The sequence below is a fragment of the Abramis brama genome (genome assembly GCF_963993115.1).
Source record: "Abramis brama genome assembly, chromosome: 1".
Lineage (NCBI taxonomy): Eukaryota > Metazoa > Chordata > Actinopteri > Cypriniformes > Leuciscidae > Abramis > Abramis brama.
The window spans coordinates 17,165,886-17,222,240 of NC_139963.1; the positions used below are offsets into that span (position 1 = coordinate 17,165,886).

Below are 56,355 nucleotides of genomic sequence, written 5' to 3' on the forward strand. Positions count from 1 at the left end.
CATATGGAGGAACTAGCCTACCTGCAAGTGCATAAATAACTTTACTTAATTTATACTTGTATGCTTTATGGCTGCAATATAAGTTGCAGGATTCCACATCTACAGAAAGGCCTACAGAAGAGTCTGCACAGACAGAGGAGACATAGGCCTACAGGTGGGCAGTGTATAGCCAACTTTTCCTTTTTATTTGTTGAATGAGGCATGTGTCTAATATCTCTTGTTGCAGGCACTTGACCACTGGCTTTTCTTTACAAAGAACAATTGAAATAAAACTCAAGGAACTAAGCATATTTGTCTTTTATTAAACATTTAATGAAAAGTGTTTTTTTTTTTTTTTTGGCAATGTTGTGTAATATGGCACATGCAACAATGTCACAGGCCCTGTCAGGTGTGCAACCCTCAGACTTTTCAGACACTGAAATCTTCCCTTTAGTTAGCCAAAGTTCATTTCATTGTGTGCCCTTGTCCTGGCTATGCTGCATTGTAACTGGTTTGGGTCAGGGAATGGGGTCATAAAACACCTGTCTGCAGGAACATGTCATAATCACCTATGAAAAAATGCAGTTCTGTTAGGATCAGCATAAGTGTGTGTAATACAGTGAGCTTGATATTTAATTGTGGAACTTTTCTTACCACTTTCAAATAATGTGCATAAATGTGAATCTCTGAAAATTCTTAAGTCATGCACAGATCCTGGCCATTTTGCTTTCACATTTGTGATATGGAAGATTTTAGTCAAATGCCTTTTTTTATTTGATATAATCTGGAATATTAAGAATCACAATAGTAACTGGGCTGCACATTTACATTGTGAACCCCCTTTGTTCACATAATCCCCTTCATTGAGGCCTTGATGGCAGCCTATAGTCTATGGTACCAATCACGTTAGTTAAAGGGATACTCCACTTTAAAATGAAAATTCTGTCATCATATACTCACCCTCATGTTGTTTCAATCCTTTATGAATTTCTTTCTTCTGCTGAACAGAAAGGAAGATATTTAGAAGAATATCAGTAACCAGACAGTTTCTGGTCTCATTGACTTCTATAGTATATTTTTTTCCTACTATGGAAGTCAATGAGACCAGAAACTGTCTGGTTACTGATATTCTTCTAAATATCTTCCTTTCTGTTCAGCAGAAGAAAGAAATTCATACAGGTTTGAAACAACATGAGGGTGAGTATATGATGACAGAATTTTCATTTTAAAGTGGAGTATCCCTTCAAGCCTGAGTGACAAATAGGTTACTGTAATCGGCATGGTCATGATTGCATGATCCTCATAAAAAATCATGATAGCCTAAAAAAAACTGCTTTAAAAAAACTGTTTTACAACATTGGGTCTTAAGTGGCTTGGAAATGCCACAAAAAAAAATTAAAACTGTTTTTAAACCTAAAAGCACCAGGTAAACTCCGAATGACACGACAGACAGCACTTTCCATCAAGTTCTCCGCATCTCCAATAGTGTAAAGGAAAGAGCCACTCGCAAATAATCTTAGGGTAGCCTACAGTTTGTGCTGTAGTTAAAGCCCGACTCCGACAAGTCGAAAATAAATGTGCGTTTCCAACAAATTAATAATGTAAACGACAATCTCACGAGTCACGAGAAAAAATATATATCTCAGAAAGTGCACTATCGCGCTGCGCTGGACTTCCTGTATCAGCTCCGCTTGTGAAGCCGCGATCTAATCCTGTTTACATGAAATAAGCCTGCTCCCGAGCAGGTTTAAGCTTGCGCACCTGTTGCTATGACAGCAAGCCCAGGATAAGCTTCAAAGAACCAAACAATCCAAGATCATGCCAAATCGTCAACAATCAAATCCAGCTAACTGAGTTAGCGACGTACGAAGAACGGCCCCTGGAATACAGCACATTTAACACTATCCTGTTATATGTTATTTTTTATTAAATTTTTTTTTGTATTTGGAGCTTTTGATAAAAATATTGGTAACACTTTCTGTGAAGTCTGTGCTTATAATGAATTATAAATCCATTTATACTTTTTTATAAGTAAGTATTACTATTCTATAAATGTATTTATAAAGACTCATTAAGACTTATACTGCATTATAAGAACAGTTATAGTTACATTTATATATTTTTTTTATAATTACTTCTGTCATGCATTTGCTTTTTCACTGCACTTCCTCATAGGAGTGCTGACTCAAACACTGATTTATAATTATTATGACCGCCGCTAGCGTAGCTAGCGAAAGCGGTCATATAGGGATTGTCAAAGTTTTTTTTTTTTTTTTTTTCGTCACCTTACTGAATTTTCCGTCAACGATACCAGGGACACCGAAACACCGGGGAACATGAAATTTGGTGGGCATGTAGCCCCACTAGACTTGTACGGAAAAATTTCGTTTGGTCCCCGGGGGCCACTCCCCCAAAAAGCTGGGCCCCCCCAAACCCAAAAAAATGCAGTTTTTCCTAAATAACTACCTGAACCGTGGCACCGAGGATGAAGAATTTTTTATGGTATGTTGGTCTACTAGACTTTTACGGAAAAATTTTGTTTGGTCCCCGGGGGCCACTCCCCCCCCCGCGCTGGGGCCCCCGTGAATTTTTCGTCAACGATACCAGGGACACCGAAACACCGGGGAACATGAAATTTGGTGGGCATGTAGCCCCACTAGACTTTTACGGAAAAATTTCGTTTGGTCCCCGGGGGCCACTCCCCCCCCCGCGCTGGGCTCCCCGTGAATTTTTCGTCAACGATACCAGGGACACCGAAACACCGGGGAACATGACATTTGGTGAGCATGTAGCCCCACTAGACTTTTACCGAAAAATTTCGTTTGGTCCCTGGGGGCCACTTGCCCCTCCGCGCTGGGGCCCCCGTGAATTTTTCGTCAACGATACCAGGGACACCGAAACACAGAGGAACATGAAATTTGGTGGGCATGTAGCCCCACTAGACTTTTACGGAAAAATTTCGTTTGGTCCCCGGGGGCCACTCCCCCCCCGCGCTGGGCCCCCCCAAACCCAAAAAATGCAGTTTTTCCTAAATAACTACCTGAACCGTGGCACAGAGGATGAAGAATTTTTTATGGTATGTTGGTCTACTAGACTTTTACGGAAAAATTTAATTTGGTCCCCGGGGGCCACTTACCCTAACCCCCCCCCCCCCCCCCCCCCGCGCTGGGGCCCCCGTGAATTTTTCGTCAACGATACCAGGGACACCGAAACACCGGGGAACATGAAATTTGGTGGGCATGTAGCCCCACTAGACTTTTACGGAAACATTTTGTTTGGTCTCCGGGGGCCACTCCCCCCCCGCGCTGGGCCCCACCAAACCCAAAAAATGCAGTTTTTCCTAAATAACTACCTGAACCGTGGAACCGAGGATGAAGAAATTTTTATGGTATGTTGGTCTTAAGGGCCCACATCAACCTAGACCATAATCACTTATTTGTTATTTGCGCTCCTCCCATAAAAAATGAAAATGCAATATTATTCTGCTTTAATCGCCCCTATCTTCAGTGGAGATGTTCAGAACTGCACCATATTTCATGTGTATGATTAACTTGACATCCTCTGGGGGTATGCTAAGTTTCGTAGAATTTCATCCATGGGGGGGTATAAAATAAATTCATTTATGTGCACATTTAGTGACTGTACACTCATCGGCCTGTAGATGGTGCTGTTGAGCGAAGGGTTGCTGGTTTAGGATGATACTGTCACACACACACATGCAGGAATACAAACAAACGCAAGCATGCACACACACTGACATCCACAGGCACAGACACACACCCATACACACACATACAAATCCACATGCACAGACACATACACACAAACACACACGCGCACACACATGTACGCACACACACATACACGCACAGACACACACAGACACACACATACACAAACACACACACACACACACATACACACACACACACACACAGACAGACATGCACATACTACTACTTTTTTTAGGTATCAGCCATATACCCGATTTACCAATACCCAATGTGTTATGCTTGGGCAGTATACTAATGACGTGGGTGGGACATGTTTCATGCCATGTTAGATCACATCCTGAGAGTCTACGCTTTCAGAAAATATATAGTTTATATAGTTGAATCAGTTTTCTCTTCATGGTACAGACCAAAATGTATTATGTGTACACTTTCTTCACCTAAATCCATAAAATCCCATTAATTTCAATGGGACATTTACTTAAGTGTTCTAGGTACAGTGGGAATGAGTTTAATTTTGTTAACATTGTTTTTTTAAAACTCTGGGACCAGGGCTACAAGATAAAACCACTTTTTTGGGGAAAAAATGTTTTTTATTTCAGTAAAACACAACAAACCCATGCCAAAGTCAGATAACTGACTTTTACCATCAACAGGCACCTCAACCGTTTGGTAGAGGTTTGTATAAATTGAATGGGAGGGTCCTTTGAAAAAAAAAAAACACTGATTTTTCATACTTAGTATGTATAAGTATAAGTATATAGGCCTATACTATTTTGATCCCGTGAGGGAAATTTGGTCTCTGCATTTATCCCAATCCGTGAATTAGTGAAACACACTCAGCACACAGTGAACACACAGTGAGGTGAAGCACACACTAATCTCGGCGCAGTGAGCTGCCTGCAACAACAGTGGCGCTCGGGGAGCAGTGAGGGGTTAGGTGCCTTGCTCAAGGGCACTTCAGTCGCTTTTTACTGTTAACCACTGTTATGGATGTGACGTTTTCACATTATGGATGTTAAGTGTCTAAACTAATGACTTTTGATATAAAACTTAAATAGTAATGGCAAATAATTACAAAACTCTAAATTATCCATGATCCACAGGAATACTCCAGACAGTCTTTTAAAATATACAACTTATATACATAAACACGCAATACAGCCAAATTGCTCCACGTCATTTATTTTTGTGGAAAGCCAGTGCAGGCCTGAGCGGCGGTCATATTTTGTACCGCCATGCGGTACATCTAGTTATCAATTAGTCTTAATAGTTAATCAGTGAATCATTTGGTACACCTATAGATACAGATTCTATAGATATAGTTTCTACTTTGTTTGCAATTTCTGATACAGATAACCAAATGTAATGCATTCTTTTTACATTATAAGTGATTTTACTTTTACTTAGATTATAACCAGTGTGTGTGTGTGTGTGTGTGTGTGTGTGTGTGTGTGTGTGTGTGTTAGTGGGGGATAGAAAAGGCCTATGCAGTTTGTACAGGATGAAAATCATTAAAAGTCCCAATTTGCAATTTGTGAACATAAAGCAGGATGAAGATCAATGGAGAGGAAACAGGCAATGACTGTATAACATCAGATTGATCAGAGATGCATCAAGGGAGACAGATGGCATCAAATATTGTACATTGCAGTCTGTATGCCATGTGATATTGTAAACTGATTACCAAGACTGACACATTACTGTAACTCACCCTTCATCTGTAAAGGTCAACTACAGTATACATAGTATATATGGCAGTGAAAACATTTACTGTATTGCCAGCAATCTCTGTTCTAGCACAAAATCTCAGTTTCATAAATTCATTCACACCTTTTGATAACACACTAGATACTATTACAAACATTATGGATTCAATTTCATAAGTTATGTAATGTAAGTGTATTTTCTAATGTGGCAACTTTAGCCTGTATTACTGTAATTATTTCAGCAACAAGGGTGGATTGAAACATGTCTCTTGCATTGTTTGCTGTTGAATTAATTGATTGTTAAAAGTACTAAACCGAAAGAAGATCGCACTGTTGTGTTTCGGTGATTAAACCAAATGTTCTCATTACATATTACAATAATCTTGTGTTTGAAACAATGATTATGTGGACTGAAATGTGTGTAACTGTAATGAAAGCATGGGATCAGGTTTTGAAAGAATAGCTGTGTTACAAGTGTGATCAGTTTGAATTTTTGTACTAAGAGGTTTGAAAATGTACACCTTACTTGTGTGAAAATAGTAACAAAGTAAATAAAAAAAACAACAACCTGTAAATACTTATTGTGAGTAATAATACAGTTACTAACCTCTATAAATGCATAGTTTATGGCTTTAAGTAAAGTGAAAACATAAAATGCAATTTTCCTAAAAGAAATGTTAAGAAATCATAAAGATGTGCTCATTATACATTTTAAGTTGTTTTCTTGTAAATGCAACCATAATGAATAATAATTATTGTAATAAAATAATGAAAAAGAAAAACCAGAAATCATTAATACAGTTGGGAAAAAAAAATGTGTTTTTCTAATTTTACATACTAGCAAAACACTGCAACAATATTTTTTAAGTATAATTTCAAAACTGCTATAAGCCACACCATGCATATGGCTGAGGAGAAATAGAGTTTAACAAATCAAAATTACCATTCATGACCTCTAATGCAAACATTAGCCATTAAAGACATAATTGATAATTAAAGCTGCAGTAGGGAGCTTTTAGAAAACGTTGACTTAGCCTGAAAATTTGAACAAGCACAACTTACAGGTCACTCCCCCTTGCTCTCTGCTGCCCTACAGCCCTCCCTCCACAGCTCCTCCCCCACAGCGGAGCCTGCCGTGAACGCGCAGACTAGTGGCGCTTTTCCACTGCATGGTACGGTACGGCTCGGTTCAGTACGGCTCACTTATGGCGCATTTCCACTGCATGGTACGGTACGGTACGGCTCGCTTCGGCTCGCTTTAAATGGTACCACCTCTGTTGAGGTTCCAAGCGTACCGTAACGATACTAAAATGTGACGTGAAAACACTGCAGATCACTGATTGGTCAGACAGAATCATCTCTACCAGCGTCATTGTATTTACGACACGAGACACTAAACCCGCTAGATTTAAATAGCCAGTAGACAACAGCCAACGCTGTAGCACCTTTTTTAAAAGTAAATTTAAAGTAAAATTAAAAGTATTTGCTTCAAAAAAAGAGTATAAACTTCCAAAAAAGAAATGGCTGAATCGTGGTCAGTGGACGAGGTGCACATTCCTCTCGTTGGTTGCCGAGGAGCGGATGGGGAAACACGGAATGAAAAATTCGCATTTAATATGATGATGTCATGGTAGTAGAGACGGCAACTATAACGATCAGTCCCACCCACTTTGAAGCGGTACTAACTGCAGTGGAAAAGCAACCGAACTAAAGCGAGCTGAACCGTGCCGTACTGAGTCGAGTCGTACCACGCAGTGGAAAAGCGAAGCGAGCCGAACCGTTCCGCGCCGAGTTGAACCGTACCGAGCCGAACCGAGCCGTACCATGCAGTGGAAAAGCGCCATAGTAAACATGCAGGGCCACCGATGACGGCAGATAAACAGTTATCGCACATTCACTGGTAGGAACGAAACATCAACAATATGCTTTACATTGACTATGGCCTGCCCATACTTTGACTACAAACTTGGTCCTCAAATCATTACGTATTTTGCAATACATGTAATGTAACTTTATAACGTTGCACTCTTTCTATAAGTTAGCAAGATAATATAACGGTAACGTTACAGTATGTAAGTAATTATTCTAGCGATGTGTAATGCTAAATAAGGTTTGCTAGTACATTATTTCAGCAACATGACAAGCCAGTGAATTAGCAGGTTTCAACTGCTGCTTTGCACAGTGCGTGACATTTTTTATCTGTAGGCTATGTTATGTGGCTAGAGGTTTGACGCTAAGTCAATTGGCTCCGGCGCGCTTGTTTATCATCATCGGTCTTTTTCCGTTTACCTGTCTTTGTTGTATGAGCAGGTGCCACTCGAGAAACTGGCAGTTTTGGCTGTTTGTCCGACATTAGCACAGCTGCAACACACTGGCAATCTTGAACGATGGTACGCGCTGTGCGAGAGAGGGGTGTGATCAGCGCGTACACGAGCTAGATTGACACTGCTTAGACACTCCTCCTGGCTCTGATTGGTTGTTTCTGACCGGGAGCGGTGTATTTCTGCAAATGGCAATAGGACCACTGGGAGGAGCCAGAGGAGCTTGATTTTTTCACAGATTATCTGTCTCATATTCTACTGTCAGGACATAATGACAGTTTTAACAAATATGTAAAAAATACATTTTTACAAAAGTTACCTACTGCAGCTTTAATTGGTACAGCAAACAAGTGTCTCTGGAAATATTTTATATTTGATCATTTATAAATGTGCAGTGAAAAAGCAAATGCATGACTTAAGTATTTATAAAAATATATATATATATAAATGTGACTATAACATGTTCTTATAATGCAGTTTAGGTCTTAATGGGTCTTTGTAAATATAATTATAGAATAGTAATATTTACTTATAAATAAGTATGGGACTATAATTCATTATAAGCATATAGAGACTTCATAAGCGTTACCTAAATATTTCTCTGAAGAATTACTTACAGGACATAATAGTAAAGAAATTATAATAAATAATAATACGTTTTATTTATATTGCGCTTTTCTCAAACCCAAAGCGCTACACAGGGAAATGATAACAAAGACATCAAAACAATGATAAAAGGAAGACAAAACAATAAAAACAGGAACAATTTTTTTTACAAACAAATGTACAGAACTAATTGCCACTCAAGCAAAATAAGCAGTTTTAAAAAGATGAGTCTTTGGGGACTTCTTGAAACCGTCCAGTGTTGTCGAGTTTCTAATTGTCGATGGAAGAGCATTTCATAATCTTGGAGCAGAAACAGAAAAGCTCGACCAACCATAGACTTCAGTTTGAATGTAGGCAGCTGAAGAGTACAAGAGTCGGAAGGACGTGGAGAACGAGTTTGAATGTTACGAAGATATGCCGGAGCTGACCCATGAACAGCTTTATGCAGTGCCGCTGTTAGCCATTTTGGTGCCCTAAGCATAATTCCTTTATGAATCCCCCCACCCCGACCCCGAGAAAAGTGGTAATGTCCGTCCATAGCGGCTAGCACTTTAGCGGGAGGGGAGGAATTGTTTTCTAAACCCGCAAAATAGCATGAGGGAACGTTTGCACCGGAACACGCCTCCTCTTTGCGCTGAACCACCCCCGGGAGCGCAAGTGTATTTCTTAGTTAACCGACGTGCGTCTGTGGAGGGAAAAGTCCACTGTGCGCGGGTGCAAAATAGGAATGATACATGCGTCGGTGTACAAAGTCAATTGCGCTGGGTGCAAGATAGGGCCCTAGTAGGCCAATCTGATGGTTAATAATACACACATCACTGGAAATGCAGTTTTATAATTGTTTACTCAGCTATCAAAACTGCATTAAAGATAAAAACTATATTCAAAACTAGCAAACATTGTTATGCAAATAAAACAATAAGAATAAGCTTGAGAAGGGGAAAAGAAATACGTGTGGAAGATGGTGGAGAGAGTTGAGGAATGGGAGAGGAAGAGTGAAACGTAGAAAGAGATGAAGAGAAGAGGAGGAGAGAGTTTAAGAAAAGGAGAGGGAGAAGAGATGGGTGAAGTGGAGGACACTGGTGAAGTGGAAAGAATAAGAGGAGAAATTGTACAAAGAAAAAAGGAAGGGATGAAAGAGGAGTGAAGAGACGTAGAAGGTACAGACTTTCAAATGTAAAGGGAATCACCCTAAATGACCATGTATTAAATTATAGATTATTCTTGAGAGAAGCTGAAACAGATTCAAAGTGTTACTCAGACGTTCCACGTCTATATTTATTGTACTATAGTATTGATAGTGTACATTTGTAGTTTTAGGAGAGGAGAATCCAGATCCATATTCAGGAGAGCTTCAGCCATGGTAAGACTCCAGCTCCAAACAGGACAAAAAACAGCATAAAAGCAACATAAGAGACGAGTTAACTTAACAGACACAATAGTTAAGAAATTGGAGAATATTCTCTGCATCTGTGATTAGTTTGTAATTCATCATGAATCTGAGAAGTGAAGTAGTGCTCTTATCATCTGTTGTCTAAAAGCAGAAGTGAATGTGAGCAGTGAGGAGGTTTTTGTCATGGTGTGAATCACTGTGATACGACCTCAGAGCTGTCCCATGTCTTACAGTAATACACTGCAGAATCACCAACATCCACATTATTGATGATCAGACTATAATCTGATTTAGATGAATGTGTTGATGTGAATTTAGGAGCAGAGAAACCAGATCCATATGTAACTGAGCTCCAGCCATGATAAAACACTAACACATATTGAGGAACTCCTCCTGGAGTCTGTTTGTACCATCTAGCAGCAGAACCAGTTACTGTCCCCAGATTACAGTCCAGTTTAGCTGTTTCTCCTTTATTGACTGTGATTAATGGACTCTGAGTCACTACAGTCACTCCACTGACACCTGCAGAATAAACACATCCTTTATATGAGATTGTGTGTCAAAACACTTTAAATCTGACATCAGAAACTATAAAAACTTACAGGTCAGAAGAGTAAAGAAAGCACAGAATATTGTGATCATCTTGTGATTTGGTCCGTGTGACGTGTAAAGATGAGCAGTGCTGTAGAATAATGCTGAGATGATCAGAGAGAGAAACTTTAAGACAGTCAAGAGCTCTGAGAGGGAGGAGCCACTGAAAGACCCGCCCACCTTGTACACTAGACACGCCCACATCATACAATAGACACGCCCACATCTGACAAACTACTTCTCATGTCATCACTGAGGAAAATGTGTCAAAGTTTTTCTCAATCGATTTGACACAAACTCAGATCACTGTTCTCAGAACAATTAACACAGTGATCTGAATGCGTTATAATTGTCCTAAACAGATTGTAAGTTTGTCATATTCTCAATTGCACATAGCATGATTTCAATTGGCCCCAAACTAGTAGGCCAATCTGATGGTTAATAATACACACATCACTGGAAATGCAGTTCTTCTAATTGTTTACACAGCTATCAAAACTGCATTAATGATATAAACTATTTTCAGAAGTAACAAACATTGTTATGCAAATAAAAAAAGAAGAATAAGCATGAGAAGGGGAAGGGGAAAGAAAGAGGTGTAAGAGTGGAAGAGAGTTGAGGAACGGGAGAGGAAGAGTGAAACATGTAGAAAAAGATGAAGAGAAGAGGAGGAGAGAGTTTAAGAAAAGGAGAGGGAGAAGAGATGGGTGAAGTGGAGGACATTGGTGAAGTGGAAAGAATAAGAGGAGAAATTGTACAAAGACAAAAGGAAGGGATGAAAGATGAGTGAAGAGATGTAGAAGGTACAGACTTTCAAATGTAATGGAAAATCATCCTAAATGACCATGTAATAAATAAAGCTTCTTGAGAGAAGCTGAAACAGATCCAAAGTGTTACTCAGACATTCCACTTTTATGAGTGTTTTACTACACTAGATAGTGTACAGTTGTAGTTTTGAGAAAGACTGTTCTGTAAATGTCCAAACATATTTCAGAATTTAAGTTCAAGAACACTAAGGATGACCAAGTGTGTTTTGAATGGAATAAGAGCAAGTCATTTTTAAACAACACCATCAACCACAACAGAAGAGTCCTGTGCAGATGTTGAGGCAGAAGAAACATGGATGATAATAATGCATGATTAGAATATATTCTGTATGAAATTCTCTGTCCAGATGTAAATCAGAGCCGTGATCAATAAAGTTGAGTGATCGCAGTTCTGTACAACAGCAAACATTTGTGTATTGTGTATAATTTTTAGGGGGTAGGGGAAAAAACATAAATCAAAACTCCTTATTTAAGAACTTCATCATAAAATGCATTTTTATTAGTATATTTATAGCTGAATATGTTATGAAATCAATAGAGAACACACCTGTAGTTTTGATGATAGTATTTACTAATAATAAAATACAGAGCTTCATGAACTGTTTGGCTATAAGATAAGAGTGTGTTTAGATGAACTGAGTTTAGAGAAATGTGTCCAATCGACTGAGAGAAACTGTAATATAACAATTTAAAAATTAATCTTTTTTTTCTTTCTTTGGAATAAAGTGTTAATCAATGGTGTATCTGATAGTTAATATATTTCTAATACACGTTAATATATTTTTAAATGAGTCACTGTGATATTTGAATGCGGTTTATTAGGCGTTTTAAAGGTCTAATAATAATAAGCTTCTCATGAATGAAATTAAATGATATGAAAAAGTGTGTTAGGGAAGCACAGTCACAGTTCACTAGATACTTCATCTGTCACTAGTGCACATCTTTTCTTTTTTCAGATATATTACTGTATAATGTCTTAATATATAATATAGAAAATAGATATCCAAAGTAAATGTAGCCTATACATCCATCAAAATACTAATTTTAATGTTCAAAATTTACATTCATTTTTCCTCACTGTTAAATAAACAAATATGAAATAAAAATAAAAATAAATACATAAATGTTCAACATGTCTCTAGGTGACTCTAGGAGTTACACTTGATTTAATTATTTTTTAATAAATATAGAATTAAATAGTATATTTAATAAATATACTAATGTAACTGTAAACTGTAAAAACTGGCCAAATTGTACATTGAATTCAAGATCAAGTGAGACGTGTGTAAAAGCAGAAGTGAATGTGAGCAGTGAGGAGGTTTTTGTCATGCTGTGAATCACTGTGATACGTACTCTCTAGCAGTGTCATCATATGTCTTACAGTAATACACTGCAGAATCACCAACATCCACATTACTGATGATCAGACTATAGTCAATCTTTGACTGAGCTCTAGATGTGAAGCGGCTGGATGTAAAACCATCACCATATACAGGAGAGCTGTGTGAATGATAGAATCTCAACACAAACTGAGGAGCTTCATTTGGACTCTGTTTATACCAGCGGACAGAATTACTCTCATCCTTTTCAACGTTACAATCCATAGTCACAGATTTGCCTTTTTGTTCTGTCAGCACAGAGGGTTTCTGTGTGAACACTTTCACAGATCTGACACCTGAAAAATTATAATCAATAAAATGAATTTCATCAACTTTGTCACCCCTGAGAGAACAACATGTTTGTAGTGAAATAACTTACATGACAGAAGAGTGAGGAGAGTGAAGTAGAAAATGATCAGCATCTTCCCTGTGAAGCAGTTTGAGTTTAGTGGAGAGATGAAGAGAATAAGAGAGACTGAGAGACTCATATATGAGGAAGAGAAACTCTGAAAGAGTGACGATCACTAGAGTTCAGCCAATCACTTCATCCAGAAACTGCTTTAATATTCTCAGTTACTTCACATATGGGAAAAAAACCCCAGAGAAAACACAATTTACATCCAGCTGTAAATGTGAGTCATTTTGAAGGAGCTTCGATCTAAAGGACAGAATAAAACACATGTAAAGGAAGCTCAGGTTCACCTAACAGTTAAAGGGGTCATGATATTATATTTTAATATGTTCCTTGAGGTTCACTTATGATGTTAATACATTTTATTTATTTTTTGCAAAAAAATGCAGAAAAAACGGTATTCTTCAACCTTCACTCTGACCCTCTGTCTGAAATGGTCAGTTTTTAAGGGGCGGCTCCAATAAGGCTTGGAGTCTTTGTGCTAAGCTAGGCTAGCGGTGGGTGCGTCAGACAGAGTTATGGCACGCACGGAGATGAAAAAGGTATGTATATGGACTTATCTAACTCTGGGGGATATGGTGAATAAGCCAAAGTCCCAAAAAGTCGAAGTGTTCCTTTAAGGTTTGTGATTAATATATTTGAAACTATAAATTATTCCTGTGATTATTTTCAGCATCATTACTCCAGTCTTCAGTGTCACATGATCCTTCAGAAATCATTCTAATATGATGATTTGATGCTCAAGAAACATTTAGTAGTTTAAATAGTTTTGTGGAAACTGCAATACTTTTTTTTTTTTAGGGTGAATAGAAAAATTCAAAAGAACAGCATTTATTTGAAACCTTTTGTAACATTATAAATGTCTTTACTGTCTAGCATCCTTGCTGAATAAAAGTATTAATCTCTTTAAAACAAAAATCTTACTAACCCCAAACTTTTGAGCAGTACAAAACTCATGAACTACAGTGCTATGCATAAGTTTAGACACCCATGCTAAAGTTGACTAAAAGAGGAATAAAAAATCATCTTTTGGAAATTGAACTTAATGCCTTAATTTAAAAAATTAGGAAAAATCCAACCTTTAAGGACACCAATTTTCTTTGTGAATGAATAATGTATCGTAAATAAATAAATGTTCTTCCTTAAAATACATGGTGCATAAGTCTGGACACCCCTATGTTAAATTCCCATAGAGGCAGGCAGATTTGTATTTTTAAAGGCCAGTTACTTCATGGATCCAGGATATTATGCATCCTGATAAAGTTCCCTTGGCCTTTGGAATTAAAATAGCCCCACATCATCACATAGCCTTCACCATACCTAGAGATTGGCATGATTTTATTTCAGTTAGCCTAATAGCTGGTTTGATTTGAGAGATGATCTTATGGAAAGTACCCCATGCCAAACTCTAGGTATGGTGAAGGCTATGTGATGATGTGGGGCTATTTTAATTCCAAAGGCCAAGGGAACTTTATCAGGATGCATAATATCCTGGATCCATGAAGTAACTGGCCTTTAAAAATACAAATCTGCCTGCCTCTATGGGAATTTAACATAGGGGTGTCCAGACTTATGCACCCTGTATTTTAAGGAAGAACATTTATTTATTTACAATACATTATTCATTCACAAAGAAAATTGGTGTCCTTAAAGGTTGGATTTTTCCTAATTTTTTTAAATTAAGGCATTAAGTTCAATTTCCAAAAGATGATTTTTTATTCCTCTTTTTAGTCAACTTTAGCATGGGTGTCTAAACGTATGCATAGCACTGTATAAGCTGTAGAGCTTAGAGAGCAGTTCAGTATGTTTATATTTAAGCATAATTTAAAACTTTAATAAAATGCCATTTTACGAGTTGTAACAATTCTGACTGTAAAATGACCTTTGATGTTTGTGATATATTACTGCAATAGATTATGTCCAGGTTTTTTCCACATGAATGCAGTCACATTTCTGTGAGTGTGTGTCTGTTAGAGAGAGACATAAATAAATAATTTGGTTTACGCATGTATATACTTTGATACTATATTAGATTTAGGTTTGTATTACTCTAGAGCACTATTAAGATTGCAGAATTGTAAAACTGGTTGACAACATGAGATCATTAATTATTTCAATGTGGAACCTACAGGGTATTAGTTCATCCGGTTTTGATTACAAAACCCAAACCTTAGATTAAAAAAAAACAACAACACATCAAACATGGACATCATAATAGGAAACTTGGCACAGAACTGGAAAAATCACTCTTTGTCCCTCAGGATACTGTGAAACGTCTCTATCCACTAGAAAGCAGGAAAGAGTCACATGTGGGAGAGACTCAAGAGGCATCATAATCTGGCACAAACAAGAAATTAATAAATACATCCAAACAGTTAAAAAAGAAGAATCACACATCTGATTACTGTTATGATTGGCTAATGTCATTGTGTTGGAAACAGTATCAACGCCCACTCACTATTACATGATGTGACATTATATAAAACCGGAATTTACAGACAAAGCATTATGAAATCGTTCACTTAAGGTTTGTGATGCAGCTGCTGTCAGATCCAACACAGCTGCTGCTTCATCTTTCAACAAAAGTTTCTTTGTGAACCCTCCATTACACTTACAAAACAAAATGCTCCGAACAAACATATAACCCTTCAACACAATCCAGGACGCCATTAAAATAAACCATCCGGTTGTTTCCAGGTTTCTAGCTCCACCCCTTTAAGACATTTAACGCAAAACTGGATTAAAATATAATTTTTATTTCCAAGATGATAATAACATAATGATAAATATGCAAACCCTTGTGAAAAAAAAGCATGCTGTAGCCTACTTTTAGGAGTTCTTATTAAAAAAATAATATAGCCTACTTGTAGATTACATTGTGAACGGAATCTAATGTTTTCTCACACTTAAATGTGAATTGCAATTAAATTAAAATGTATTTTAGTTCAAATGTATATTAAATCCAATTATTGCATCCTTATGTACTTTCTTCTATTGTCTCTGAAATATAAAGTGTCCTGCTGAATGTACTGACATGCATAGCAGACTAAAATATATATTTTTAATGCAATTTATATGAAACATGTATGTCATGTATTTAAACATACTTGTGATTACTCATTTGTAATTATCTGAGTTGCAATTTAATACATTTAAAACATATTTAGGCTACTTGACACTATAGTTAAAGTAAGCTATTTTACATGCGCCAACACATTAAAATAAGTGTACTACTTTTAAGCACAACAATTTTTTAAACATAACGATTCAATATGTACTTTTAAAGTCAAACTTTTAATTTAGTATACTTTTTTAATAGTCTATTTAAATGTGTTAAGAAATATAGTCATGAAAGTGGCCCTTTTCCGTTAATATTTTATTAACTGCAAGTAGGCCTTCAGTTTTTTAAATATATACTTTTATGACTTGAAGTACACTACAAATGTACATTTAGTACAACAACACACTGCTCTTTCACAGTGGATATATGGGTTTGGAGAGCAATCCTGCTACAGCTCACCAGAGGGCGCGATGAAGACTCAAAAATAATCATACCGGAAACATGGAGACTTTTATTTTGTAAATAGCATCGTTGCCGTGGCGACACAGGAAATCTCTCCATGTAATGCTTGTATGTGTAAAACAGAAATCTTTAAAACAGCGCTATTATTCTCGTGTGTATATATATGTATTATTCTGAGACAGAAACTGTGAGCAGACTGAGTGGTCGAGGCGATGTGTTTATTGCTCGGTGCAACTGGAGTTGGAAAAACGCTTTTAATGAAACGACTACAGAATATCCTTTACCAGTTGTTTACACAAGACAGACTGCCTTCCTAAATATATAATAGTTTCTTATTATAATTTCTCACCCACTGTCAATGAATATGACTCCTTCATCTGGACTAACAGTTGTGTCAGATGGACGCGCACGCGGATTTGGGTGAAGCGCCCGTCACTCTTCCCACGGTGAGCTTCTCCTCTTCACACTAATGCTGTTCAGCCAGTAAAATAAAGCTTTCTGTAATATTTTAAACGCAATATAAAGCAAACAGTGAGTTTTAGTGTTGAAGTCAATTGAATTATGCGATCTAAAACTAAAGTAACGTTAGCCCAATACAAATGAAAGGTTGTTTGGAAAACATTGGGAATGAAGATGTCTTTTTTTTAGTTTAATAGTTTCTTTAAATCACAAGTCTTTTTAATAATGCATTAGAGTAAAATAAAAAATACATATATTTACAAAAACAATTAAAAATACTAGCTTTTATTTTAATATATATGTGTGTGTGGAAATAATTTGGGGACTGGTCAAAAAGGTGATTAGAAAAAAAAAAATTGTGTGAAGTATCTTTTTTTTTTTTTTTTTTTTTTCAGGTCGGCACCAACCTCACAGACCTCATATGTCGGAGGAAGAAAATAACAGTACGAGAGTTGGGAGGCTGTATGGGGCCCATTTGGCCAAAATACTACTTGGATTGCACATCCGTTATAGTGAGTATCAACAAGTCAAGAAATAAGTGAACGAGAAAGAAATAAGTTTAAATAATAGTACAGACGCCAAAATAGAGGTTTGATTTGCTTAACATTTTGGTCACTACTTAATTCCCATATCCATATATGTGTTGTGAGTTATGAATTTACTAGTATATAATAATGTGAAAAACAGACTGTCATAGTGAAGAATGAAGTGTGTTAAACATTTGACTGGTAGTGAATATCTCAGTAACTCAGATGGCAGAAGGTAATGGCTTTGCTTGTTGAATCCCTCGATTATCAACCACTGGACGTGAAGATTGTTGGCAGGTTTTCTCTTCATTGTTTTGAGAGTCCTGGAGAGAGACTGTACATTTACAGTATGATCATGTTGTCCATCACGATTGATATGCATTTGTTCTTGATGCCTTGTAGTTTGTGGTGGACTGTGGCAACTTTGGCCAGATTTCATCGTCCTGCGTCCAGCTGCTGTCTGTTCTCTCTGCGGAGCCGCTTCACGCTGCTGCTGTGCTCATACTCTTCAACAAGAGGTCAGGAGAGGTCACACACCAGCTACGCTTACATCCAAAGTTACCACTTTAACTTGATTAGAATGTCGCATAATTCATTTGTGAATAAAGCAGCGTTTCCATCCCATGTGTTCAAGAGAGCAAAATCGTTAATTCCTGGGAATTTGGCGCAAAATATCTCTAATAAATGGAAGTTGCTGAAATCTGTGACTCTTTATTCTGAGCGAGACTCAATAAACGCGCTCGTGTTATCTTGCGTTCAGATGCCTGATGTTTGGGAATGCAATCGTGCGAGACACTTCTGGGAGGGAATTAAAACAAATCATTCATGACCGACTTCGGCTCAGGCATTTCAGAACGATCAAACCAGCATTTGAGATGCTGTGATGCGATTCGTCTGCTCCAGTTATCCAATCACATCCTCTGATGAGGCAAAGTCACATTTATTCAGTAAATGTGTTTCCATTGTAGTTTATGCGCATGTCTCTTATCAAATAAAAAATGTATGTGCTTCAACTGAGCGCATACGTTATTTTATGCACATTTTTAGAATTTATGCAAATCTTATAGTTTCTATCCAGTGTTTTTTATGAGATATCCCAAAATATGTGGATGGAAACAGCTGCTGTCTCCCTTGTTGATTTAATTCAATAAATCCAGTACTAAGTCATGCTAAGCCTATCGCTCCTCACTCCAGTTATACATTTCTTTCCTCAGGGATCTTCCGTGCTCCATGTCTCTTGTGGAGCTGAAGTCGCTGTTCAGGATTGATGACATCATTAGATCTGCGCCTCAGTCAGTCACAACACTAGAGATCAGTGGGCGCTCGGGACAGGGCCTTCAGGATGTGCTCGCCTGGCTGTTTCCAAACCGCTCTGCTACATGAGAGATGTGGATGCAGAGAACTGGGGGCTAATATTATATCACAGGTCACAGTTAACATCTGATAAATGTGTTGTGAAGATGTGTTTGTGATTTCCAGTCATCGCAGTGCTGCTGTGTTACAGTAGCTCGACTCAGTCCCGCGCCACATGTCTGTGCAAACATTCATTTGAGGAACAACCGAGGCAAAATGTAGAACTGGTGGTCTTTTGACGACTCTCGTGTGACTTCCTGCGCTCTGTGGAATAGTTCGTTTGAAGAGTCTCTGAGCGGCTCTTTTCCACACAATGAAAGCATATTTTCACCTTGATCCAAAGTGGTCAAAACACAACCATTAAACACTTGGATTTTCCCTCCACTGTAAGCTCTCAAATCCCATGTGTTCCACAGAAGAAAGAAATTGTATTGGTTGGAGTCTTGAAATGTTGTGAATGCATCCTAGGATCAGTGGTGTAAAGTAGTAAAGTAAAGTAAAGTAAAGTAAAGTTAGTAAAGTGGTCTAAAGTCCCCCTGTAGTCAATCATTTTATCCCTTAAAACTCATCTTTGATCACAAAAATTACATATTTAAAGTTTTTTCCTTGAAAAAAATCTCTCATGCCTTAAAATAGCTTGAACGAAACTCTACACCCTTGCCTCATTTAGTATATGCGGTTCTATGAATATGCAAATTAGCCCCGCCTCCACTCACTCACACCAGCTCAGAGATCCACTGGTTGACGATCACACGTTGATCTGATTGGTTACAAGGTAGTTTGTGACGTCAGAAACACCAGCGATTTCAAACCGTGTTTTTGAGGCTGTCTTTGGTTCACTGCAGTTTTAAGGAGAAAATACTCAGCAATGGTGCTGACTTATGAATTTGCACATGTTTGTCTTTAAGCACATTAAAAACACCACATAGACATATAAACCATTAAAAGCTTGATTTTCACCACAGGGTACAGACTTTAAGTAAATGTAATTAGAAACTGAACTTAAAGCTGCAGTCAGTAACTTTTGTCGCTCTAGTGGTTAATAAACAGAACTGCATGCGTCTTGTGGAAGAACATTGTAGCCGGAGCGACTTCTCTCTGTTTATGTCGAGTCACGCAGGCACTGGGATACTCCACAGCGGTACGACCCGAACCAGTCTAAAATAGTCAAAATATAAACACTTATTAAAGGTGGACCGTAGTGATTCAGAATAAGACAAAAAACACGGTTTGGAAAATGGATTCATGATGTACCATTTTATAATTGTTGTCCCTGAGTTCAATATGTGCAACCCCCTTTTTCCTGAGCATGTTATTGGCCACGACTTTCCGTCCCTGGAACGAGCTTCTCATCTATTACAGTCCTCTATAATAAACAGTAGATGGCATCATAAAGCCTGTTTTTATCACAGATCAGTGCTTTTAAATATATTATTTGGGGTTTAAACCATTTTGCCCAAATAGAAAAAATAAATATCAGGTACAGGATCTTTAAGTATCTTTTTGGCTACTTTGTGGTTTTCAAAGATATTAGTAACTTTTACTCTATTTTGCGTAAGTATAGTCTTTACTCCAATACATGTGTGATGTAATGCAATTACTTGTTTACATTTTGCATCATTCTGCATCAGTTTATTTCTGCTGCAGAAGAAGCAGTATCGCCATCTACAGGACATTTAAGGTACTTTATCCTGTGTGTTTTGCCTTTACTCACCACCAAACTTGTGAACAAGGCTACTTTATACTTTAACTGTGCATTATCAGGTCATTTCTGAATCTCAGGGGTTTCATGTATGAGATGAGCAGTTGTGACTGCAGCCGAAACGAGAACATCTAGTGCAAGTGGGCTTTGACTATTTCATTTTACTCATCATTATTTTATCTAACTGTTATTTTGAAGAGACCTTTTTGAAGGATATTGCTTTACTTATGTCCTTTTTGAGAACTGAGACTTGAGTTAAGATTTAAGAGGCTGTTGTGTCGACCTTGATTTATTGCGATATTGAGGTGTTTAGTTTTATTGATTTTAGAAAATAAACATGCGATTGCCCTCCTCACAAATCAACAGTTTCTTGTTTTTCAAAATCAAATCAGATTGGCCAGTTTCACAGACAAGGCTTAAGTCTAGTCCCAGACTAAAATGCATGTTTGAGCTGTTTTAATTTAATAACCGGAATATCTTAAAATATGTCAGTGCCATTGTTTTGTCTCAAGATTCACACCAGTAATGTTTTTTTTTTTCCTCAGGCACATTTATAAAAGCTACTTAAATGTCCTAATTGATGGCCTAATCCTGGCTTAATCTAAGCCCTGTCTGTGAAACTGGGCCTATGACTTTATCTCAAGTTGTATTGGACTTGGTGACTTGTAACTTGTAATGGAGTCATTTTCACTGTAAGGTCTCTGTACTTTTACTCAAGTATGATTTTCAGGTACTCTTTACACACATCAAGTTAAAGAATATAACATATAAAGAGCCGTTCACACTGAATGTGTTTTGTGAGACATTTGCGAGATGCTGCAAAAGATGTGAGATGTGAGTGCAACAGTCCTTCTAGTGCATGTTACATAGAAAACAATGGAAAAGCAAGGCAGTGTAATGCAAAAATGCAAGACGCAGGGAAGTAGAATGGGAACAGTTGAGTGAAAGAGTTTTTTTCCAAAAAATGTGAGACGTGATCAGTGGAATGTAAGAAAATGCAGGTGTCGAGACATTTTTAAAAGTAATTTTAACTTAAACGCTGTGTCAAAGATTATTGGTCAAAGATGCCCATCTACTGCATGTTTATATTCAAAAAAGATGGAAAAGTAGTGCAGTGGAATTCAAAAATGCATTCTGTGTGATGTGTGTATATATATATATATATAGTAGTCAACATGTGAAGTTAGTTAATCAAAGTTGTCCTAAGACAAGACTGGGTATTGTTCAAAATTGTTCAATAACTTTGATGAAAGGGTTTTGATCCACTTTTAAATGTTGGCTACTGTATATTAAAGGCTATATGAGACATTTTGCTCACTCATTAATTTCCATTCTTCCATTTGTTATTTTATAGTTTTCTGAAAAGTGAAAAATAGAATAACTTATGAGTAGGTGTGTCCAAACATTTGACTAGTACCGTATACAGTTTGTCCAAGCAATGACAAGCCAGAGGTGGAGAGCATGATGTATGAACCATAAACAAACATAAACCAGACATGCCATTCAGTTTTGTCTCCATCCTTGTATTCGATGAGCAACATGTCATGTGCAAGTCTCACATTCTTACATTCGGTTAGTAAGTGGCATCAATTCATTCTGAACACCACAGTAAGTACATTCTCTTGCTGGAGGTCTATTCATTCAACAGTCAATGCCCAATATTACAAAATCATTATACTTTTACATTTTGCGACTTAAATTATTGGCCCCAAAATCGTAGTCCCTTCTGTCATACTGGTGAGAGTGAGCCATCAGGATGTGTTCAGTTCAAACACCAGTAAATTAAAGGACAGCATTGAAAGTCATCAGATACTCCAGACTGATAAGGAGACACTAAAGCAGAGCTAGAAATCAGAATATGATAGATAAAACTGTATAAGAGTCTTTGGACTTGTGCTTAGTTATGTATTGGGTTTTATGGAATGAGTAACAAGTGCGTTATCCTTTCCAAATCTATTATAATACTTAAAGTATGAGGTGTTTAAAGGAGATATTGATGCTGCAGGAGCTGGATTAAATATTCTCAACTTTTAAATTGTGTCATTTATTTGTCATTTCCTATAAAGCCAGCATCAATCTGTATTGCCATGTAATGCATAGTTGACATTCATACATATGATTATAAATTAAAGGCGTTCACACATACATGGGTTTAATGACTGGAGGTCGACGAGTGGCTGTATTGCTGGTTGTGATTGATGTTCTTGTTGCTGGATGCCCTAAGGTTACTGGTCAAAATCTTTTGAAAATATGATGACAACTGGGACGTAGTGTCTGTAAACCATTTTCTACACAATTTTTCATTTTAACCTTGTACTGTATGTCTGCAAAGACAGATGCAGAAAGGTAAAACTGCTCACAGTAAAGGCCGTGACACACCAAGCCAGCAGTCGGCTAGTCTTTGCAGTGTGTTCTGCAACGCTGAATCAACATTGCATTGAGCTGAAAACTGTCTTCTGTAAAGCTGCAATTGAACGCGTTTCATAATTGATTCATTTTACATTAACTCTGTTATTTGCCTGTTTATTATAGTGAAGTTGCTTTGAAACAATCTGTAATAAATGTGACTTGATTTGCTGGCGGAGCAAGTGATTGAGATAGATCTGATTGGCTGTTCAGCTTAGCGAACCAGTGCAGAAGAAGAAAAACTAAAGTGACGAACTAAAACAAATGGCAAAGTAAAAAGGGCACACATAGAAGGCTGCGTTCCAAATGGGTTTAATTTGCGATCCAAAGGCCTCCGAATGGCACTTCGGAGTGAGAACAATATTAGGGGCTTTCGCACCTTTCAAACCTTTTCATAGTTCCAAGAACTAATGGTGGAAGTACCCACTTTTTGGTGTGTTCGCACCGCAGGAACAACTATTTTTGGTTGTAGGAACACCTTTTGTGGGGACTAAATTAGCTCCCACTTCAGAGTACGGTCTAACCCAGCACAATAGGAACTACCAGTGATGTAAGTGTACACTGATTGGCCGAACGCATGCGAAGCACCGGCACCCGCCATTTTAACTAGATGAGTTTATAGCCTGTATCCTTGCTCCACGAACGTGGAAAACAGCGATAGATGGACCAGGCACTTCTCAACCTTTACGCTAAGGAGCAAATCCAACGCAACTTTGAGGGAACCAAGCGAAACACGATTATATATGCCTGCTTAGTAAGCGAAATTGGGAATCAATAACATGGCAAACGCTATAATACTTTTTCTTATACCGTTTACTCTCAATGTGTAACAGTTCTATCTAATAACGAATAAGATAGGACTGTTAAACAGATCGTAAACTAATGAAGACGGAGAATGTGTGCTCAGGCTTTGGCTAAGCCATTCAAAATAAAAGTCCCGCAAAACAACCAGAGCGGCAGGATGTTAGTGATGGCTTACGTGACATTCCTACTGGCAGTGTGAATGCAACCAGGAAAACCAGGCCCTAGGTGAACATTTAGTTCTCGTGGAAACACACAGGTGGCTCGTTCCTTTAACAGAGTTCCCAGAACAACCCGGTGCAAAAGTCCCAAACGAAGGGTTGTCCCAAACCGAAGTGCTCAAAATTTACCACTTAAAAGGACCCTTTGGAATTAAAGATTTCGAAGGTTACATATGATAAACACTCCCATGATTATTTGCACAGGTGAGCAGCGTACACAATTGTGTGATGATGCCACCTTCTTAATTGGCTCGGTGTTCAAAGGAATAGTTTTTTAGTTCCACTACACTCTTCATCCCTGCGAGGCTCTCACTCTGGAGGGTAAACCCTTCGAAGGAATTAGGGAATAGGGATGAGGTCTTCAGAATATAATGTTTTTTTTTTTTTTTTTACGATTTTTATATCTGCAGTCCTAGCTCTTCCAGTTTCCCTTTTTGAATTCAAATACAGACTACTGCCACCTGCTGGTGTGGAGAGTTATTTCCTCACACACAGAATGAATGTGCCAGTTGGCTGTAGCCTTTGTGTTGTGATCAAATGCAACTTTTTGGCCCAGATGCGACGCCACAGTTGGTTTTTGTTGCCACTAGTTCTTTGGTAAGGCCAAGACACACCAAACCGAAATCAATCTATGACACTTAACTACAGTATCTCACAGGAGATGAATATATTATCCGCTCTCCGCATTGAATGACGACTCGTGCATAACATTGAACATTTCTAAATTTTGCCACATTGAATTACCAACGGTTGCTGTTGTTGAACGTGAATGGGTTTTGTCACTGCAAACCACTGTATGTGTGAACGCCTCTTAAGAGTGACTGCATAGAGCAAAACCAGGAAGCTGTGAAATAAGCAAAGACATTTAAAAAAGTGTGTTCCAGTTTTAAGTCAAGTCGGTGGTTAAATTGTCATTTCAAAAGCTTGTTTGGATCTGCTCACACTGTCTTTCATAGGAACGGATTCTGATTGTGTTGGTCTGGATCTCCAAGCGTGGATGTGGTTGACAGGGGTAGCAGCGGTTGAGGCAGGTGTCCAGGGATCAGCGGCGGGACCTGCGCAGACTGTGTGAAGGTACTGGGAAGGGAGCTGGGCTGGTTGCTGGCAGCCATGGGCAGAGAGGCATTAAATGGGAGGGATGTGGGTACAGGGGATGTGGAGCTGGGACGCATCTGATTAAGTGTGAGGCGGGGTTGTGGTTCGTGTTGGAATGGATTAGACACCGATGGAGCGCTCAGCCCTAAATGGGATAAAGTCCGAAATCAATTCAAATAATATGGATTTTGACACATGTGACAAGTAGTAGTTTGGTCTAGTGGTTCATTCTAACCTGATAAAAATGGGTTGAAGTTCTTGGAAGGAGGGTTGGAGGTTATCAGTGAATCCAAGTTGACGAGTGAAGCTCCGGTGGGACCCAGAAACGCCTCTGGAGTACTGCCGGTTTGAGCCTGTTTTGGTAGACCTTGGCCAAGGGAAGACATATCGAAAGTCTCAAGACTACCGTGGCCATTTACATTTGCCTGACCTCCATCCATAGCCTCATCAAAAAGATCGTCATCTATATAAGTATAAATAAAAATAACAAAAATTGAGTTTTATATATATATATATATATATATATATATATATATATATGTGTGTGTGTGTGTGTGTGTGTGTGTGTGTGTGTGTACACTACCATTCACAAATTTGGGGTTGGTACGATTTCTTTCATGTTTTTGAAAGAATCTTCTTATGGTCACCAAGGCTGTATTTGTTTGATCAAAAATACAGTAATATTTTGAAACATTATTACAATTTAAAATAAGTGTTTTCTATGTGAACACATGTCATGTATGTAATAATATATATATATATAATATATTCCTGTGATCAAAGCTGAATTTTCTGCATCATTACTCCAGTTTTCAGTGTCACATGATCCTACAGAAATCATTCTAATATGATTTGATGCTCAAGAAACATTTATGATTATCAATGTTAAAAACAGTTGTGCTGCTTTATATTTTTGTTGGATTTTATTTTATTTTTTTTAAATTATTTGATGAATAGAAAGTTCAAAAGAACAGCATTTATTTGAATAAAAAATCTTTTGTAGAATTATAAATGTCTTTTCTGTCATTTTTGATCAATTTAATGAATCCTAGCTGAATGAAAGCATTCATTTCTTTCAAAAAGCCCCAAATTTTGAAAGGTAGTGTAAATATGATAAATAACGTAAAATCAAACTATTCACAGACACAAAAAAAGAAGAAAAAACAAATACAAAAATGGAATGAGCAAATGAAATATATTATAATACAAAGTAGTAATTGTTAATATTAATAATATATTAATATGAATATGAACAAAAAAAATAAGAATTCAGTTCAAGAAGAACAGTGATTGCCTGAGGGACTTCCTGCACGAGGCGATGGAGTTTTGAGAGGCCCAATAGATCCTTGTTTGTCAGAAACTGAGGGAGAAAAGGGATCCACTCCAGTTCCTAGAGAATTTAAGAGTTTTGTGACCTTTAGTTCACGTCTAACTCGAGGTCATCTCTATGCTACACATAAACATTTAGCAGTTACACACATTTGAAATTCACAGTCTTCCACTTCAGGGAAAACAAACCCAGATTATTGTGCACAGTAAGAACAGGAACAATTATTAGAAAAAATTAATAGCATCTTCAATTAGTATATTTAGTATATTTAGCAAGCATGTGTTCCAGCCATAGCTTGTATGTGTTATTTTATTTACTCAATGTATCACCATGTAGTATTTGCGTAAGGTATGACGTGGTTAAGCGTGTACCATGTGCAGGCGAGATCCAGGTCTGATTGATGGACACATGGCTTGAGGAGTTCTGGGGGGCGTCCCATGGGTCAGGATGTGTCTGTGGCCAAGGCTGGGAACGAACACTTAATGCAGGCGGTGCCATCCATGAGCTTCCATGACCACGGGTTACTAGGCCACTGGGCTCTGATCAAACACAATCCAAAAGGTGTGTGGTGTTTACATTATTAAGGCAGTATTGCTGGATGTTTACGTTCATTTTGCCTAAAGGTGCACCATGTAATTTTTTGATTTACATTTCATTGGCCGAACCAACAGGGGTCTTGGACAGATATAAGGGGAAATCAGTGGTTCTCAACCAGGGGGCCTCACTTCCAAAGGGGCCGCATGGTGGCTTAAAATGATTTAAAATAAGACAAAACAAGCTTTACGATAAGCTAGAACAGACAAGAATCAAGATGTAAGCTGAAATCATGTTTCGTATTTTAATTTGTTCCTTTAGCAACTGCTATTTTTATTTAAGAACAAGGGTTCTCATCATCCTGAACAACTTGGATATACTATATGAGGGAATTTTAAAAGTGTGCTAAAATATTGTTTTTTTTTATTATTATTATTGAGTAACGCCTATTCTAATTGCTATTCACAGGCGTATTTGTCACCCATGACTCAATTTATATACATTTTTGTCAAGCTCTAAAATGTTATTGAATAGAAATTGCTATTTGGAAGTAATATAAAAAAAATAAAAAAAACTGTACACACAAACTAGTGAAAGTCACGTAAATTAATTGGTAATGAAAAGTATAAACCATGAAAAACATTCAGGTAATGGAATTATGCGGGTTTTTAATTATTTATAATATTAATTAATTATTTTAATATAATTATCACCAGTTTTATTTTAGTATCATTAAGATACTAGACTAGTGTTTATTAATATGTTGAATTAGTTTTTATTTGTATATTTTCTTTCATTTTAGTTTTATTTAAAGTTTTAGCAATTTTGTTGCAGAGTTCTTGTTCATTTTTATTTCAGTTTTAGTTAATTTAGTACTTCAAGTTAAGTAAAGTTAATTCAATAAAAATGAGAAATGTTGCAACTAGTTAAAAAAAAGAAAAAGGAAAAAGAATTATATATATATATATATATATATATATATATATATATATATATATATTTTTTTTTTTTATTTTTTTTTTTCAGCTAATGTTTCTTTTATTTCTAACAATGAAAATGTTTTTATAATAACCCTGACTGCCTCTTCTAGTTTCTGTACACAGAAAGTCTGAAAAACATCAGCTTTGTCATTCTAGCATAAGTATCAGAAATATCTTCAGATATCGTCTTTGACAACCGGAGTTCTTGGAGTCAAAAAGATGCAGCAAACATTTTTGGTTACCACTGTCACGGAGTAACGCCTATTCTAATCGCTATTCACAGGCATATTTGTCAGCCATGACTAATTTATTTCGCAAACCTGAAAGAGTTCATCTGCACCAAATGCGAGTAAAAACAGGCTATGGTGAGTAGATAAATCCTTACTCCAGTTGGGCAATTATCTTGCTTGCGTTTGTGTGTGTGTGTGGGCAACTTAGGTCAAATCAATCTCCCTATAATTTTCCTATTTCCTGACACATATAATACATATTGCTCTGTCAAGAAATGTTTTTTTAAATTCCACAGAAAATATAATAAATGCAAAATACAATTTCGTACTGTTAGGAAACATTTATGGTCAACACATTTTCTTGAACTAACAGCCTTTAGCTCATGTGGCTAAAACATAATTTTGATCTCAACATGGGCACTCACACCTTACATAGAATAAACGCACCTTATTATTTTAAACATATCTGTCAAAAATTCCTGGGTGTGCCTTTACTGTGTAAGAGTTTAAATAGCTGAGATACAGTTATATTCAATCACAGATCTTACCCAGACTATCCCAGGGGTCGGACCTCAGAGGACCAGCCTGGGCTAAACCGCTATGGCCTCCAGATGAATCCCAAAGTTTGGCAGCAGAGGGCACATCAGGAGCTGGAGCAAAAATATCTGCAAGATCCAACATGGCAGACTGCCAAAGAAAAGGACAGAAAAGCACTTTCAGCACATTCAGAATGAGTTTTTAGGTCAATACAGTAGGTATCTATACACAAGCGTTCACAAAAAGCCTGCAATGGGGACATCTAACTGCAGTACAGTGCCTCTAGTTTCTAAAAGCCCGAAGAACAATAAGGCCGGCCCCAACATTTCCATCTCTCCAGTAAGTGTGCCAAAATTGCTTGACAACTAATACATAATCCTTCCTACAATTACAACAATACCCACACCTGACTGTACCTGTTTGTGTCAATGTATATTTGTAACTTTGACTTCTTGTTTACAGTAGGAATGATTAACTCTAGATTTGAATCCGTTTATCTCTTCCAAATAAATGCATCACAGGAGTCATTTAGAAGAGCTTCTAAACAGCCAACAGGTTCAAAGAGTTGTCTCTTACTCCTCCAGCTTTGGCCTCCATTTCTCGTTTACTCTCCTCGAGTGCTTTCTGGAGCAACGACTCGTCTCCCTGGCGACTTCGCTGCTCCTAGCAAACAACAGACACAGAAGACAGCCTTAAGAACACAACTTTAGAGAGAAAGTCCACAAAAGACATGTACGCACAGTCATCCTACCATACTTTTTCCTAGAGATGCATAAATCGTTTTTATGTTTCATTTTGGACGGACTTGCGCACAAACTGTATTGCAATTATTTCCCAAAACGGGATTTGTGTTGAAATATAAGCATAGTAAATATGAGCAGCGAGTTCATTGGCTACAGATACAGCAGGAACCAATCAGCTGTGCCCAATAGAGAATGATGTGATTGCAAGCTAATTGAATTAAAGACCAATCAGCCTGCGCCATTTAGAGTTTCATGACAGAACTTTGTATTATTTTAAAGTATATTATTTCCATACTCTTTAAGTATGCTTTTTTGATGACGTGTATATGCTTTTTACTGGGATTTAATGATTTAAAAAGCTTAGTAAATAGCTAAACTCAATTAATAACTATTGGTGCTTTTCCAAGATGATATTAACATACTTAGAATTAGGGGTAGAAGTTTAAAAACTTTTTCAATGTCACATCTACCCCATGTCGGTCTTCCAACGGCTGAAATAGTTTTAGATGTGGGAAAAGTTTAATATACAATAACTTATGCAACTCATGCTCCAGACGCCTACCTGCTGATGTTCCTCTTTACTGAGACTCAGAGCCAGCTGAAGTTGAGCCTCTTCATCCATGTCCATGGCAGCAGCAGCAACAGGAGGAGGAGGAGGAGGAGGAAGAGGAACTGGCTAGAGATTTACAATCAGACAATATTCAAGCAGTGTCACTTACAACACACAGTACATGCGCGTTACTGAAACTACAGTGCAACTAATGAACGAAGGGCAGGTGTAGCTGTGACTCCTGGTAATGCTGTACCTTCTGCGTCTCCTTACTGAGACTTATTGCGATCTGAAGCTGTGTCTGTTCATCAATATCCACAACAGGAGCGGGCTGGAGGAGAAGAGGATTGGGGTTAGTGAAGAGCAAATCAGACCGCAATGACTCCTTCAAAATGATCAAGAAGCAGAATTCCATAGATTTTTTTTTTTTTTTTTTTTTTTTACATAAAATGCAATAACAATGCAAATGAAAAAAATCTACATACATATAATATAAAATATAAATATCAAACACTATTAAAGTCAAGTAAACAATCTGTCAAATAAGAACAAATAATTAAACTACAAGCAATAAACACAATAGAACAAACATGCAAATTAAATAAGGTGCTTTTTCAGGTTTTACAAATGTACTTATAACAAATAAAGTACGCTTTAATATCTCTAATCAAACATGTAATCAGTCCCAAACAAGCATATACTTAAAGTGTACTACGTATACTTGAAGTTGTTCCAATTTAGCACTTAATACACTTAAAATTATGTTTTACTACAATTTAATTACAACTAAAATATACTTAGTACAAATTAGTTGTTACAAAATAGCACACTTCAAGTTAACTAATTATTAACACACTTGAAGTATCCTGATAATTACTGTGGCTGCAAATATGCTTAACATGTTTTTGTTTTGTTTTTTTCCAACAGGATTGTGTTATGCGTTTTTTCCCTATAAATTAATAAATAATTGCCTTTGAGCTAAACTGGCCTGTTTCTCTTACACGAGCGATTGCAAATTTCTTGGGGGAATGCACCATGTCCCTTTAGGGTCTCCGTACTTACACACTTATGGATGCTTACAATTTTAAAAACACAATAAGTTCATCTTTTAAATTTGATTTGTATTTATGTACACTACTGTTCATAAATCAGTAAGCTTTTTTAAAACAAATGAATACTTTTATTCAGCAAGGATGAATTAAATAGATCAAAAGTGTCAGTGAAGATATTATAATGTTTCAAAAGATTTATATTTCAAATAAATGCTGTTCTTTTAAACTTTCTATTAACAGCACAACTGTTTTCAACATTGATAATAATCAGAAATATTTCTTTAAGGTCATATCATCATACTGTATATTCATCTTTACATCACTGGAAACAACTACATTTTAATATATAGGCTACTGTATATTACGATAGAAAACTGTATTCAAATTGTAATAATATTTCACAGTATCACTGTTTTTACTGTATTTTTAATCAAATAAATGCAGTTTTGGTGAGCAAAATCTTCTAGACCCCAAATGGTAGTGTTTTAAAAACACTAAGCTGATGGGTCTTTGACTGAAGTATTCCCTACTTAGCAGCTCCACTCAGCCTGATTTATGAGCATTGGATCAATGCTACAGTCTAGTAACACATGAGGAGTCATAGTAGCTTCACTTAGACCTGCATTATCAGTGAGTGTGGATGCTAATGTGCTCTGCTCACACACTGACAACACTGTCAGATCACGACTGAGCTCTTTCTGGACAACGCTGATGGGAGACCGCAACATGTCGCTCTCACCTTCAGTGCACTCCAGAAACTAACCATTAGCCCACATGCTAACTGGAAATGTGGTGCTGTACTAAAGCCTCCAGGCAAATAATGAGTTGTAACAAACTTCTAATTGAAGACAAATTACCTCCATGAAGGCCATTTTAATACACTAAAACACATGTCTCAGATTAGATGATAGTTTCATACAGCCTCTCCCCCATGAAAGTGCTGTACTTCTTTTCTGTTATGACATATTTCCTATTGATACTGTTCAACCTTGTTTGTTGCATAGTCAATAGCCAATTTAATTTAGATTTTCTATTAAGGTCTATGTAGGTGATCGAGGAAGAGGACAAAAAAAAACAGATTTTATACGAACTAACCTTAAAAAATACAGTTTTTATTAATAAAGAACCAAGATTTGAATATGCCTGTAAGTGCAAGATCATTGATATATTTTGTTCGTTACGATGTTACGATTCACTAATGTTAAAAGACACTTTAATTTTTTTTGGCCCAGGCTGCTCTGATTGGTCAGATGACCCAGTCTGTTGTGATTGGTCTACTTCGCTCTGATTGGTCAGATGACCCAGTCTGTTGTGATTGCTCTACTCTGCTCTGATTGGTCAGATGACCCAGTCTGTTGTGATTGCTCTACTCTGCTCTGATTGGTCAGATGGCCCAGTCTATTGTGATTGCTCTACTCTGCTCTGATTGGTCAGATGACCCAGTCTGTTGTGATTGGTCTACTCTGCTCTGATTGGTCAGATGACCCAGTCTGTTGTGATTGGTCTACTCTGCTCTGATTGGTCAGATGGTCCAGTCTGTTGTGATTGCTCTGCTCTGCTCTGATTGGTCAGATGACCCAGTGTGTGTGTGTGTGTGTGTGTGTGTGTGTGTAAACCTCACCTTCTCGCTCTCCTCTCGGCTCATGGCCAAGGCCAGCTGCAGCTGAAGTTCCTCCTCCCCGCTCGTCTGCGGCCGGGCCCGCTCCAGATCTGGGGCCAGATGAGGCGAGGAAGAGGAGGCTGGGAGGAAGAAAAGAGAAAATGCCTCATTCAACCTCTTGGTTTGGAAGAGAAAGGACTGGCACCACCACTGAATGTTAAACAAGCACCCAAATCACTGTTGTTCCATGCCCGGGCTGGAATTGCTTTCCTGTGCCTGTTTAACTCTGCTGTTGAAACAATGGGGTGTCTGTGTGGGGCAGGAGAAGAGGGATGAGGCGATGGGTCTTACATTATAATAACCCCCCCATACAGGTTTTATCTGGCGTTTCACCCATCTGTGGCATGTCATTCTAATGCATCACTAATTATTTTTATTAGTATTAGTAGTGGTATATGTATAATGATTCATATTATTTCACTGTTGTACATGACAACATATGCTGGTGCAACTTTAATGTCTCTACATTAACCCTTACATAATTGTTGTTTTATTTTCTGCACTGTGAATTATTTCCTCATCTGAATTGTTTGAAAGAGGCAGTGTGCGCGCAGAGAAAACACCCCAGGACCAGAAGAGGCGAAAGAACCAGAAACTGGCATTGCGGTTTTCCAGTTGCGATCACTTCCACTACAGTGCTTCTGAATGGCGGCGTCTGGCCTGGAATGCACTGGTGAAGAGATACGGATACCTCAACATTACCATGGACACCTCTGTGGCTCAAATCACAACCTTTTACATCATCTACTCAGGATCATGACCATCTGACCCTGTAAACACCAAACAGTGTCCACGGAAACACAGGGAAATTTCTGTACTTTCCCAAAATACCTGGCGTCGTGACAAACATGTTGGTCTGTTGTAAGTAAAAGTGAAACCGCATTGCACCTTATGTCATACCCAAAAGCTTGATTACAGTGGATTAAACATTATAAAATAAATAACATGCCTAGTTCCTTGTGGACACTGAATATGTGGTCTATCGTGCCATATGATAGAGGGCCTGTAGTCTAGAAAAATGTGACTATAAAATTATATTAAATTTAGAATTGTCAGTCAATTACAAATTCTAATCAAATCAACTACATGATAAGCTGATTAACTCATAGAAATTAATCTTTTAAATAGTTTAAATAGATTTTTCTCCCTAAATTGTCATGCTTACATCAGCAAAGAAAGAATTTGACAGTTTCAGCTGATCTAGTAGTGCTGTAGAGACACATTCCCCAGATGCATATTCTGGAGTTACTGCTCCATAAATATGTGAGGAATTCAATGAGTCAGAAAATAAAACAGAATATGTTTCCTGTTTCTCCGTAAGCATGCAGGGGAAGGACATATTTGATCACATTTTTGCAGTTTTGACATGCATCGCAACTCATCAATGTCAGTTTCAAAACAGTGGGCCAAACAAAAGAAGCCAGGTGGCATTTAATGTCCAACAGCTGAAAGATACAGTTTGAAAAGACATAAGGGTGAGTAAAAATAAAACTTATTATTATTATTATTAAAAGACAGGACTGCCATTTTTGGGGGTGAATTATCACTACCATTGCTGTTTACTACAAAAATCAACCTGAAGCCTCCAAAAATCAACATAGGCCTCAAACTAGTGAGTAAATGAATGAATATGGGAAGAATGTAGATGCGTATCAGGTCCACAGTTACACATGCATCATGTGATGAAGTCTATATGGAGTCATCCACACTTTCATGAGGCACTTCACATTAAAACTGTAGAAATCACACACTCACAAAAATGAGGAAGTAGAACTTCCAAAAGAAAGAAGCATGTCTGATTTGGGTTAAAAGCACAAGGCCATGTATGATACACATCTCTATGTAAACAGTGTGTGCACACATTTTTCCCAATATTGACATAGATTAGGCTAATCATTGGTTAAGTTAACTTCAGCAGCTGATTGATTTATAGAGTTACACTCTAAGGAACTATTCATTCCAGTGAAATCAATTGAAAAACAAATGTGTCACTAAGACTTCTGTACATTTTCAGAACACAAATGAAGATATTTTTCATGAAACCTGAGAGATTTCTGCCCCTCCATTCAAAGTCTATTACACCAAAACTTTGATGCTTAAAAAGTATTGAGCGTCCAAAAAATACTGGATTACCTTTGACGTCATCTAACACTCACTTAAAGTTGATCTTTGAAAACACTAGTAACAGTAGTAATAACACTACTAGTACAAGTAATTACAACACTGTTAAGATGAATATTCATTGCTAATATAGGGCCCTAAGAAATCTATTTGATTTTTTCCCGAATTCCGTTAAAACTTTTTCTGGATTCCATTTGTTTTCCGTTTTAATTTTTTTGGACTTCATTTTAATGGTTAAATTGGTCCCGTTGACAGCAACATTGCCCAGCCACACAATTTAAAAAGTTGTCCCATGTATCATCACCTTTCCAGTCTCGGCCATAACTACAGTGTTTGAGTGTCAAAGTAGACATTTTTCGTAAGCAGCCAATGAAGACCACAGACTGCCATTATGCAAATGTTTTACCTACGTCGGTTTGTGCAGGAATTAAGACAGTAAATCACTGACGACTCGTTTCAGGCACATCAGAATCAGTTCTTTCTTTTGGGAGACAATAACTCCATTTATCTGCACTTTGATCTTTGAAAAAATGCAGACCTTCATATTCAGAAACAGCTGTATTACGAACTACATGAAAAGACAAACATAACCTAATATTCAACTGTCTCCAGGACTTTTTAAAAACAAAGTGACGCCCCATGAGTGTGTGACTCTGCATTCATGAACAGTATGAACAGTCATACTCACAGTTGAAGGAGGAAGGTGAGCCCCTCGGCCTGCTATGCTCCTCAACATACACTGCTTCCATGCTGGGTTGACTGGTGGTGCGTCCTGGGTAGGGAGGCGGTAAAGATCCATAACCAATGGCACCGCTGTTTCCCGTCACACGCTCACGGGTCTTGATTGACTGTGATCGCTCCTGCTTTAGCTTCTCCTCGTCCTTGAGCAGAGCCACCAGCTGCTTGGACTTTTCCCGGACGCTCATGCCCTGGTCCTGCCCGTCCCGGTCAATGTACTGGAAATCCCGCAAAGTCTGGATGGCGTAGATGTTCTCCTTGCACTGCTGGGCCACTCGATCTGACCCGGACTTGATCAGATAGTCCAACAGAGTGAGGGCCTTGTACACGTGCCGCCAGTTCTTGCCATGGTCATTAAGTCTCTTCCAGATAATGCCCATGACCTCGGTGAGCGCCACCACGTTGAATGTCAGGTCTGCGATTTCCATCAAGAGCGAGGTTGGAGGACCCCACGGATCATTGGACGTCGCCTCCCTGACCTTAATCTCTGCGTCCGTGTAGTTGTTCACAATGTTCTTCATCTGACGCCGTAAAGAAGAGGTCGTCATGATGACTTTGGGTGTGGGGTGATGACGACGGATGCACTTTTGTTTATAATGAGTGTGGTGTTCGCCACAAAGACGAAATGTTCAGCAAACTCCTGCTACAGCTTTGTTAACCTGAAGAAAAGAGAGGTGAAAATAAGTTTTTCAAGAAACATGCCTCATCTCAATGAAACATACTTTAGATGAGATTCCCTGGATTTTTTAGGAAAAATACCAAACTGATATTTCAATGGATTCAGTAGCTTTTTTGGTAGTACCTACCCTTGTGTTGTGATAAAAAAAAAAGTTCAGGAGGAGCATGTTCAGATAATCTACCCAATCAGCCAGAGGCCTATATACCCCAGTTCCTATCCCAGCCAGGAATTGTAGGGGGTTTTGTACTCTAGGTTCAGGTTGCACGCCAAATAGGCTACACATAGGCCTACTCTTTACTCTATTCAATTACATGTAAGTGTAAACTCGTGTACTTGAGTGTGAAGTGAACTGAATGCAATGTTTTCAGACATTTAATGCATGTTATTTACAATTAAAATAAAATGTATTACAGTTTAAATCTTGAACCTTAGAGTGCTTTTGGACCTACTTCAGTATAGGACTTTATTAGATATCTAGATTTGAAGGGCATTACAAGTCCACATTCAGTACAATTAATCACACTTTTTCACAAGGGTACCGTTTGACAGCTGATATGGAATCAAAAGAACACAAATCATCTGCATCCAACATGTCTTCAAAGAAATGAGCACCAGCTGAGGAAAGCGGACTTGAAAGAAACATCCTGAAAAATCTTTTACACAAAAACTCGTTGGCTATTTGTGCCAATAAAGTGTTGTGTCTCTACCACTACCTGTTTATTTCAGTGCCCAGCGGATGCCAGTGTGGGGTGAGTCCTACCAAAGACTAAAGAATAACACAAGCCGCATCACTCGTATTGTTTTGAATGGGGAAAAGTGCAACACTTAAAGGGATAGTTCACCTAAAAATGAAAATTAGCCCATGATTTACTCACCCTGAAGCCATCCTAGGTGCATATGACATTCTTCTTTCAGACGAATACAATCAAAGTTGTATAAAAAAAATGTCCTGGCTCTTCCAAGCTTTATAATGGCAGTGAATGGCTGTATGTCTTTGGAAGTACATTATTAAAGCGCATCTATTCATGATTAAAGTGCTCGACACGGATCTGCGGGGGTTAATAAAGGCTTTCTGAAGTGAAGCGATGAAAAATATCCATATTTCAAACTTCATCGACTAAAATAACTAGCCTCCGGCAGACGGATGTACGCATCAAATTTACGCCAAATGTAACCCTTGAACTTGACGCACAACGTAATGACGAACACGGTTGCCCAATCCTGTTTGCTTGAACCACGAGAGGCGTTAATTGCAGTTTTGGAGAATTTGATGTTTCCATCAAAGAGATGGGAGCTGCACTTGCATGCCCCGAGAGGCGTTTCAAAGATGGCCGCCATGAAATGACTTGTCTTAAAGGGACTTTGGTCTTACTACCTGTCTGTCCCGAAGAAGACAGAGGAGTCTGTTTGAAAAACTGCTTGATGCCAAAAGGTTTTTCACAGTGACGCCATATAGAAGAACCATTTTGGTTCCCCAAAGAACCCTTCAGTGAACAGTTTTTCTTAGTGTGAAGAACATTTTAATAATCTAAAGAACCTTTTTCCACTATAAAGAATCTTTTGTTGAATGGAAAGATTCCATGGATGTTAAAGATTCTTCATGGAACCATTGATTCTAATAAAGAACCTTTATTTTTAAGAGTGTAAAGTTGCAGGGGGAAAAAATGGCAACAAAACTTCTGACACCCAACTTCACTGGTAAAACTAGCTTAGAACCAGCACAACTTGAAATTCACATTATAGGCCTACATCAGTGTTAAAGCCACGTGGACTTACATCATGACGTATGACCCGAGATAATGTTAGTTGTCTGTAACCATGAACAAACTGTAACTAAAATCTAAGTGCTATTTGGAACATCCTCCTGGTCACTGACACATTTAATCAAACACAAACCTAACCCAAAAATGTACAAACAACACATCCCAAGTCAACCAAATGAGCTGCAGGACTTACTAAATTTAACAAGAGGAAAATGACATGCTTTCATTTGAAAAACAAAGACTTGCAAACCATTCCTATTGTACAAGAATCAATGGGTCTTGTTCATGAAAAAAGAATTAGAGTGTGTGAAATGGTCTTCAAAACATTTTTCTTCTTCTAAAAAAAAATATTATATATTGAAAAAAGATACATATCTTTTTTCTTCTTTTTTTGTATTTAAACACACACTCTAATTCTTTTTTTCATAAATATATATATGAAGGGTTTCGGTCAGACAATGGTTGAACAATTTACACACTAATTCTGCTGGTGTTTCATGAGTGAGGGCCATAAAAAAAAATGTAATGGATTTTTGAACAGATACTGTTGGTGTAATGGCCAGTCTACCATTTGTGTGCTTTCGTTTGTAGTCTTAAGCAATGCAAATAATGGTATTATCCTGAAGATACACAATATCCACAGTGTTGATAAACTATAAGAAAAAAAAACATGAGCTTATATAATTTTAAAAGCATACTGTTAGGGATTAAACTCTCAGTGTGTTTCATCTCAATGTGGGAACATGAAACATTGTATATAAAGTCATTATCCGGCAATAGGAAATCCATTACTCACTGATGGAAAAAAACAGCACAGCTTCAGTTACACTCTAATGAAAGTCTGTCGAGACAAACTCAAATGTTAGATTGACAAAGCCTTGCTTGAAAGCTTAAAGGGATAGTTTATTCAACAATTATAATTCTCTCATCATTTGCTCACCCTCATGTTGTTACAAACCTATGAAATACAAAAAGAAGATATGGTGAAAAAAGGCATTGGGTCTAGTCTTAATTTTGTGATCATAGATCATAGAAGAAAGAAGGTCATACTTTGGAACGACATGAAGGTGAATAAATGATGATAGTCACAGAACTATTAAGTCAATATAATTACTAATTTGTATTAGACTGGAAATATTACTGCTTGATTACACGTAATTGCATAAGTCTACACTGTAGCTGGAATGGCAAAGCCATAGAGTCACTGTTAGTTTCCTCTGAAAAATTATTAATAACTTTATATAAGCACAAGTCCACACCCCGAATAAAAGACACGTATGCATCATACAGCAATGAGGACCTGATCTCATATATTTAGTGCACGGGCCATGACCTTGACGTGGCGGTGACACATTCAGCTCTCGCTGAACTGGCTTTAGACGACAATCAATAACAGCAGTTTGCTTAACATCACATTTCTGCTGAGAGTCTGTTGGATCACACAGCGCTGCGCTAAGAGGGTGGAATTTCAAAAACAAGCCCTGCTGGCACATGGGCACAATACACAATGATTTAACACATGAATCTGTCTCTGCAAGCCTTTCTCTTAGAAAAATCAGGTCTGCATATCCAACCCGTCAGGGGGTTAATGTAGGCTAGTACGAAAAAGGGGCGTCATACAAAATGCTGTCATTTTTTACCACTTTTACTATGTGATATTAATATGGGCATATTTATAAAAGAAATAGGCCTACATTTTCATACATTTCTTTACACACACACACATACAAACACAAATATATATATATATATATATATATATATATATATATATATATATATAGGTCTATATGAAGTTATGAATTATGTAACTATGATGAACTATGAACTATATAAATTAGAAAAGGTTTGTGATTTGACATCACGCTTTCAGGAATATCCCATTTTTATCACTTGGTATAGGGTGATATGTAGTTACCAAGGTTTTTTTATTGTATATTTGTGGTTGTTGTTGTTTAAGTTTGTAGATATATCAGCATTGATTTTGATCATAATTTGATCGCATACTATATTAAAATGTAGACTGAAAGGGCACAAACAATGTTTAATATTTTTAAATAATCTTAAAATGAAAAGGATGCTGCCTGTAACCTACAGAATTTACACATGAAAAGTTGTACTATCCTACTTTTGTCTAAATGTAAAATAACGTAGCGTATATTCACGTTATATTTCAGATAAATCATATGGCAATAGCTGGCCTTATTAACCAAATGTTGTTTTCTTAGTAACGTTAGTCCACTTCACAAGAGATCAACTTTCAATCAGTGGGGAGAACCAGCTCTCCCACATTTCATTTCCCTCTCATAGCTTTAATATTGAGAAAGTAAATCAAAGCCTTAAAACCATTCAAATGCTTTTCAATGTTGCGGGACAAGAATAAAGAGCCCCTTTCGCAGCGTTCGCATCTTCATAATGCGGTATTGCGGCAGGAGAGAGAGAGAGAGAGACAGAGAGAGAGAGAGAGAGAGAGAGAGACAGAGAGAGAGAGAGAGAGAGAGAGAGAGAGAGAGAGAGAGAGAGAGAGATGGTGAATTGTTGAAAGGCGGCATAATGCACTTGCGTGACTCAGCTGTTATAATAGAGTAAGATTTGCAAATCTTATTTTGACTCGCGAGTGACAAAATCGTAGTCATCTGAACGTCCTTTGTGTCCTTACCTCTCATTGCTTGACATAAAAGTCCCAACTGTGGGATCCTATCGGTAGTTGTCCTCCCCTCGACATCTCCGCATATTTCCAGTGTTGCTAGTTTCTGGAATCTGGTTCAAAAACACCAGACGGTTAACTCAGTCTAGCGCCTCAAAGTTTTGCCTCTGTGTTTGTGTTGTCTCGCTTTGTGGAGGAGGCCTTATCCGGTTAGGAGTTGTTGGTACATATCCCGAAAAAGTCCCGGGCGCCAACCTCGCTGGCAACAGAGCCCCCCCTTGTTAAAGGCTAGTAAAGTGAACCGAGGGAAGAGGCTGATGGAGGGAGAGAGGGAGGGAGGACTGCACAGTCAGAGTCAGAGTCGGTCTTTAACCCGTTCTGTTCTGAAACGAGACACACACACGAACCTGACAGACCAGATATGCAGCTCTGTCTGGGCTTGTGGGAATGTGCTCTCAAATGGAAAATGGCACTTTCCACTAATGGACACTTTTCTCAGACAGTGATGACGCGATTTAACGGTCATCAGCATCGTAAATGCTGAAAAGGTTTTTTATATATATATATATATATATATCTTTTTATGTTTATATATATATATATATATATATATATATATTTTATTAATATTATTATTATTATTATTATTTTTAAGTGTACGCTATATGTAGCCTACTTCGTATTATTAGCTGCTTTGCATCAAATAAAAAAATAAAAAACGAGTCTTCTAAACTAGACATCTTTCTCTCTTCCGACTACTGTTATCAATATTTTTTTACTGGTTTAAAAAAAAATTATATATATATATATATATATAATGTATTCTCTCATTCATCGCTTTAGAAGTTTACCCAACTACGACGACTTCCGCTTCTGGAAAACCCGGAAATGTGAAAAGCAAATGTTTACAACCCTTGCAATTTGTCTGAAAATAGTCTACATATTAAATAAATGTCATAAATTATTAAATAGGCACAGTATATTAAAGAAACAATAAAAATAAATAAAAATAAAAACATTTAACCACTTAATTGCCTTTTTTTCTTATCACATTTTTAGTAGGCTAATCATCATAAATTTAATTAGGTATTATTTGAAAGCTTACAAACTCGAATCGGATATTGCATTACCATGGAAATGGTACTTTAAATCCTTTTAGCCTTTAATCCTTTTCATGTCTGCACAAAAAGGGGGGGGGGGGGGGGGTAAGGGGTTAATGTGTATAAAATAGCTACTTTTCACACTAGCTTCATTTTTAAATTGTTATAATAGTTTATCTAAAATATCTAATAGGTCTCAAAACAAGCATGTGATATTTCGTTAGAAAAAAAAACACCATTCTGGGAATTGTCTAATGTGCTCTAATGGTTGTTAAATTACTTATGACTCTTCCCACAAACCTACCTACCATTTATGTTCATTATTTATTCATTATTTTCTAGAGAGGGGTAGGGTGTGATTGCTATAAAAAAGTGTTTCCGAACCTCTTTTGTCTTCTGTACCCCTGCAGCCCCATCAGAAACACTCATCGACATCAAACTGCAATGTGCAATCTAAATTAGCATTATAATTGATAGGCTATTATTAAAGTCATCAAGAAAATTATACTGTGGGTGCACTGTATAGCCTACTGCACATATATTAGGACTATGCTATTTTATTTTTGAATTAAATACAAAGAATTGAAAAATAAACTAATCCATTTTAATCCATTGTGTGTGTGTGTGTGTGTGTGTGTGTGTGTGTGTGTGTGTGTGTGTGTGTGTGTGTGTGTGTGTGTGTGTGTGTGTTTGTTTGTGCATTTAATGGGTTTAATGAAGGAAAACAAAAATCTTTCCAAGTGTACATATCCCTGGTTGGGAATCACTCTTTATCATGCACAAACAGTGAGAAGGAACGAAAGCAGGAGAAAGACTATTTAAGAGAATTCCTATTCAAAGCTTCCTTGTGACAAGTGTTTTTGGCCGAGCGAGTGTTTCTAGAAATACCAGCTCTGATCTTGCCAAACTGATACTCTGTTTCTGGATCAACATAGATAGTCTGAACGATTGCCAAAGTAGAATTCCTATCATTTCTTCTCCACAAAATTGACAGAAGACAAACGGAAATGAATCTTAAAGGGATAGTTCACACAAAAATGAAAATTCGGTCATCATTTACTCACCCTCATGTTGTTTCAAACCTGCATGAGTTTCTTTCTTCTGCCGAACACAAAATATATTTTGAAGAATGTTGGTAATGAAAGAGTTGACGGAAGCCATTGACTTCCATAGTAGGAAAAAAAAAAGATTTATGCCTCTGAACTTATGATTTCTCTCAACATGGGGACAGAAGAGCTGTCAGTCAATACATGGGAAAACAATTGACTTTAAAAAGTTATTTGATTATCTAACTTGCGCTATTGTTATCCGTTAAAACATTTATAATTTTACACAATTTCCATTTGAAATAAATGTTTTTCTTTTTTAGCATTCATCAAAGAATCTTGAAAAAAATGATCATGGTTTCCACAAAAATATTAGGCAGAACAACTGTTTTAAACACTGAGATAAGAAATTATAAAAAATGTTTCTTGAGCATCAAATCATCAGATTAGAATGATTTCTGAAGGATCATGTGACTAAACAATATATTATATTATAGTTATATTAAATTATAATAATTTGTCACAATACTACTGTTTTTACTGTATTTTTGATCATATAAATGCAGCCTTGCTGCACAGAAGAGCGTAAATGTCCAATAAAACAGCACATAATATTAGTTTGACCTCATGTGGTTGACAACATTTTCCAAAGTATGAAAACATCCTTTCACTAACCATTAAACTACATAACGAGTTTCAAGCCATAGCCTAATTTTTAGACACTATGCGTAATGAGAGCAGGAATGCTGCAAATCTAGGCGTGTCATTAAAACATTTCCTATTGAGTAAAACTGTATTATCGCCATAGCAGAATACACATTCCACGTGGAGAACTTCTTTTCACGTTTTGTTTTTACATTGTTGCTTGATGGCGTATTTTTGCATTTAACATAACATAACCCTTCCTCCTGTCAATCATTACACACAGTCCTGGCCAAACTCTTTGTTTCCTTTCATCTGACACGCACAAACTCACGACAGTCCACGTGTTTTTACGATTCACTGACTGAAATATCTACAAACAGACAATGTACATACATCTATGTTTTTAGCCTGTGACAAACATGAGAGGAAATATGGGAAAGAAAGTTGGCCATCACGCCTTTGCTGCCCTCACATGGCAACACTTGGTTTGTACAAGATTTTTTGCGTGTTTATTATTATAATATGATCAAATAGTTCCAAAATAGAACAACATTCTTACATTAGTAGCGGACATAATATTCTGCTAAAAATTAATCTTAGTGTGAATATTAATTCTTAAATTATCAAGCAAGAAATGCATTTTTTTTTTCAGTAACAAAACTATCTCCAAGAAGATTTTCAGATTTTCTGTTACATTATACTATGATTTTGAAGTAAAAGCAACAAAAATGCAGGTGATTTGGATTAAGGCCTTTTTTTCTTTTCTTTTTTTTTTAACCTCTATTAGGCCTACACTGATTTTTTTCTCTCTCTCTCTCTTTTTTTCTATGGTTCTCCCCTCAGGACATGAATTATTAATATGGTTGCATTGTGACCATTTGTCAGTTTACACTTTTGTTTTTAATTCTGTTTAATCTTGTAAATTAGGCTACTTTTAATTTATTTAGTAAAATGATTGGTGTCAAGGTGTGTTTGTCTATAAGGTGCGATGTAACTTTTGTCCCTCTAGTGGTGCAAAAACAAAACTGCATGAATGTTGCGAAGAACCTTGTTTTGCTTGTGCTTCGACTCTGCGTGACTGTGCGGATGAATATGATTATCATACTGCTCATAAAATATTCAGTAGGCTTAAGAGATATAACCAGTTTAGATTTAGAAAGGTTCTCAAGCTGACTAACTAAAGACGTTACTGTAGCTTTAACCATTAATAGACACGGTACTTCCTTGATAATAAATTCCAGCACAGCGCTACAACCATAAATATCCATATAAAGGCTTTATTATATGATATCTATGGCTACAACAACCATAACTAGAATACATTTCCTGAAGAAAATGTGAGTGGTGCTTGCAGTGGCAAAACTCATCACTCGGTTGCTAGGGTGTTCTGCATGATTGCATACGAGCCAACAAACATGTCTGTACAATATTGTGGGGCTGAAATATGGCTTCTATATGTTGTAATATGGTTGCTAGGTAGCTCTAAACGGTTGCTAGGGTGTTCTGGGTGGTTGGTATGGTGTTGCTAGGTGGTTGCTAGGGTATCCTGACTGACTGCTAGGGCGTTGCTAAGCATTTGCTCTGGGTGGTTGCTATGCAGTTGCTAGGGTGTTATGGGTGGTTGCTATGGTATTGCTAGGTGGTTGCTATGGTGTTGCTAGGCGGTTTCTAAAGTATTCTGGGTGGTTGCTAGGGTGTTCTGGGTGGTTGCTATGGTGTTGCTAAGCAGTTGCTAGGGTATTCTGGGTGGTTGCTATGGTGCTCTGGGCGTTTGCTTGGCAGTTGCTAAGGTATCATGGGTGGTTGCTATGGTGTTGCTAGGTAGTTGCTATGGTATTCTGGGTGTTTGCTATGGTGCTGCTAGGCGGTTTCTAAGGTATTCTGGGTGGTTGCTATGGTGTTGCTAGGCGGTTGCTAAGGTGTTCTGGGTAGTTTCTAGGCAGTTGCTAAGGTATTCTGGGTGGTTACTAGGGCGTTGCTAGGGTGTTCTGGGTGGTTGCTAGGGTGTTGTTATGGTGTTACTAGGTGGTTGCTATGGTGCTCTGGGTGTTTGCTTGGCGGTTGCTAAGGTATCATGGGTGGTTGCTAGGGCGTTGCTAGGCGGTTGCTAGGGTGTTCTGAGTGGTTGCATAGTGTTGCTAGGCGGTTGCAAATTCCAGCACAGCGCTACAACAACCATAATGAAACGACCATTCACACTAGACAATGCTTTACAATGAACTATATCAGAGAGCTACATATGGCAATTTATCTGTTCAATAAAATAACTCACCCTGTTGAGTAATAAAAACATTTCAAATCCGCAGTTCTCACCATCTCCGAAAAGCCAAGCTGATGTTGAATCTTGTTTTACGAGCTGTCGCGTTCTCTTTTTTCATGTTCTCGAGCTGACACAAGTTAAGTTATTTTAAGACTTAATTTAAATTTTAGGCTATAGCAACTTTACATTTTACGTTCTGTGAATACATTTACTGCTTTCCTTTATATAGGTGAATTCAACAAAACAAAAACCATTCGTGACATACGTGCCTTCAGCTTTTGTAAGTTCTAAGAACGTCTTACAGCAATGTAAAGCACAGGACATACAATTTCAATAAAAGGCCTTATAGGAGTGATATTGTGATGGCTCACAATAGAGATAGCCTCAGCTTTTTAGAGTTAAATAGACTCTGGAAACCAGTGTTATAAAGTGCACAGTTGCCATGGTGATGCATATTTCATTCTCAGCAGAGAACATTTAGTCTCAAGCACTCCAAGGTAAGCATTGTAAAAGAAAGGCAAAGCACATTCACCAATTCAGTCCATTCAATGTGGCCTTGACGGAAGTTGAGCTGAGATGTAGGTGTTCAGCTGAATAAGGTGAGGATTTGTCCTCTGTTAATGCCTTGCCCAATTCGTACAGATGTGCAGACATGCTCTCATATAGCCAGAATGTTCTTGATATTTCTTGAAAATTAGGATATTCATATTTTTTGACCATGTTTTGCATTATTACTCTATTTTTGTGAAGATAACTGTGCTTGTGTAAAAGAAGTGCACTTAATTGTATTGAATGTGCACTTTTAGTGTAGGCTACTTCAAATCTTAAAAGTGTGTTGTTTTTTTAACTGCACTTGCAGATAAATTAATATTGATGAAATGAAAGGCCACTTTCATGACTATGTTTCTTAACACACTTAAGTACGCTTTTAAAAAGAGCACTTTTGATGTCAACCTAAAAGATTTCCTTTAAAGTGCACTTATTTTGATGTACTTATTTGATGTGGCTATCAAACTAAAGCATGTGTATAATAATAACTGTATGTGTGTTATTTGATATTACATTTAAAGTTAATATATTTAAAATTATATATTTTAATATTTAAATATATGACATACAAGTTTCAATAGAAATGACATTAAAGTATATTTTATTTTTTACCATAAATGTTTGTCCGCACATTCAGCAGTGCACTTTAACCACATATTTCAAAGACAGTAATGAAGCAATTATGAAATTACATAAAGAAATTACTTAAGTGGGTCAAAAAGCACTAATTGCCTTTAATATGAATCTTCATTTAACTCTAAATAGCATGCAGTTAAGTCCGAAAATATTACATTCAGTTCACAATGAAGTATATTCCTTCAAAGTATATTATTTCCATTATAAGTACTCTTCAGAAGTTTAAGCTGCAAGCGAGAATCGTGGTCGTGATCATATCTAGATTATTGTTATCATTGTCGTGATGCTTCGAATAGTTTCATCGCACTATTAATGTCAGCTGTTATTCTTTTTTCTATTAAAAGAGAGCCATCAACATCATTACGCAGACAGGGATTAATGGAATGTGAAATCATTCATATAGATGCAATTCCCGAGGGACCCGCCTCATCTAGACACACACAAAAAAACAGATGCGGGTAAACCTGCACCTCTTTGACCAAATGTTTCCGAGCGCCCACACACAAGCTTTTCATCTGAAAATCATCCGGTAATTGAAAAACAAAGCTTGTGTTCAATAATTATCCAACTCGTAGTTTTTTTTCCGGAAAGTCAGTCATTAGCAACCCCACAATTATCCAGACGACTGAGGGAAATAAACTAAAATGTTTCCACCCACAATGCTACTCACGCAGCTAAACATCACATCAAATTGAAGCCAAATACATCGTTATAAAACATTTGTTCAGGTCTGTGTGTTTGATTGGTTGAGCAGTGTTATAAGAGTGATGATATTTAGCATAACAGTACTGGGACTTTTAACTGTCTGCTTATCTGTTCATGACATTTCAAGCCAGAGTATGTGAGCTTCTCACGGCAATTCGTACGAATTCTACGAGGTGGCTAATTCGTACGAATTCATACGACCTCACTCGTACGAATTAGTATGATTTTTGCTAAATCGTACATATTTTACGAATTGCCCAATTCGTATGAATTCATATGAATGACCTACCCCTGACCCCGCCCCTAAACCTATACCCATCACGTGGGTTTAGACAAATCGTACAAATTCGTACGAATTATAGCCACCTTTTTATCACTCTTACGAATTCGTACGAATTGGTCGTGAGATAGCGTTGAGCTTTTAGACTGTGTTTCTCTCTGACATGCAAAGCTTGGTTTCTCTGAGTCTGGAACTATCGATATTTCTTTCATTGGCAGAGAGGAACTAACTGCCATTTTTTCAATGAAATATAAACTACCAGTCAAAAGTTTGGGAGCTACTTTTATTCAGAGAAAGGACATATTAAATTGAACAAATGTAACAATAAAGATAATTATAAACAGTGTTGGGGAATGTATTACAATATTGCGTTACTCCCTAAAAAAAGAAACGTTACTTGCGTTAGTTACTTTTTATTGCATTACTTTTTCCTCACCTGCTGGGCTGGGCTGGCTTGTTTGTTTTTTAATAACAAATATATATATATATATATATATATATATATTTCTTGCATTTTCTTTTTGAAGAAGTAACAGATATTTTGTTGTAAATTTAAAAGTAATATGTAACTTTACTAGTTACTTGAAAAAAGTAATCTGATTACATGTTACTTGCAATGGGTTACCCCAACACTGTTTATAATGTTACAAAAGATTTCAATTCCCAGTAAATGCTGAACTTTCTATTCATCAGATAGTCCTGAAAAACATGTTTTCAGTTATACAAAAATATAAAGCAGCTGCTTTTCAGCATTGATAATAATAATAATAATAATAATAATAATAATAATAATAATGATGATGAATGTTTCTTGAGCATCAAATCATCATATTAGAATGATCTTTGAAGGATCATGTGACACTGAAGACTGGAGTAATGATGCTGAAAATTTGCATCACAGGAATAAATTACATTTTAAAATCTATTAAAATAGAAAACAGTTATTTTAAATTGTAATTGTTTCAGATGTTACTGTTTTTACTGTATTTTCGATCAAATAAATGCAATCTTAGTGAGCAGAAGACTATATATATAATTTATATTATATATATATTTATATTTCATATATTCACATAATTATATATATTTTTAGTTTTTACTTCTTTTTGTTCAAATAAATGCAGTCGTGGGCATAATAAACGTCTTTCAAAAACATTCAAAAAAATCTACCCAATTTTTTTAATAGTTATTTTTTTAATTATAAAGACAATAGGCCTATCTAACAATCATGTTGCTAACTTTTTTACAAATGCGTATTTATGGCAGTCCTTAAGTTTTTCGGGCATTTTTCAATCCAACTTAAGCTGGAAAACGTTTGACTTCTTCAGCTTGTTTTAAGTAGTACTGAAAATCTGTAGCTCTGCATAAGAATGGCTCAGATCCAAGTAACACTGCGGTGGTCAATTCCTTAAATAGGCAGCAGCATTGTTCAGATTCACCAGAAGAAACCAAATCTATAAGCGTTGAATGACGCACCACACGACACCACCCATCCACCCTCAGCATATAAAAGCACTGCGGGAAGCGCGTACTGTACAACTCACTGCACCGAGAGCACAGAACCAGTCGTTCTGGATGATACCAACAAGGAGCATGGAGGTGAACACAACTGATAAAGCTCTTCTTTCAGTTGATGGCACCGCGACGCTCTCCTGTTGCAGCTATCATTCCGAAGGCACCGCAACAGTTGAAAAGCATTTGCAGTGCGCAACGCACTGGAGACATCCAGGGGTGGTGCGCTCCTCCAGCACTGGAAAGAGACCCTCGTCCTCTGAACGCAAACCACGGAGATCTCTGGACCCCTTCTCCGCTTCTCAGCTCCATAAAACAAAGCATATGAGATATGAGAGTAAAAACGACGATTTGGTCAGCGTGAAACCCAGTCACTACAGGCGCATAGTCGTGCTCGGCGCGCCCCGAGTGGGAAAAACAGCAGTTATACGCCGTTTCCTCGGCGATGATGGATTCGAGGAACATTATGAGCCCACGACTGAAGACTTTCACAGCAAACTGTTCCACATCCGAGGAGAGAGATACCAGCTAGATATCCTGGACGCGTCCAAAGAGAGAGACTTCCCTGCCAAGCGAAGACTGACTATTCTGACCGGTCAGTATATATTGCCTATGTACCGTTTTTTTATTCGATTAACAATATCTATGATTTACTAAGTTCTAATTTCTTGTTATATCCTCAACAGGTGACATATTCCTGCTGGTGTTCAGCGTGACTGACCGAGAGTCTTTCACTGAGGTCTGCTCTTTACGCGAGGAGATTGTCACGGCCAAATCCAAGCTGACCAAGTCCAAAGAAAACAGACAGATACCAATCATAATCTGTGGCAATAAAACTGACTTAAACTCTTCGAGAGCTGTGCGACACTCAGATATCTCCCGGTTTCTCGGAGAGGACAGGGTCTCTTTTGAGGTGTCTGCTAAAAACCGCACCAACCTGGAGGAGATGTTCGAAGCCCTGGCGGTGCTGGGAGGGCTCCCCACAGAAACCAGACCCTCTCTCCATCGAGACATCTCCATTCACACGTATCAAGCGCTGAGCAGCAGAAAGAGAAACAAAAGAGCCGTGAATGAGCCGTGTGGGGCGGTGCAACCGCTCGCGCGCAGACCGAGTTTCAGTAGCGATCTGCGGCGCGTGATGGGGCCGAGCACCCCTAAAAGAAGTACACCCATTGAGAGGTGCCAAATACAGTAAAAGAGTAACGCTATAGGGACTCTGTTTCAAACCTATGAATAATAATTATTCAGCTACGTAAGAATTATTAAATTCTATAAGTCCCTGGCTGGACCAGAGGACAGATTTCAAAGTATTTGTGCAATGTCTTTAAAACCCTGCAGGAAAAGCAGGCTTTAGATGGTATTATTGGTCTAAACTGGTCATTAGCTGGTGTAAACTGGTAGACCAACTGGAAGACCAGCAACAAACCAGCTAAACTTTAAGGTTCTTTATTGGAATCTGTGGTTCTATGTTATTTTAAGAACTGTTCTTTGTGGAACCAAAAGTGGTTATTCTATGGCATTGTTGCAAAAAATGCTCTTATAAACTTTTTAAGAGTGAATATACAACCACGCAGTAAAGTGTGGTAACCAATTACCTTACCGCCATTTCTAGCCAATTTAACAAATAAAATGGGTTTTGCCGCATGAGTTAATGTATTTTCGTTGATTCAGTGCTGTTAAATAATATTTTGACTTATATGAATGACTTATATGAATAAAACCATATTTTACCAATGTTCCAGTACAGTTCATGACAAGTTTGGACCAGTTTCAAAACGCAGATACTGACGCATGTATTTCCAACTGGAAAATGTTGTATAAGGGAGAAGTATGCATGTTTTCTTTATATTGAGTGTATTATACCTCACATTTGTTTGCACGTTTGCTTAAGACAACAATGAAAGACGCATCACGCGCTGTTGTTGCTTTTTTTATTGAAAATGAATAAACCTCCATTACCTCAAATTTGTTTCCACTTTGTCATGTATAAAAGACAACAATAAATTTGTCCTTAAGAAATAATGCGTCGTGTATTCCCTCATTATGCATGAGTTTGTTCAGAGTTATTGCAAACAATGCATCCGCTTAAAAGTTTCTTTTCAGCAAATCGGGTATGACAAACGAGAGAGCGTAACACCACTTCACCATGAGTCATAATACTGTACATATTTATAACGTGTACCCCACCTCACCTCACTTTTGCAGCAGCCTCTACGCGTCTATTTCTAGAACAAACCTCAATAATTTTTGGATGAACAACGGGAAGAAAGTTGTGGGCGGTGAAGCCTTGCTTCTCATCGTCTGCAGTGGCTTGAGTCATCATCGCTGTTCTGGGGTAAATTCTCTCGCATTAGTAAGAAAATGCGCCCACACATTCATATGTGTGAATCCCTGACAATACAATCACGCTTTGCATAATAGAAGTTACACAACACGATGCAGAAAGAAACTGAATCACGCGTTAGACTTTGAAATTCATGAATGCAGTGATTAATATGCCTGCAAAGAAATGACAACCTGCATCAATAGTAAGACAAAGAAGCATATAGACGTTTTAGCGCATATTTGCATAATGATTTGTAAATGCAGAAGGCGCTCGATCAGCACCATGGACAGCGGACTGTTAGTCTTGTTTGTGTTGTAATAAATACTTCATTTGGATCACGCTAGTCGTTGTCCATCTCTTATGTTATGTGTCCCTTGAATCCTAGACATTTAGGGACCGTAACAACAGCCTTTTGATACGATAATGTCTCAACTACATTGATTAAATATATTTTAATTGGGTTTCTACATGAAATGAGTAGAATAATTCATGATTCTTCAGTGACCTTCTCTGACTGAGCATGTGGGTGGTTTGAAGAGGAGTAACTTTAAATGGCAAATATGAAGTCGAATCAAATACCACTACAGATGATAAATCCCCCAGGATACAATCACTTCAGATTTCATAGATCAGACAAGCAATCAAGTTCATCGTTTCACATTCCTAAATCATATAATATTTTAAGTGTAACAATTGCAGACAATAGCATGCATGTGTGACAGGTAGAGTGTTTTTAATATTTTCTCTGGCTCTTGGTTCATTAGAATTATTTTTTTTTCATCCTAATGGTTGTACCTCTCAAATGGGAAGAAACGCCCAATGGCGCAGCGCTGCGTCTTGACATTGAGCACACCTGTGCGGCGCAATTACTGAGGCGCGTTATAGGTTTAAGTGTGGTCGTGTCATTCTCCCTTTACGTATTCATGTTCTGTGGGCCGTAAAGGTCTATTGGCGTTTTATTTTCCTGACGCTTTTCCCTGGTGAGTCGCCGGTTTATTGCTCTCCTATAGACGCGATTCATCGTTCAATGATGTATTTGTTATTAGGGACTTGTGTGTGTGTGAGGTGGCGAGCACAGTTAGCAAAAAGCCTACTGTAGAGTAAGATTTCATCTGGGAGGTAAGAAGTTCATTGTGGGTTTTTGTAATCTGGACAGTTTATGAACGTTTATTTGTGCTCGGATCAACTTTTTGTATTTTAGGTGCGGCCTGAGAGCGCTAGCTGCTGTTTCCTATGCCCGTTTAGTGCTGCTGTTTCACAGCCTTGTTCACACGGCTGACTGTTTTAGACGCCTGTGGATGCCGCTGTTTTTTAACCTCTATTCTACCGAGTGTTTTTTGCGTGATTCTGCCCTGTGGATTCGTACAATGCAATCTGATTATGAGTGTTTGATATTTTTATGCTTTGTTTATAAATTAAACCTAGGTTTGTATTCTGGTTCACTGAGGTGAAGCAAGATTTTTTAAATATTATTATTTGTGGTTTCATTTCTTTTTAAGTTTTAGAAGTTCTTGCATGGCCAGCATACTCACCGGACATGTCACACATTGAGCATGTTTTGGATGCTCTGGGTCGGCGTATACGACAGCGTGTTCCAGGTCCTGCAAATATCCAGCAACTTCGCACAGCCATTGAAGAGGAGTGGACCAACATTCCACGGGCCACAAAACCTTTTTTTTTTTTTTTTGGGCCCCCCCAGATAAAAGGCCACTCTAAAATGTAAAGTTTTACTGGATCGGGGGATTTTAGATTTACATTTTAGAGTGGCCTTTTATTCTGGCCAGCCTAAGGCACACCTGTGCAATAATCATGCTGTTAGCATCTTGATATAACACACCTGTGAGGGGGATTGTCAGGGACCAAGCAGTTAAGCAAGAGGAGTCACAAGGGAAGTTCAAAAATACGAATTTTTATTTCCCAAAAATCATAATAACAAAATAAAGATAAAATTTTGGGCCCACAAAAAAAAATCAAATACACAGACAGTAACTAAAGCTCTGAACATAAAAGACTCAAAAATACAACTGACCTCTAACACAAGAAACAACAGGGACTTATATATTGGCTGATCAGACCAATTTTGACACACAGGGGAAGACTAACAATAACACTATTACATAAACTACAAATAACAGCAAAATCTACCTAAAACTTATTCCAAAAGAAATGTACTTTTACTTAACCTTAACTCAACAAAAATACTCAATATAATATAAATCTAAACCCCAAAATATCTAAGGAGAGAATGAGCTACACCTCCCCCGGACATAACAAACAATGGTAGTGTCCAATCAGGCCACCTCCCCTATAAAGCTGCTCCTGCTCCAAGCGCCACCCCTTTAAGCCAGCCGACTTCCTGGATCTCTCCCGGTGTGGAATCCAACACTGGTAAGCTCAGAAACAAATAATTATACAAACAGAATGACAATCCAAAAGCAACTAATGGTGCGCGCTCCCAAAAATATACTTCTGTATGGTCAACTAAATAAAGTATAATGTATGTAAAATGAACTATGTGTCCTGTGAGTTATTTGTAACTAAATAAATATTTGCAACAAATGTATAATGTGTATAAAAAAGTATATAAACTAATCCTAAAGAAAAAACGCATAAACTCAGGAAAAATATAAGTGCATGAGGTTACCGCTTTTGGACTGGTTGTGAGGCCATGGCTGTGGCCATCACACATCCCCCCCCTTCAGAGCTGCTGCTGGGCCAGCGAGAGAGGTAGTCTGCAGTGGTGTTGAACTTGCCAGGGATGTACTGGACTGTAAACCGGAACGGCTGCATGGCCAGATACCACCTGGTAATCCGCCCATTGGTATACTTCATCCTCTCCAGCCACTGCAGTGCCTTGTGGTCAGACTCTAAGATAAACTCTCTGCCCATCAGGTAATACTTGAAAGAGTCCAGGGCCCATTTGACTGCCAAGGCCTCCTTTTCCACTGTTGAATAGCGGACCTCTCTGGGTAGAAGTTTCCTACTGATATATGCCACAGGATGTCGTTCCTCCTTAGGTCCCTGTAGAAGCACCGCCCCCACACCCCTCTCAGAGGCATCAGTCTGTAATATAAACAGTTCCTCAAAGTTTGGACTATGTAAAACAGGGCTTTTACTCAGAGATTTTTGAATGTCCTTGAAAGCTGCCACTGCCTCCCCCGTCCACTTGACCTGGTTAGGACATCTTGAGCCCGTCTTATCCGTTAGTAGAGCAGCCCTGGCCGAGAAGTTGGGGATGAACCGATGGTAGAAGCCAGCCATCCCCAGGAAAGATCTTAACTGCTTCCTGGTCTGTGGGAGAGGACATGACTCAATTGCATGAACCTTTCGAACCTGAGGTTTAATTAACCCACCTCCAATAGTGAAACCCAGGTACTCAGTTTCCTTCTTGGCCAAGACACATTTAGCTGGATTGATTGTCAAGCCAGCAGAACGTAGGCGGTCCAGGACCACTTTGAGATGCTCCACATGTTCCTCCCACGTTGTGCTGTAGATGACAATATCATCAAGGTATGCACAAGAAAACTCAGACAATCCATAAAGAACCTGGTCCATTAATCTTTGAAACGCTGCTGGAGCCCCATGCAGCCCAAATGGTAACACCGTAAACTGAAAAAGCCCCCAGGGAGTTCGGAAGGCTGTCAGTTCCTGAGACTGCTGGGTTAGGGGCACTTGCCAGTAACCCTTACAGAGGTCAATGGTGGTTAGATACTTTGCTTTTCCAAGGCGGTCAATGAGATCATCAATTCGTGGGGTGGGGTAAGAGTCAAACTTTGAAATTGAGTTTAGATACCTGAAGTCGATACAAAACCTTATTGTCCCATCCTTCTTCGGAACCAGCACCACGGGATTGCACCACTCACTCTTAGATCGCTGGATTATCCCCAGAGACAGCATGAGGTCAACTTCCTTCTTCAAGGACACCAGGAGGCGCTCTGGTATCCTGTAACTCATCCGTCTCACTGTTGCATCAGGTTTTAATACAATGTCATGTTCAACCAGGTTTGTGCGCCCTGGATATTCTTGAAATGTGTCTGAGTGAAGTAGAGTTTGTACCTGAGACTGCTGATCCTTTGACAGATGGCTTACATCAAGCTCTGTGGACACTGGCAAGGGCAGATACTGGTCATCTGCCTCCTCCTCTTCCTTTACGGCCTGAATCAGGAACACCTCAGCTCTTGGGACCCACTCCTTAAGGAGGTTCACATGAAGCACCCGGCTAGAACGCTGATGCCCTGGAGTGGAGACCTGATAGGTGGTGGGCCCCAACTTTTTTTGCACCTCAAAGGGCCCTTGCCATTTTGCAAGGAGCTTACTGTCACTGGTAGGCAACATAACCAAGACTTTCTGGCCCGGTTGGAAGCCTCGCTGTCGAGCCAACTTGTCATACCAAGTCTTTTGATGCTTTTGGGCCTCCAGCATATGTGTCTGGGCTAGTTCCCCCATTCGCTGCAGTTTCTCTCTCATCTGGACAACATATGAGATTACATTAATGGTCCCTTCCTTCTTCTGATCCCCTCCCCAGGTGTCCCTCAATAAGGTTAGAGGACCCCTCACCTCATGACCATAGAGTAATTCAAAAGGGGAAAAACCTGTGGAAGCCTGAGGTACCTCCCTATATGCAAAGAGGAGGTAGGGGAGCCAGTGATCCCAGTCAGATCCAGTCTCATTCACAAACTTACGGAGCATTTGCTTGA

General features: G+C 37.9%; 3 protein-coding genes across 4 annotated transcripts; 2 read left to right on the forward strand and 1 right to left on the reverse strand.

Annotated features, from left to right (window-relative positions):
- Positions 1-16,548: 16,548 nt before the first annotated feature.
- Positions 16,549-20,957, forward strand: arl16 (ADP-ribosylation factor-like 16). The gene is made up of 6 exons (XM_084131137.1): positions 16,549-16,744; positions 16,859-16,917; positions 17,326-17,442; positions 17,860-17,975; positions 18,672-19,296; positions 19,332-20,957. The coding sequence occupies exons 1-5, from the start codon at positions 16,684-16,686 to the stop codon at positions 18,838-18,840; spliced, it is 522 nt and encodes a 173-aa protein (XP_083987263.1). The 5' UTR covers positions 16,549-16,683; the 3' UTR covers positions 18,841-19,296; positions 19,332-20,957.
- A 99-nt stretch (positions 20,958-21,056) lies between these two features.
- Positions 21,057-41,042, reverse strand: epn3a (epsin 3a). Of its 2 annotated transcripts, XM_084130938.1 has the most exons (11): positions 40,612-41,042; positions 35,461-36,169; positions 32,613-32,731; positions 30,196-30,270; positions 29,952-30,065; positions 29,223-29,309; positions 28,658-28,796; positions 26,737-26,904; positions 26,330-26,425; positions 25,271-25,498; positions 21,057-25,180 (listed from the first exon to the last, which is right to left on the reverse strand). In XM_084130938.1, the coding sequence occupies exons 2-11, from the start codon at positions 36,056-36,058 to the stop codon at positions 24,891-24,893; spliced, it is 1,914 nt and encodes a 637-aa protein (XP_083987064.1). In that variant the 5' UTR covers positions 36,059-36,169; positions 40,612-41,042; the 3' UTR covers positions 21,057-24,890. The 2 variants fall into 2 exon arrangements, with proteins under 2 accessions (XP_083987064.1, XP_083987065.1); XM_084130939.1 differs by lacking the exon at positions 26,330-26,425 and having other exon boundaries at positions 40,612-40,982.
- Positions 41,043-49,084: 8,042 nt separating this feature from the next.
- On the forward strand, positions 49,085-51,342 carry rasd2a (RASD family member 2a). Its single transcript, XM_084126546.1, has 2 exons — positions 49,085-49,927; positions 50,019-51,342. Exons 1-2 carry the CDS (start codon positions 49,288-49,290, stop codon positions 50,525-50,527), a joined length of 1,149 nt encoding a protein of 382 aa, XP_083982672.1. The 5' UTR covers positions 49,085-49,287; the 3' UTR covers positions 50,528-51,342.
- Positions 51,343-56,355: the final 5,013 nt, after the last annotated feature.

Excerpts from the sequence above, each read along its gene's own strand:
- rasd2a (XM_084126546.1), top strand. The coding sequence starts at position 49,288 with ATGACGCACCACACGACACCACCCATCCACCCTCAGCATATAAAAGCA. Across the intron at positions 49,928-50,018 it reads AAGACTGACTATTCTGACCG|GTGACATATTCCTGCTGGTG; the intron begins GTCAGTATATAT and ends TATCCTCAACAG.
- arl16 (XM_084131137.1), top strand. The coding sequence starts at position 16,684 with ATGTGTTTATTGCTCGGTGCAACTGGAGTTGGAAAAACGCTTTTAATG. Across the intron at positions 16,918-17,325 it reads CGCCCGTCACTCTTCCCACG|GTCGGCACCAACCTCACAGA; the intron begins GTGAGCTTCTCC and ends TTTTTTTTTCAG. Across the intron at positions 17,443-17,859 it reads TGGATTGCACATCCGTTATA|TTTGTGGTGGACTGTGGCAA; the intron begins GTGAGTATCAAC and ends GATGCCTTGTAG.
- epn3a (XM_084130938.1), bottom strand. The coding sequence starts at position 36,058 with ATGACGACCTCTTCTTTACGGCGTCAGATGAAGAACATTGTGAACAAC. Across the intron at positions 32,732-35,460 it reads CTCACCTTCCTCCTTCAACT|CCTCCTCTTCCTCGCCTCAT; the intron begins GTGAGTATGACT and ends TCTTCCTCCCAG. Across the intron at positions 25,499-26,329 it reads TCGTGCAGGAAGTCCCTCAG|ATGACGATCTTTTTGATGAG; the intron begins GCAATCACTGTT and ends ATACTTATATAG.